The sequence below is a fragment of the Balaenoptera borealis genome (assembly GCF_965194805.1).
Source record: "Balaenoptera borealis genome assembly, chromosome: 7".
Taxonomy (NCBI): domain Eukaryota; kingdom Metazoa; phylum Chordata; class Mammalia; order Artiodactyla; family Balaenopteridae; genus Balaenoptera; species Balaenoptera borealis.
In genome coordinates, this window is record NC_138864.1 from 34657343 (window position 1) to 34729431 (window position 72089).

A 72089-nucleotide genomic window follows, 5' to 3' on the forward strand; every position below is an offset into this window, starting at 1 on the left:
ATGCTGAATAAAGTGTCAAAACCAGAAATGCAGGACAGGCCATGGAGAAACGGGAGCCTTGCTACGCTGATGGGTGGGATGTAAATTGCCAACAGCCACTCTGGAGAAGTGTACGGTGTGTCCTGAAACATCGAAAAAACTCAGCTTAGAGAGCATAGGGCACTTCCACTCATGGGCGTATAAATTGGGAAAACTAAAAATCAGCAAGACACAGGCACCCCAAAGTTTAGGGCTGCTCTGTTGACAAGAACCTCCACTTCGTTACACCTTAAATATCCCAGGAAAGAGAAAAATGGATAAAGAAGTTGTGTACCTTATGTACAATGGAATATCACTCAGCCATGAAATCAACGTCATAAGGCTAGTAGCAGCATGATGAGTGGATTTAGGTACGACGATTCTAAGTGAAATAAGTCACACAGAAAAAGACACTTATCATAAGATATCACTTATAGAGGGAATGTGAAAACCGCGACCCTTGAACTGAATTACAAAACAGAACAGAGGCACACGTTTAGAAAACACACCATGGCTGCTTAACGGGAAAGGTGAGGTGGGGTGATGCATAAAACAAGGGTTTCAAATTAGCTCAGATACCGTTCCATAAACCCAATATGTAATAGACACGACCTACTCCTTGCTCTGTGAACTGGACTCAACACCCCCTATTCACCGCCCAAGAATATATCTGACTAGTAAGAATCTTAAAAGCTATGTATTGATATCTCTCTGTAAGTGAGTCAAGTGGGTGTAAATCGGCATAAACACAGCAGTGAAAAGCAGCTAAACCCCTTTATAAAAATCAATCACTTTTAAAAACCCGTGAAACAAAGACAGAGAAAGAGAGAGAAATTCTTAATAAATTCGCTCAGGGGCTGTGACGCCACCTGGATTGACCATATCTAGACCCACAGCTGATTGAGACATAAGGGTGGACACTCTTGGGGCTGAGAGGTTTGGTGAGGTTGGGTGAGCAAACGCAGACCCTTTAAAGTAATACTGCGTGGGTCCCATCCCATGGGTCCCAAATCTCCAGGTTCAAGGGCATCTTCCCACTTCGAAAACATGCATGAGAAACCCAGAAGATGGTGCACCGTGTGATCGGGAAAGGTTTCTAAAACGCACCTCATTTCTCATCTCCTTGGGCTCGGGTTCGCCATTCCAGCCGCTTTACTAGCAATCTCCCTCCTTGGAGGATCAGCACCTTTAACCTCCTGTTCCGTACAGGTTGCAATTTGTCCTGAGGATGAACGGGAAGAGGGGGAACCAATGAGACACTAGCTCTAGGTGTTGGGACAGGCCCAGGTCACTCTATTTTCCCATCAGGAAGAAGAATTAACCACAGGCTCAGCCTGCCGCCCGTGACCAGTATAGGGCCTGAAGCAATCCTGCGCTTTTGCGGCCAGCTCCCAAGAAAGGGATTTGAAAAATGGAGCTCAGGGGCTCTGCAATTCACAAACCTGCAGAGTTATAAATGATAACTCTCGTCCACAAATATATTGAGGGAAGGCAACGAAGAGGATTTGAAAGCAAGGCAGAATTGCAGGAAACAGATTTCAGGAGGTAGATACGAATCGCCTTTAAAGCACAGGAAAAGGGGCAAAACCTCGACCATGATGCCCTTGGCCAAAAAGGGCGTATGCCTTTTTTCCTGAATATATTCAGGAAAAAAGGCATACGCCCTTTTTGGCCAACCAAGCAACCTGGAAAGGCAAATCAGCGCTACAAAGAAGTCTCGCTTCCCATCGGTCAAAAGGGCTATGCTGAATAAAGTGTCAAAACCAGAAATGCAGGACAGGCCATGGAGAAACGGGAGCCTTGCTACGCTGATGGGCGGGATGTAAATTGCCAACAGCCACTCTGGAGAAGTGTACGGTGTGTCCTGAAACATCGAAAAAACTCAGCTTAGAGAGCATAGGGCACTTCCACTCATGGGCGTATAAATTGGGAAAACTAAAAATCAGCAAGACACAGGCACCCCAAAGTTTAGGGCTGCTCTGTTGACAAGAACCTCCACTTCGTTACACCTTAAATATCCCAGGAAAGAGAAAAATGGATAAAGAAGTTGTGGTCCTTATGTACAATGGAATATCACTCAGCCATGAAATCAACGTCATAAGGCTAGAAGCAGCATGATGAGTGGATTTAGGTACGACGATTCTAAGTGAAATAAGTCACACAGAAAAAGACACTTATCATAAGATATCACTTATAGAGGGAATGTGAAAACCGCGACCCTTGAACTGAATTACAAAACAGAACAGAGGCACACGTTTAGAAAACACACTATGGCTGCTTAACGGGAAAGGTGAGGTGGGGTGATGCATAAAACAAGGGTTTCAAATTAGCTCAGATACCGTTCCATAAACCCAATATGTAATAGACACGACCTACTCCTTGCTCTGTGAACTGGACTCAACACCCCCTATTCACCGCCCAAGAATATATCTGACTAGTAAGAATCTTAAAAGCTATGTATTGATATCTCTCTGTAAGTGAGTCAAGTGGGTGTAAATCGGCATAAACACAGCAGTGAAAAGCAGCTAAACCCCTTTATAAAAATCAATCACTTTTAAAAACCCGTGAAACAAAGACAGAGAAAGAGAGAGAAATTCTTAATAAATTCGCTCAGGGGCTGTGACGCCACCTGGATTGACCATATCTAGACCCACAGCTGATTGAGACATAAGGGTGGACACTCGTGGGGCTGAGAGGTTTGGTGAGGTTGGGTGAGCAAACGCAGACCCTTTAAAGTAATACTGCGTGGGTCCCATCCCATGGGTCCCAAATCTCCAGGTTCAAGGGCATCTTCCCACTTCGAAAACATGCATGAGAAACCCAGAAGATGGTGCACCGTGTGATCGGGAAAGGTTTCTAAAACGCACCTCATTTCTCATCTCCTTGGGCTCGGGTTCGCCATTCCAGCCGCTTTACTAGCAATCTCCCTTCTTGGAGAATCAGCACCTTTAACCTCCTGTTCCGTACAGGTTGCAATTTGTCCTGAGGATGAACAGGAAGAGGGGGAACCAATGAGAGACTAGCTCTAGGTGTTGGGACAGGCACAGGTCACTCTATTTTCCCATCAGGAAGAAAAATTAACCACAGACTCAGCCTGCCGCTCGGGACCAGAATAGGGCCTGAAGAAATCCTGCGCTTTTGCGGCCAGCTCCCAAGAAAGCGAGTTGAAAAATGGAGCTCAGGGGCACTGCAATTCATAAACCTGCAGAGTTATAAATGATAACTCTCGTCCACAAATATATTGAGGGAAGGCAACGAAGAGGATTTGAAAGCAAGGCAGAATTGCAGGAAACAGATTTCAGGAGGTAGATTCGAATCGCCTTTAAAGCACGGGAAAAGCGGCAAAACCTCGACAATGATGCCCTTGGCCAAAAAGGGCGTATGCGTTTTTCCTGAATATATTCAGGAAAAAACGCATACGCCCTTTTTGGCCAACCAAGCAACCTGGAAAGGCAAATCAGCGCTACAAAGAAGTCTCGCTTCCCATCGGTCAAAAGGGCCATGCTGTATAAAGTGTCAAAACCAGAAATGCAGGACAGGCCATGGAGAAACGGGAGCCTTGCTACGCTGATGGGCGGGATGTAAAATGCCAACGGCCACTCTGGAGAAGTGTACGGTGTGTCCTGAAACATCGAAAAAACTCAGCTTAGACAACATAGGGCACTTCCCCTCATGGGCGTATAAATTGCGAAAACTAAAAATCAGCAAGACACAGGCACCCCAAAGTTTAGGGCTGATCTGTTGACAAGAACCTCCACTTCGTTACACCTTAAATATCCCAGGAAAGAGAAAAATGGATAAAGAAGTTGTGGTCCTTATGTACAACGGAATATCACTCAGCCATGAAATCAACTGCATAAGGCTAGTAGCAGCATGATGAGTGGATTTAGGTACGACGATTCTAAGTGAAATAAGTCACACAGAAAAAGACACTTATCATAAGATATCACTTATAGAGGGAATGTAAAAACCGCTACCCTTGAACTGAATTACAAAACAGAACAGAGTCACGTTTAGAAAACACACTATGGCTGCTTAACGGGAAAGGTGAGGTGGGGTGATGCATAAAACAAGGGTTTCAAATTAGCTCAGATACCGTTCCATAAACCCAATATGTAATAGACACGACCTACTCCTTGCTCAGTGAACTGGACTCAGCACCCCCTATTCACCGCCCAAGAATATATCTGACTAGTAAGAATCTTAAAACATATGTATTGATATCTCTCTGTAAGTAAGTCAAGTGGGTGTAAAGCGGCATAAACAGCAGTGAAAAGCAGCTAAACCCCTTTATAAAAATCAATCACTTTTAAAAACCTGTGAAACAAAGACAGTGAAAGAGAGAGAAATTCTTACTAAATTCGTTCAGGGGCTGTGATGCCTCCTGGATTGACATATCTAGACCCACAGCTGATTGAGACATAAGGGTGGACACTCTTGGGGCTGAGAGGTTTGGTGAGGTTGGGTGAGCAAACGCAGACCCTTTAAAGTAATACTGCGTGGTACCCATCCCATGGGTCCCAAATCTCCAGGTTCAAGGGCATCTTCCTTCAGCGAAATCATGCATTAGAAACCCAGAAGATGGTACACCGTGTGATCGGGAAAGGTTTCTAAAACGCACCTCATTTCTCATCTCCTTGTGCTCGGGTTCTCCATTCCAGCCGCTTTAATAGCAATCTCCCTCCTTGGAGGATCAGCACCTTTAACCTCCTGTTCCGTACAGGTTGCAATTTGTCCTGAGGATGAACGGGAAGAGGGGGAACCAATGAGAGACTAGCTCTAGGTGTTGGGACAGGCACAGGTCACTCTATTTTCCCATCAGGAAGAAGAATTAACCACAGGCTCAGCCTGCCGCCCGTGACCAGTATAGGGCCTGAAGCAATCCTGCACTTTTGCGGCCAGCTCCCAAGAAAGGGATTTGAAAAATGGAGCTCAGGGGCTCTGCAATTCACAAACCTGCAGAGTTATAAATGATAACTCTCGTCCACAAATATATTGACGGCAGGCAACGAAGAGGATTTGAAAGCAAGGCAGAATTGCAGGAAACAGATTTCAGGAGGTAGATACGAATCGCCTTTAAAGCACAGGAAAAGGGGCAAAACCTCGACCATGATGCCCTTGGCCAAAAAGGGCGTATGCCTTTTTTCCTGAATATATTCAGGAAAAAAGGCATACGCCCTTTTTGGCCAACCAAGCAACCTGGAAAGGCAAATCAGCGCTACAAAGAAGTCTCGCTTCCCATCGGTCAAAAGGGCTATGCTGAATAAAGTGTCAAAACCAGAAATGCAGGACAGGCCATGGAGAAACGGGAGCCTTGCTACGCTGATGGGTGGGATGTAAATTGCCAACAGCCACTCTGGAGAAGTGTACGGTGTGTCCTGAAACATCTAAAAAACTCAGCTTAGAGAGCATAGGGCACTTCCACTCATGGGCGTATAAATTGGGAAAACTAAAAATCAGCAAGACACAGGCACCCCAAAGTTTAGGGCTGCTCTGTTGACAAGAACCTCCACTTCGTTACACCTTAAATATCCCAGGAAAGAGAAAAATGGATAAAGAAGTTGTGGTCCTTATGTACAATGGAATATCACTCAGCCATGAAATCAACGTCATAAGGCTAGTAGCAGCATGATGAGTGGATTTAGGTACGACGATTCTAAGTGAAATAAGTCACACAGAAAAAGACACTTATCATAAGATATCACTTATAGAGGGAATGTAAAAACCGCTACCCTTAAACTGAATTACAAAACAGAACAGAGTCACGTTTAGAAAACACACTATGGCTGCTTAACGGGAAAGGTGAGGTGGGGTGATGCATAAAACAAGGGTTTCAAATTAGCTCAGATACCGTTCCATAAACCCAATATGTAATAGACACGACCTACTCCTTGCTCAGTGAACTGGACTCAACACCCCCTATTCACCGCCCAAGAATATATCTGACTAGTAAGAATCTTAAAACATATGTATTGATATCTCTCTGTAAGTAAGTCAAGTGGGTGTAAAGCGGCATAAACAGCAGTGAAAAGCAGCTAAACCCCTTTATAAAAATCAATCACTTTTAAAAACCTGTGAAACAAAGACAGTGAAAGAGAGAGAAATTCTTACTAAATTCGTTCAGGGGCTGTGATGCCTCCTGGATTGACATATCTAGACCCACAGCTGATTGAGACATAAGGGTGGACACTCTTGGGGCTGAGAGGTTTGGTGAGGTTGGGTGAGCAAACGCAGACCCTTTAAAGTAATACTGCGTGGTACCCATCCCATGGGTCCCAAATCTCCAGGTTCAAGGGCATCTTCCTTCATCGAAATCATGCATTAGAAACCCAGAAGATGGTACACCGTGTGATCGGGAAAGGTTTCTAAAACGCACCTCATTTCTCATCTCCTTGTGCTCGGGTTCTCCATTCCAGCCGCTTTAATAGCAATCTCCCTCCTTGGAGAATCAGCACCTTTAACCTCCTGTTCCGTACAGGTTGCAATTTGTCCTGAGGATGAACGGGAAGAGGGGGAACCAATGAGAGACTAGCTCTAGGTGTTGGGACAGGCACAGGTCACTCTATTTTCCCATCAGGAAGAAGAATTAACCACAGGCTCGGCCTGCCGCCCGTGACCAGTATAGGGCCTGAAGCAATCCTGCGCTTTTGCGGCCAGCTCCCAAGAAAGGGATTTGAAAAATGGAGCTCAGGGGCTCTGCAATTCACAAACCTGCAGAGTTATAAATGATAACTCTCGTCCACAAATATATTGACGGCAGGCAACGAAGAGGATTTGAAAGCAAGGCAGAATTGCAGGAAACAGATTTCAGGAGGTAGATTCGAATCGCCTTTAAAGCACAGGAAAAGGGGCAAAACCTCGACCATGATGCCCTTGGCCAAAAAGGGCGTATGCCTTTTTTCCTGAATATATTCAGGAAAAAAGGCATACGCCCTTTTTGGCCAACCAAGCAACCTGGAAAGGCAAATCAGCGCTACAAAGAAGTCTCGCTTCCCATCGGTCAAAAGGGCTATGCTGAATAAAGTGTCAAAACCAGAAATGCAGGACAGGCCATGGAGAAACGGGAGCCTTGCTACGCTGATGGGTGGGATGTAAATTGCCAACAGCCACTCTGGAGAAGTGTACGGTGTGTCCTGAAACATCGAAAAAACTCAGCTTAGAGAGCATAGGGCACTTCCACTCATGGGCGTATAAATTGGGAAAACTAAAAATCAGCAAGACACAGGCACCCCAAAGTTTAGGGCTGCTCTGTTGACAAGAACCTCCACTTCGTTACACCTTAAATATCCCAGGAAAGAGAAAAATGGATAAAGAAGTTGTGTACCTTATGTACAATGGAATATCACTCAGCCATGAAATCAACGTCATAAGGCTAGTAGCAGCATGATGAGTGGATTTAGGTACGACGATTCTAAGTGAAATAAGTCACACAGAAAAAGACACTTATCATAAGATATCACTTATAGAGGGAATGTGAAAACCGCGACCCTTGAACTGAATTACAAAACAGAACAGAGGCACACGTTTAGAAAACACACTATGGCTGCTTAACGGGAAAGGTGAGGTGGGGTGATGCATAAAACAAGGGTTTCAAATTAGCTCAGATACCGTTCCATAAACCCAATATGTAATAGACACGACCTACTCCTTGCTCTGTGAACTGGACTCAACACCCCCTATTCACCGCCCAAGAATATATCTGACTAGTAAGAATCTTAAAAGCTATGTATTGATATCTCTCTGTAAGTGAGTCAAGTGGGTGTAAATCGGCATAAACACAGCAGTGAAAAGCAGCTAAACCCCTTTATAAAAATCAATCACTTTTAAAAACCCGTGAAACAAAGACAGAGAAAGAGAGAGAAATTCTTAATAAATTCGCTCAGGGGCTGTGACGCCACCTGGATTGACCATATCTAGACCCACAGCTGATTGAGACATAAGGGTGGACACTCTTGGGGCTGAGAGGTTTGGTGAGGTTGGGTGAGCAAACGCAGACCCTTTAAAGTAATACTGCGTGGGTCCCATCCCATGGGTCCCAAATCTCCAGGTTCAAGGGCATCTTCCCACTTCGAAAACATGCATGAGAAACCCAGAAGATGGTGCACCGTGTGATCGGGAAAGGTTTCTAAAAAGCACCTCATTTCTCATCTCCTTGGGCTCGGGTTCGCCATTCCAGCCGCTTTACTAGCAATCTCCCTCCTTGGAGGATCAGCACCTTTAACCTCCTGTTCCGTACAGGTTGCAATTTGTCCTGAGGATGAACGGGAAGAGGGGGAACCAATGAGACACTAGCTCTAGGTGTTGGGACAGGCACAGGTCACTCTATTTTCCCATCAGGAAGAAGAATTAACCACAGGCTCAGCCAGCCGCCCGTGACCAGTATAGGGCCTGAAGCAATCCTGCGCTTTTGCGGCCAGCTCCCAAGAAAGGGATTTGAAAAATGGAGCTCAGGGGCTCTGCAATTCACAAACCTGCAGAGTTATAAATGATAACTCTCGTCCACAAATATATTGACGGCAGGCAACGAAGAGGATTTGAAAGCAAGGCAGAATTGCAGGAAACAGATTTCAGGAGGTAGATACGAATCGCCTTTAAAGCACAGGAAAAGGGGCAAAACCTCGACCATGATGCCCTTGGCCAAAAAGGGCGTATGCGTTTTTTCCTGAATATATTCAGGAAAAAAGGCATACGCCCTTTTTGGCCAACCAAGCAACCTGGAAAGGCAAATCAGCGCTACAAAGAAGTCTCGCTTCCCATCGGTCAAAAGGGCTATGCTGAATAAAGTGTCAAAACCAGAAATGCAGGACAGGCCATGGAGAAACGGGAGCCTTGCTACGCTGATGGGCGGGATGTAAATTGCCAACAGCCACTCTGGAGAAGTGTACGGTGTGTCCTGAAACATCGAAAAAACTCAGCTTAGAGAGCATAGGGCACTTCCACTCATGGGCGTATAAATTGGGAAAACTAAAAATCAGCAAGACACAGGCACCCCAAAGTTTAGGGCTGCTCTGTTGACAAGAACCTCCACTTCGTTACACCTTAAATATCCCAGGAAAGAGAAAAATGGATAAAGAAGTTGTGGTCCTTATGTACAATGGAATATCACTCAGCCATGAAATCAACGTCATAAGGCTAGAAGCAGCATGATGAGTGGATTTAGGTACGACGATTCTAAGTGAAATAAGTCACACAGAAAAAGACACTTATCATAAGATATCACTTATAGAGGGAATGTGAAAACCGCGACCCTTGAACTGAATTACAAAACAGAACAGAGGCACACGTTTAGAAAACACACTATGGCTGCTTAACGGGAAAGGTGAGGTGGGGTGATGCATAAAACAAGGGTTTCAAATTAGCTCAGATACCGTTCCATAAACCCAATATGTAATAGACACGACCTACTCCTTGCTCTGTGAACTGGACTCAACACCCCCTATTCACCGCCCAAGAATATATCTGACTAGTAAGAATCTTAAAAGCTATGTATTGATATCTCTCTGTAAGTGAGTCAAGTGGGTGTAAATCGGCATAAACACAGCAGTGAAAAGCAGCTAAACCCCTTTATAAAAATCAATCACTTTTAAAAACCCGTGAAACAAAGACAGAGAAAGAGAGAGAAATTCTTAATAAATTCGTTCAGGGGCTGTGATGCCTCCTGGATTGACATATCTAGACCCACAGCTGATTGAGACATAAGGGTGGACACTCTTGGGGCTGAGAGGTTTGGTGAGGTTGGGTGAGCAAACGCAGACCCTTTAAAGTAATACTGCGTGGTACCCATCCCATGGGTCCCAAATCTCCAGGTTCAAGGGCATCTTCCTTCATCGAAATCATGCATTAGAAACCCAGAAGATGGTACACCGTGTGATCGGGAAAGGTTTCTAAAACGCACCTCATTTCGCATCTCCTTGTGCTCGGGTTCTCCATTCCAGCCGCTTTAATAGCAATCTCCCTCCTTGGAGGATCAGCACCTTTAACCTCCTGTTCCGTACAGGTTGCAATTTGTCCTGAGGATGAACGGGAAGAGGGGGAACCAATGAGAGACTAGCTCTAGGTGTTGGGACAGGCACAGGTCACTCTATTTTCCCATCAGGAAGAAGAATTAACCACAGGCTCAGCCTGCCGCCCGTGACCAGTATAGGGCCTGAAGCAATCCTGCGCTTTTGCGGCCAGCTCCCAAGAAAGGGATTTGAAAAATGGAGCTCAGGGACTATGCAATTCACAAACCTGCAGAGTTATAAATGATAACTCTCGTCCACAAATATATTGACGGCAGGCAACGAAGAGGATTTGAAAGCAAGGCAGAATTGCAGGAAACAGATTTCAGGAGGTAGATACGAATCGCCTTTAAAGCACAGGAAAAGGGGCAAAACCTCGACCATGATGCCCTTGGCCAAAAAGGGCGTATGCCTTTTTTCCTGAATATATTCAGGAAAAAACGCATACGCCCTTTTTGGCCAACCAAGCAACCTGGAAAGGCAAATCAGCGCTACAAAGAAGTCTCGCTTCCCATCGGTCAAAAGGGCTATGCTGAATAAAGTGTCAAAACCAGAAATGCAGGACAGGCCATGGAGAAACGGGAGCCTTGCTACGCTGATGGGTGGGATGTAAATTGCCAACAGCCACTCTGGAGAAGTGTACGGTGTGTCCTGAAACATCGAAAAAACTCAGCTTAGAGAGCATAGGGCACTTCCACTCATGGGCGTATAAATTGGGAAAACAAAAAATCAGCAAGACACAGGCACCCTAAAGTTTAGGGCTGCTCTGTTGACAAGAACCTCCACTTCGTTACACCTTAAATATCCCAGGAAAGAGAAAAATGGATAAAGAAGTTGTGGTCCTTATGTACAATGGAATATCACTCAGCCATGAAATCAACGTCATAAGGCTAGTAGCAGCATGATGAGTGGATTTAGGTACGACGATTCTAAGTGAAATAAGTCACACAGAAAAAGACACTTATCCTAAGATATCACTTATAGAGGGAATGTGAAAACCGCGACCCTTGAACTGAATTACAAAACAGAACAGAGGCACACGTTTAGAAAACACACTATGGCTGCTTAACGGGAAAGGTGAGGTGGGGTGATGCATAAAACAAGGGTTTCAAATTAGCTCAGATACCGTTCCATAAACCCAATATGTAATAGACACGACCTACTCCTTGCTCTGTGAACTGGACTCAACACCCCCTATTCACCGCCCAAGAATATATCTGACTAGTAAGAATCTTACAACCTATGTATTGATATCTCTCTGTAAGTGAGTCAAGTGGGTGTAAATCGGCATAAACACAGCAGTGAAAAGCAGCTAAACCCCTTTATAAAAATCAATCACTTTTAAAAACCCGTGAAACAAAGACAGAGAAAGAGAGAGAAATTCTTAATAAATTCGCTCAGGGGCTGTTTCGCCACCTGGATTGACCATATCTAGACCCACAGCTGATTGAGACATAAGGGTGGACACTCGTGGGGCTGAGAGGTTTGGTGAGGTTGGGTGAGCAAACGCAGACCCTTTAAAGTAATACTGCGTGGGTCCCATCCCATGGGTCCCAAATCTCCAGGTTCAAGGGCATCTTCCCACTTCGAAAACATGCATGAGAAACCCAGAAGATGGTGCACCGTGTGATCGGGAAAGGTTTCTAAAACGCACCTCATTTCTCATCTCCTTGGGCTCGGGTTCGCCATTCCAGCCGCTTTACTAGCAATCTCCCTTCTTGGAGAATCAGCACCTTTAACCTCCTGTTCCGTACAGGTTGCAATTTGTCCTGAGGATGAACGGGAAGAGGGGGAACCAATGAGAGACTAGCTCTAGGTGTTGGGACAGGCACAGGTCACTCTATTTTCCCATCAGGAAGAAAAATTAACCACAGATTCAGCCTGCCGCTCGGGACCAGAATAGGGCCTGAAGAAATCCTGCGCTTTTGCGGCCAGCTCCCAAGAAAGCGAGTTGAAAAATGGAGCTCAGGGGCACTGCAATTCATAAACCTGCAGAGTTATAAATGATAACTCTCGTCCACAAATATATTGAGGGAAGGCAACGAAGAGGATTTGAAAGCAAGGCAGAATTGCAGGAAACAGATTTCAGGAGGTAGATTCGAATCGCCTTTAAAGCACGGGAAAAGCGGCAAAACCTCGACAATGATGCCCTTGGCCAAAAAGGGCGTATGCGTTTTTCCTGAATATATTCAGGAAAAAACGCATACGCCCTTTTTGGCCAACCAAGCAACCTGGAAAGGCAAATCAGCGCTACAAAGAAGTCTCGCTTCCCATCGGTCAAAAGGGCCATGCTGAATAATGTGTCAAAACCAGAAATGCAGGACAGGCCATGGAGAAACGGGAGCCTTGCTACGCTGATGGGCGGGATGTAAAATGCCAACGGCCACTCTGGAGAAGTGTACGGTGTGTCCTGAAACATCGAAAAAACTCAGCTTAGACAACATAGGGCACTTCCCCTCATGGGCGTATAAATTGGGAAAACTAAAAATCAGCAAGACACAGGCACCCCAAAGTTTAGGGCTGATCTGTTGACAAGAACCTCCACTTCGTTACACCTTAAATATCCCAGGAAAGAGAAAAATGGATGAAGAAGTTGTGGTCCTTATGTACAACGGAATATCACTCAGCCATGAAATCAACGTCATAAGGCTAGTAGCAGCATGATGAGTGGATTTAGGTACGACGATTCTAAGTGAAATAAGTCACACAGAAAAAGACACTTATCATAAGATATCACTTATAGAGGGAATGTGAAAACCGCGACCCTTGAACTGAATTACAAAACAGAACAGAGTCACGTTTAGAAAACACACTATGGCTGCTTAACGGGAAAGGTGAGGTGGGGTGATGCATAAAACAAGGGTTTCAAATTAGCTCAGAGACCGTTCCATAAACCCAATATGTAATAGACACGACCTACTCCTTGCTCAGTGAACTGGACTCAACACCCCCTATTCACCGCCCAAGAATATATCTGACTAGTAAGAATCTTAAAAGCTATGTATTGATATCTCTCTGTAAGTGAGTCAAGTGGGTGTAAATCGGCATAAACACAGCAGTGAAAAGCAGCTAAACCCCTTTATAAAAATCAATCACTTTTAAAAACCCGTGAAACAAAGACAGAGAAAGAGAGAGAAATTCTTAATAAATTCGCTCAGGGGCTGTGACGCCACCTGGATTGACCATATCTAGACCCACAGCTGATTGAGACATAAGGGTGGACACTCTTGGGGCTGAGTGGTTTGGTGAGGTTGGGTGAGCAAACGCAGACACTTTAAAGTAATACTGCGTGGGTCCCATCCCATGGGTCCCAAATCTCCAAGTTCAAGGGCATCTTCCCACTTCGAAAACATGCATGAGAAACCAAGAAGATGGTGCACCGTGTGATCGGGAAAGGTTTGTAAAACGCACCTCATTTCTCATCTCCTTGGGCTCGGGTTCGCCATTCCAGCCGCTTTACTAGCAATCTCCCTTCTTGGAGAATCAGCACCTTTAACCTCCTGTTCCGTACAGGTTGCAATTTGTCCTGAGGATGAACGGGAAGAGGGGGAACCAATGAGAGACTAGCTCTAGGTGTTGGGACAGGCACAGGTCACTCTATTTTCCCATCAGGAAGAAAAATTAACCACAGACTCAGCCTGCCGCTCGGGACCAGAATAGGGCCTGAAGAAATCCTGCGCTTTTGCGGCCAGCTCCCAAGAAAGCGAGTTGAAAAATGGAGCTCAGGGGCACTGCAATTCATAAACCTGCAGAGTTATAAATGATAACTCTCGTCCACAAATATATTGAGGGAAGGCAACGAAGAGGATTTGAAAGCAAGGCAGAATTGCAGGAAACAGATTTCAGGAGGTAGATTCGAATCGCCTTTAAAGCACGGGAAAAGCGGCAAAACCTCGACAATGATGCCCTTGGCCAAAAAGGGCGTATGCGTTTTTCCTGAATATATTCAGGAAAAAACGCATACGCCCTTTTTGGCCAACCAAGCAACCTGGAAAGGCAAATCAGCGCTACAAAGAAGTCTCGCTTCCCATCGGTCAAAAGGGCCATGCTGAATAAAGTGTCAAAACCAGAAATGCAGGACAGGCCATGGAGAAACGGGAGCCTTGCTACGCTGATGGGCGGGATGTAAAATGCCAACGGCCACTCTGGAGAAATGTACGGTGTGTCCTGAAACATCGAAAAAATTCAGCTTAGACAACATAGGGCACTTCCCCTCATGGGCGTATAAATTGGGAAAACTAAAAATCAGCAAGACACAGGCACCCCAAAGTTTAGGGCTGATCTGTTGACAAGAACCTCCACTTCGTTACACCTTAAATATCCCAGGAAAGAGAAAAATGGATAAAGAAGTTGTGGTCCTTATGTACAACGGAATATCACTCAGCCACGAAATCAACTGCATAAGGCTAGTAGCAGCATGATGAGTGGATTTAGGTACGACGATTCTAAGTGAAATAAGTCACACAGAAAAAGACACTTATCATAAGATATCACTTATAGAGGGAATGTAAAAACCGCTACCCTTAAACTGAATTACAAAACAGAACAGAGTCACGTTTAGAAAACACACTATGGCTGCTTAACGGGAAAGGTGAGGTGGGGTGATGCATAAAACAAGGGTTTCAAATTAGCTCAGATACCGTTCCATAAACCCAATATGTAATAGACACGACCTACTCCTTGCTCAGTGAACTGGACTCAACACCCCCTATTCACCGCCCAAGAATATATCTGACTAGTAAGAATCTTAAAACATATGTATTGATATCTCTCTGTAAGTAAGTCAAGTGGGTGTAAAGCGGCATAAACAGCAGTGAAAAGCAGCTAAACCCCTTTATAAAAATCAATCACTTTTAAAAACCTGTGAAACAAAGACAGTGAAAGAGAGAGAAATTCTTACTAAATTCGTTCAGGGGCTGTGATGCCTCCTGGATTGACATATCTAGACCCACAGCTGATTGAGACATAAGGGTGGACACTCTTGGGGCTGAGAGGTTTGGTGAGGTTGGGTGAGCAAACGCAGACCCTTTAAAGTAATACTGCGTGGTACCCATCCCATGGGTCCCAAATCTCCAGGTTCAAGGGCATCTTCCTTCATCGAAATCATGCATTAGAAACCCAGAAGATGGTACACCGTGTGATCGGGAAAGGTTTCTAAAACGCACCTCATTTCTCATCTCCTTGTGCTCGGGTTCTCCATTCCAGCCGCTTTAATAGCAATCTCCCTCCTTGGAGAATCAGCACCTTTAACCTCCTGTTCCGTACAGGTTGCAATTTGTCCTGAGGATGAACGGGAAGAGGGGGAACCAATGAGAGACTAGCTCTAGGTGTTGGGACAGGCACAGGTCACTCTATTTTCCCATCAGGAAGAAGAATTAACCACAGGCTCGGCCTGCCGCCCGTGACCAGTATAGGGCCTGAAGCAATCCTGCGCTTTTGCGGCCAGCTCCCAAGAAAGGGATTTGAAAAATGGAGCTCAGGGGCTCTGCAATTCACAAACCTGCAGAGTTATAAATGATAACTCTCGTCCACAAATATATTGACGGCAGGCAACGAAGAGGATTTGAAAGCAAGGCAGAATTGCAGGAAACAGATTTCAGGAGGTAGATACGAATCGCCTTTAAAGCACAGGAAAAGGGGCAAAACCTCGACCATGATGCCCTTGGCCAAAAAGGGCGTATGCCTTTTTTCCTGAATATATTCAGGAAAAAAGGCATACGCCCTTTTTGGCCAACCAAGCAACCTGGAAAGGCAAATCAGCGCTACAAAGAAGTCTCGCTTCCCATCGGTCAAAAGGGCTATGCTGAATAAAGTGTCAAAACCAGAAATGCAGGACAGGCCATGGAGAAACGGGAGCCTTGCTACGCTGATGGGTGGGATGTAAATTGCCAACAGCCACTCTGGAGAAGTGTACGGTGTGTCCTGAAACATCGAAAAAACTCAGCTTAGAGAGCATAGGGCACTTCCACTCATGGGCGTATAAATTGGGAAAACTAAAAATCAGCAAGACACAGGCACCCCAAAGTTTAGGGCTGCTCTGTTGACAAGAACCTCCACTTCGTTACACCTTAAATATCCCAGGAAAGAGAAAAATGGATAAAGAAGTTGTGTACCTTATGTACAATGGAATATCACTCAGCCATGAAATCAACGTCATAAGGCTAGTAGCAGCATGATGAGTGGATTTAGGTACGACGATTCTAAGTGAAATAAGTCACACAGAAAAAGACACTTATCATAAGATATCACTTATAGAGGGAATGTGAAAACCGCGACCCTTGAACTGAATTACAAAACAGAACAGAGGCACACGTTTAGAAAACACACCATGGCTGCTTAACGGGAAAGGTGAGGTGGGGTGATGCATAAAACAAGGGTTTCAAATTAGCTCAGATACCGTTCCATAAACCCAATATGTAATAGACACGACCTACTCCTTGCTCTGTGAACTGGACTCAACACCCCCTATTCACCGCCCAAGAATATATCTGACTAGTAAGAATCTTAAAAGCTATGTATTGATATCTCTCTGTAAGTGAGTCAAGTGGGTGTAAATCGGCATAAACACAGCAGTGAAAAGCAGCTAAACCCCTTTATAAAAATCAATCACTTTTAAAAACCCGTGAAACAAAGACAGAGAAAGAGAGAGAAATTCTTAATAAATTCGCTCAGGGGCTGTGACGCCACCTGGATTGACCATATCTAGACCCACAGCTGATTGAGACATAAGGGTGGACACTCTTGGGGCTGAGAGGTTTGGTGAGGTTGGGTGAGCAAACGCAGACCCTTTAAAGTAATACTGCGTGGGTCCCATCCCATGGGTCCCAAATCTCCAGGTTCAAGGGCATCTTCCCACTTCGAAAACATGCATGAGAAACCCAGAAGATGGTGCACCGTGTGATCGGGAAAGGTTTCTAAAACGCACCTCATTTCTCATCTCCTTGGGCTCGGGTTCGCCATTCCAGCCGCTTTACTAGCAATCTCCCTCCTTGGAGGATCAGCACCTTTAACCTCCTGTTCCGTACAGGTTGCAATTTGTCCTGAGGATGAACGGGAAGAGGGGGAACCAATGAGACACTAGCTCTAGGTGTTGGGACAGGCCCAGGTCACTCTATTTTCCCATCAGGAAGAAGAATTAACCACAGGCTCAGCCTGCCGCCCGTGACCAGTATAGGGCCTGAAGCAATCCTGCGCTTTTGCGGCCAGCTCCCAAGAAAGGGATTTGAAAAATGGAGCTCAGGGGCTCTGCAATTCACAAACCTGCAGAGTTATAAATGATAACTCTCGTCCACAAATATATTGAGGGAAGGCAACGAAGAGGATTTGAAAGCAAGGCAGAATTGCAGGAAACAGATTTCAGGAGGTAGATACGAATCGCCTTTAAAGCACAGGAAAAGGGGCAAAACCTCGACCATGATGCCCTTGGCCAAAAAGGGCGTATGCCTTTTTTCCTGAATATATTCAGGAAAAAAGGCATACGCCCTTTTTGGCCAACCAAGCAACCTGGAAAGGCAAATCAGCGCTACAAAGAAGTCTCGCTTCCCATCGGTCAAAAGGGCTATGCTGAATAAAGTGTCAAAACCAGAAATGCAGGACAGGCCATGGAGAAACGGGAGCCTTGCTACGCTGATGGGCGGGATGTAAATTGCCAACAGCCACTCTGGAGAAGTGTACGGTGTGTCCTGAAACATCGAAAAAACTCAGCTTAGAGAGCATAGGGCACTTCCACTCATGGGCGTATAAATTGGGAAAACTAAAAATCAGCAAGACACAGGCACCCCAAAGTTTAGGGCTGCTCTGTTGACAAGAACCTCCACTTCGTTACACCTTAAATATCCCAGGAAAGAGAAAAATGGATAAAGAAGTTGTGGTCCTTATGTACAATGGAATATCACTCAGCCATGAAATCAACGTCATAAGGCTAGAAGCAGCATGATGAGTGGATTTAGGTACGACGATTCTAAGTGAAATAAGTCACACAGAAAAAGACACTTATCATAAGATATCACTTATAGAGGGAATGTGAAAACCGCGACCCTTGAACTGAATTACAAAACAGAACAGAGTCACGTTTAGAAAACACACTATGGCTGCTTAACGGGAAAGGTGAGGTGGGGTGATGCATAAAACAAGGGTTTCAAATTAGCTCAGAGACCGTTCCATAAACCCAATATGTAATAGACACGACCTACTCCTTGCTCAGTGAACTGGACTCAACACCCCCTATTCACCGCCCAAGAATATATCTGACTAGTAAGAATCTTAAAAGCTATGTATTGATATCTCTCTGTAAGTGAGTCAAGTGGGTGTAAATCGGCATAAACACAGCAGTGAAAAGCAGCTAAACCCCTTTATAAAAATCAATCACTTTTAAAAACCCGTGAAACAAAGACAGAGAAAGAGAGAGAAATTCTTAATAAATTCGCTCAGGGGCTGTGACGCCACCTGGATTGACCATATCTAGACCCACAGCTGATTGAGACATAAGGGTGGACACTCTTGGGGCTGAGAGGTTTGGTGAGGTTGGGTGAGCAAACGCAGACACTTTAAAGTAATACTGCGTGGGTCCCATCCCATGGGTCCCAAATCTCCAAGTTCAAGGGCATCTTCCCACTTCGAAAACATGCATGAGAAACCAAGAAGATGGTGCACCGTGTGATCGGGAAAGGTTTCTAAAACGCACCTCATTTCTCATCTCCTTGGGCTCGGGTTCGCCATTCCAGCCGCTTTACTAGCAATCTCCCTTCTTGGAGAATCAGCACCTTTAACCTCCTGTTCCGTACAGGTTGCAATTTGTCCTGAGGATGAACGGGAAGAGGGGGAACCAATGAGAGACTAGCTCTAGGTGTTGGGACAGGCACAGGTCACTCTATTTTCCCATCAGGAAGAAAAATTAACCACAGACTCAGCCTGCCGCTCGGGACCAGAATAGGGCCTGAAGAAATCCTGCGCTTTTGCGGCCAGCTCCCAAGAAAGCGAGTTGAAAAATGGAGCTCAGGGGCACTGCAATTCATAAACCTGCAGAGTTATAAATGATAACTCTCGTCCACAAATATATTGAGGGAAGGCAACGAAGAGGATTTGAAAGCAAGGCAGAATTGCAGGAAACAGATTTCAGGAGGTAGATTCGAATCGCCTTTAAAGCACGGGAAAAGCGGCAAAACCTCGACAATGATGCCCTTGGCCAAAAAGGGCGTATGCGTTTTTCCTGAATATATTCAGGAAAAAACGCATACGCCCTTTTTGGCCAACCAAGCAACCTGGAAAGGCAAATCAGCGCTACAAAGAAGTCTCGCTTCCCATCGGTCAAAAGGGCCATGCTGAATAAAGTGTCAAAACCAGAAATGCAGGACAGGCCATGGAGAAACGGGAGCCTTGCTACGCTGATGGGCGGGATGTAAAATGCCAACGGCCACTCTGGAGAAATGTACGGTGTGTCCTGAAACATCGAAAAAATTCAGGTTAGACAACATAGGGCACTTCCCCTCATGGGCGTATAAATTGGGAAAACTAAAAATCAGCAAGACACAGGCACCCCAAAGTTTAGGGCTGATCTGTTGACAAGAACCTCCACTTCGTTACACCTTAAATATCCCAGGAAAGAGAAAAATGGATAAAGAAGTTGTGGTCCTTATGTACAACGGAATATCACTCAGCCACGAAATCAACTGCATAAGGCTAGTAGCAGCATGATGAGTGGATTTAGGTACGACGATTCTAAGTGAAATAAGTCACACAGAAAAAGACACTTATCATAAGATATCACTTATAGAGGGAATGTAAAAACCGCTACCCTTAAACTGAATTACAAAACAGAACAGAGTCACGTTTAGAAAACACACTATGGCTGCTTAACGGGAAAGGTGAGGTGGGGTGATGCATAAAACAAGGGTTTCAAATTAGCTCAGATACCGTTCCATAAACCCAATATGTAATAGACACGACCTACTCCTTGCTCAGTGAACTGGACTCAGCACCCCGTATTCACCGCCCAAGAATATATCTGACTAGTAAGAATCTTAAAACATATGTATTGATATCTCTCTGTAAGTAAGTCAAGTGGGTGTAAAGCGGCATAAACAGCAGTGAAAAGCAGCTAAACCCCTTTATAAAAATCAATCACTTTTAAAAACCTGTGAAACAAAGACAGTGAAAGAGAGAGAAATTCTTACTAAATTCGTTCAGGGGCTGTGATGCCTCCTGGATTGACATATCTAGACCCACAGCTGATTGAGACATAAGGGTGGACACTCTTGGGGCTGAGAGGTTTGGTGAGGTTGGGTGAGCAAACGCAGACCCTTTAAAGTAATACTGCGTGGTACCCATCCCATGGGTCCCAAATCTCCAGGTTCAAGGGCATCTTCCTTCATCGAAATCATGCATTAGAAACCCAGAAGATGGTACACCGTGTGATCGGGAAAGGTTTCTAAAACGCACCTCATTTCTCATCTCCTTGTGCTCGGGTTCTCCATTCCAGCCGCTTTAATAGCAATCTCCCTCCTTGGAGAATCAGCACCTTTAACCTCCTGTTCCGTACAGGTTGCAATTTGTCCTGAGGATGAACGGGAAGAGGGGGAACCAATGAGAGACTAGCTCTAGGTGTTGGGACAGGCACAGGTCACTCTATTTTCCCATCAGGAAGAAGAATTAACCACAGGCTCGGCCTGCCGCCCGTGACCAGTATAGGGCCTGAAGCAATCCTGCGCTTTTGCGGCCAGCTCCCAAGAAAGGGATTTGAAAAATGGAGCTCAGGGGCTCTGCAATTCACAAACCTGCAGAGTTATAAATGATAACTCTCGTCCACAAATATATTGACGGCAGGCAACGAAGAGGATTTGAAAGCAAGGCAGAATTGCAGGAAACAGATTTCAGGAGGTAGATTCGAATCGCCTTTAAAGCACAGGAAAAGGGGCAAAACCTCGACCATGATGCCCTTGGCCAAAAAGGGCGTATGCCTTTTTTCCTGAATATATTCAGGAAAAAAGGCATACGCCCTTTTTGGCCAACCAAGCAACCTGGAAAGGCAAATCAGCGCTACAAAGAAGTCTCGCTTCCCATCGGTCAAAAGGGCTATGCTGAATAAAGTGTCAAAACCAGAAATGCAGGACAGGCCATGGAGAAACGGGAGCCTTGCTACGCTGATGGGTGGGATGTAAATTGCCAACAGCCACTCTGGAGAAGTGTACGGTGTGTCCTGAAACATCGAAAAAACTCAGCTTAGAGAGCATAGGGCACTTCCACTCATGGGCGTATAAATTGGGAAAACTAAAAATCAGCAAGACACAGGCACCCCAAAGTTTAGGGCTGCTCTGTTGACAAGAACCTCCACTTCGTTACACCTTAAATATCCCAGGAAAGAGAAAAATGGATAAAGAAGTTGTGTACCTTATGTACAATGGAATATCACTCAGCCATGAAATCAACGTCATAAGGCTAGTAGCAGCATGATGAGTGGATTTAGGTACGACGATTCTAAGTGAAATAAGTCACACAGAAAAAGACACTTATCATAAGATATCACTTATAGAGGGAATGTGAAAACCGCGACCCTTGAACTGAATTACAAAACAGAACAGAGGCACACGTTTAGAAAACACACTATGGCTGCTTAACGGGAAAGGTGAGGTGGGGTGATGCATAAAACACGGGTTTCAAATTAGCTCAGATACCGTTCCATAAACCCAATATGTAATAGACACGACCTACTCCTTGCTCTGTGAACTGGACTCAACACCCCCTATTCACCGCCCAAGAATATATCTGACTAGTAAGAATCTTAAAAGCTATGTATTGATATCTCTCTGTAAGTGAGTCAAGTGGGTGTAAATCGGCATAAACACAGCAGTGAAAAGCAGCTAAACCCCTTTATAAAAATCAAACACTTTTAAAAACCCGTGAAACAAAGACAGAGAAAGAGAGAGAAATTCTTAATAAATTCGCTCAGGGGCTGTGACGCCACCTGGATTGACCATATCTAGACCCACAGCTGATTGAGACATAAGGGTGGACACTCTTGGGGCTGAGAGGTTTGGTGAGGTTGGGTGAGCAAACGCAGACCCTTTAAAGTAATACTGCGTGGGTCCCATCCCATGGGTCCCAAATCTCCAGGTTCAAGGGCATCTTCCCACTTCGAAAACATGCATGAGAAACCCAGAAGATGGTGCACCGTGTGATCGGGAAAGGTTTCTAAAACGCACCTCATTTCTCATCTCCTTGTGCTCGGGTTCTCCATTCCAGCCGCTTTAATAGCAATCTCCCTCCTTGGAGGATCAGCACCTTTAACCTCCTGTTCCGTACAGGTTGCAATTTGTCCTGAGGATGAACGGGAAGAGGGGGAACCAATGAGAGACTAGCTCTAGGTGTTGGGACAGGCACAGGTCACTCTATTTTCCCATCAGGAAGAAGAATTAACCACAGGCTCAGCCTGCCGCCCGTGACCAGTATAGGGCCTGAAGCAATCCTGCGCTTTTGCGGCCAGCTCCCAAGAAAGGGATTTGAAAAATGGAGCTCAGGGGCTCTGCAATTCACAAACCTGCAGAGTTATAAATGATAACTCTCGTCCACAAATATATTGACGGCAGGCAACGAAGAGGATTTGAAAGCAAGGCAGAATTGCAGGAAACAGATTTCAGGAGGTAGATACGAATCGCCTTTAAAGCACAGGAAAAGGGGCAAAACCTCGACCATGATGCCCTTGGCCAAAAAGGGCGTATGCCTTTTTTCCTGAATATATTCAGGAAAAAAGGCATACGCCCTTTTTGGCCAACCAAGCAACCTGGAAAGGCAAATCAGCGCTACAAAGAAGTCTCGCTTCCCATCGGTCAAAAGGGCTATGCTGAATAAAGTGTCAAAACCAGAAATGCAGGACAGGCCATGGAGAAACGGGAGCCTTGCTACGCTGATGGGTGGGATGTAAATTGCCAACAGCCACTCTGGAGAAGTGTACGGTGTGTCCTGAAACATCGAAAAAACTCAGCTTAGAGAGCATAGGGCACTTCCACTCATGGGCGTATAAATTGGGAAAACTAAAAATCAGCAAGACACAGGCACCCCAAAGTTTAGGGCTGCTCTGTTGACAAGAACCTCCACTTCGTTACACCTTAAATATCCCAGGAAAGAGAAAAATGGATAAAGAAGTTGTGGTCCTTATGTACAATGGAATATCACTCAGCCATGAAATCAACGTCATAAGGCTAGTAGCAGCATGATGAGTGGATTTAGGTACGACGATTCTAAGTGAAATAAGTCACACAGAAAAAGACACTTATCATAAGATATCACTTATAGAGGGAATGTGAAAACCGCGACCCTTGAGCTGAATTACAAAACAGAACAGAGGCACACGTTTAGAAAACACACTATGGCTGCTTAACGGGAAAGGTGAGGTGGGGTGATGCATAAAACAAGGGTTTCAAATTAGCTCAGATACCGTTCCATAAACCCAATATGTAATAGACACGACCTACTCCTTGCTCTGTGAACTGGACTCAACACCCCCTATTCACCGCCCAAGAATATATCTGACTAGTAAGAATCTTAAAAGCTATGTATTGATATCTCTCTGTAAGTGAGTCAAGTGGGTGTAAATCGGCATAAACACAGCAGTGAAAAGCAGCTAAACCCCTTTATAAAAATCAATCACTTTTAAAAACCCGTGAAACAAAGACAGAGAAAGAGAGAGAAATTCTTAATAAATTCGCTCAGGGGCTGTGACGCCACCTGGATTGACCATATCTAGACCCACAGCTGATTGAGACATAAGGGTGGACACTCTTGGGGCTGAGAGGTTTGGTGAGGTTGGGTGAGCAAACGCAGACCCTTTAAAGTAATACTGCGTGGGTCCCATCCCATGGGTCCCAAATCTCCAGGTTCAAGGGCATCTTCCCACTACGAAAACATGCATGAGAAACCCAGAAGATGGTGCACCGTGTGATCGGGAAAGGTTTCTAAAACGCACCTCATTTCTCATCTCCTTGGGCTCGGGTTCGCCATTCCAGCCGCTTTACTGGCAATCTCCCTTCTTGGAGAATCAGCACCTTTAACCTCCTGTTCCGTACAGGTTGCAATTTGTCCTGAGGATGAACGGGAAGAGGGGGAACCAATGAGAGACTAGCTCTAGGTGTTGGGACAGGCACAGGTCACTCTATTTTCCCATCAGGAAGAAAAATTAACCACAGACTCAGCCTGCCGCTCGGGACCAGAATAGGGCCTGAAGAAATCCTGCGCTTTTGCGGCCAGCTCCCAAGAAAGCGAGTTGAAAAATGGAGCTCAGGGGCACTGCAATTCATAAACCTGCAGAGTTATAAATGATAACTCTCGTCCACAAATATATTGAGGGAAGGCAACGAAGAGGATTTGAAAGCAAGGCAGAATTGCAGGAAACAGATTTCAGGAGGTAGATTCGAATCGCCTTTAAAGCACGGGAAAAGCGGCAAAACCTCGACAATGATGCCCTTGGCCAAAAAGGGCGTATGCGTTTTTCCTGAATATATTCAGGAAAAAACGCATACGCCCTTTTTGGCCAACCAAGCAACCTGGAAAGGCAAATCAGCGCTACAAAGAAGTCTCGCTTCCCATCGGTCAAAAGGGCCATGCTGAATAAAGTGTCAAAACCAGAAATGCAGGACAGGCCATGGAGAAACGGGAGCCTTGCTACGCTGATGGGCGGGATGTAAAATGCCAACGGCCACTCTGGAGAAGTGTACGGTGTGTCCTGAAACATCGAAAAAACTCAGCTTAGACAACATAGGGCACTTCCCCTCATGGGCGTATAAATTGGGAAAACTAAAAATCAGCAAGACACAGGCACCCCAAAGTTTAGGGCTGATCTGTTGACAAGAACCTCCACTTCGTTACACCTTAAATATCCCAGGAAAGAGAAAAATGGATAAAGAAGTTGTGGTCCTTATGTACAACGGAATATCACTCAGCCATGAAATCAACTGCATAAGGCTAGTAGCAGCATGATGAGTGGATTTAGGTACGACGATTCTAAGTGAAATAAGTCACACAGAAAAAGACACTTATCATAAGATATCACTTATAGAGGGAATGTGAAAACCGCGACCCTTGAACTGAATTACAAAACAGAACAGAGTCACGTTTAGAAAACACACTATGGCTGCTTAACGGGAAAGGTGAGGTGGGGTGATGCATAAAACAAGGGTTTCAAATTAGCTCAGATACCGTTCCATAAACCCAATATGTAATAGACACGACCTACTCCTTGCTCAGTGAACTGGACTCAACACCCCCTATTCACCGCCCAAGAATATATCTGACTAGTAAGAATCTTAAAAGCTATGTATTGATATCTCTCTGTAAGTGAGTCAAGTGGGTGTAAATCGGCATAAACACAGCAGTGAAAAGCAGCTAAACCCCTTTATAAAAATCAATCACTTTTAAAAACCCGTGAAACAAAGACAGAGAAAGAGAGAGAAATTCTTAATAAATTCGCTCAGGGGCTGTGACGCCACCTGGATTGACCATATCTAGACCCACAGCTGATTGAGACATAAGGGTGGACACTCTTGGGGCTGAGAGGTTTGGTGAGGTTGGGTGAGCAAACGCAGACCCTTTAAAGTAATACTGCGTGGTTCCCATCCCATGGGTCCCAAATCTCCAGGTTCAAGGGCATCTTCCTACTTCGAAAACATGCATGAGAAACCCAGAAGATGGTACACCGTGTGATCGGGAAAGGTTTCTAAAACGCACCTCATTTCTCATCTCCCTGTGCTCGGGTTCGCCATTCCAGCCGCTTTACTAGCAATCTCCCTCCTTGGAGGATCAGCACCTTTAACCTCCTGTTCCGTACAGGTTGCAATTTGTCCTGAGGATGAACGGGAAGAGGGGGAACCAATGAGAGACTAGCTCTAGGTGTTGGGACAGGCACAGGTCACTCTATTTTCCCATCAGGAAGAAAAATTAACCACAGACTCAGCCTGCCGCTCGGGACCAGAATAGGGCCTGAAGAAATCCTGCGCTTTTGCGGCCAGCTCCCAAGAAAGCGAGTTGAAAAATGGAGCTCAGGGGCACTGCAATTCATAAACCTGCAGAGTTATAAATGATAACTCTCGTCCACAAACATATTGAGGGAAGGCAACGAAGAGGATTTGAAAGCAAGGCAGAATTGCAGGAAACAGATTTCAGGAGGTAGATTCGAATCGCCTTTAAAGCACGGGAAAAGCGGCAAAACCTCGACAATGATGCCCTTGGCCAAAAAGGGCGTATGCGTTTTTCCTGAATATATTCAGGAAAATACGCATACGCCCTTTTTGGCCAACCAAGCAACCTGGAAAGGCAAATCAGCGCTACAAAGAAGTCTCGCTTCCCATCGGTCAAAAGGGCCATGCTGAATAAAGTGTCAAAACCAGAAATGCAGGACAGGCCATGGAGAAACGGGAGCCTTGCTACGCTGATGGGCGGGATGTAAAATGCCAACGGCCACTCTGGAGAAATGTACGGTGTGTCCTGAAACATCGAAAAAATTCAGCTTAGACAACATAGGGCACTTCCCCTCATGGGCGTATAAATTGGGAAAACTAAAAATCAGCAAGACACAGGCACCCCAAAGTTTAGGGCTGCTCTGTTGACAAGAACCTCCACTTCGTTACACCTTAAATATCCCAGGAAAGAGAAAAATGGATAAAGAAGTTGTGGTCCTTATGTACAACGGAATATCACTCAGCCACGAAATCAACTGCATAAGGCTAGTAGCAGCATGATGAGTGGATTTAGGTACGACGATTCTAAGTGAAATAAGTCACACAGAAAAAGACACTTATCATAAGATATCACTTATAGAGGGAATGTAAAAACCGCTACCCTTAAACTGAATTACAAAACAGAACAGAGTCACGTTTAGAAAACACACTATGGCTGCTTAACGGGAAAGGTGAGGTGGGGTGATGCATAAAACAAGGGTTTCAAATTAGCTCAGATACCGTTCCATAAACCCAATATGTAATAGACACGACCTACTCCTTGCTCAGTGAACTGGACTCAGCACCCCCTATTCACCGCCCAAGAATATATCTGACTAGTAAGAATCTTAAAACATATGTATTGATATCTCTCTGTAAGTAAGTCAAGTGGGTGTAAAGCGGCATAAACAGCAGTGAAAAGCAGCTAAACCCCTTTATAAAAATCAATCACTTTTAAAAACCTGTGAAACAAAGACAGTGAAAGAGAGAGAAATTCTTACTAAATTCGTTCAGGGGCTGTGATGCCTCCTGGATTGACATATCTAGACCCACAGCTGATTGAGACATAAGGGTGGACACTCTTGGGGCTGAGAGGTTTGGTGAGGTTGGGTGAGCAAACGCAGACCCTTTAAAGTAATACTGCGTGGTACCCATCCCATGGGTCCCAAATCTCCAGGTTCAAGGGCATCTTCCTTCATCGAAATCATGCATTAGAAACCCAGAAGATGGTACACCGTGTGATCGGGAAAGGTTTCTAAAACGCACCTCATTTCTCATCTCCTTGTGCTCGGGTTCTCCATTCCAGCCGCTTTAATAGCAATCTCCCTCCTTGGAGAATCAGCACCTTTAACCTCCTGTTCCGTACAGGTTGCAATTTGTCCTGAGGATGAACGGGAAGAGGGGGAACCAATGAGAGACTAGCTCTAGGTGTTGGGACAGGCACAGGTCACTCTATTTTCCCATCAGGAAGAAGAATTAACCACAGGCTCGGCCTGCCGCCCGTGACCAGTATAGGGCCTGAAGCAATCCTGCGCTTTTGCGGCCAGCTCCCAAGAAAGGGATTTGAAAAATGGAGCTCAGGGGCTCTGCAATTCACAAACCTGCAGAGTTATAAATGATAACTCTCGTCCACAAATATATTGACGGCAGGCAACGAAGAGGATTTGAAAGCAAGGCAGAATTGCAGGAAACAGATTTCAGGAGGTAGATTCGAATCGCCTTTAAAGCACAGGAAAAGGGGCAAAACCTCGACCATGATGCCCTTGGCCAAAAAGGGCGTATGCCTTTTTTCCTGAATATATTCAGGAAAAAAGGCATACGCCCTTTTTGGCCAACCAAGCAACCTGGAAAGGCAAATCAGCGCTACAAAGAAGTCTCGCTTCCCATCGGTCAAAAGGGCTATGCTGAATAAAGTGTCAAAACCAGAAATGCAGGACAGGCCATGGAGAAACGGGAGCCTTGCTACGCTGATGGGTGGGATGTAAATTGCCAACAGCCACTCTGGAGAAGTGTACGGTGTGTCCTGAAACATGTAAAAAACTCAGCTTAGAGAGCATAGGGCACTTCCACTCATGGGCGTATAAATTGGGAAAACTAAAAATCAGCAAGACACAGGCACCCCAAAGTTTAGGGCTGCTCTGTTGACAAGAACCTCCACTTCGTTACACCTTAAATATCCCAGGAAAGAGAAAAATGGATAAAGAAGTTGTGTACCTTATGTACAATGGAATATCACTCAGCCATGAAATCAACGTCATAAGGCTAGTAGCAGCATGATGAGTGGATTTAGGTACGACGATTCTAAGTGAAATAAGTCACACAGAAAAAGACACTTATCATAAGATATCACTTATAGAGGGAATGTGAAAACCGCGACCCTTGAACTGAATTACAAAACAGAACAGAGGCACACGTTTAGAAAACACACTATGGCTGCTTAACGGGAAAGGTGAGGTGGGGTGATGCATAAAACAAGGGTTTCAAATTAGCTCAGATACCGTTCCATAAACCCAATATGTAATAGACACGACCTACTCCTTGCTCTGTGAACTGGACTCAACACCCCCTATTCACCGCCCAAGAATATATCTGACTAGTAAGAATCTTAAAAGCTATGTATTGATATCTCTCTGTAAGTGAGTCAAGTGGGTGTAAATCGGCATAAACACAGCAGTGAAAAGCAGCTAAACCCCTTTATAAAAATCAAACACTTTTAAAAACCCGTGAAACAAAGACAGAGAAAGAGAGAGAAATTCTTAATAAATTCGCTCAGGGGCTGTGACGCCACCTGGATTGACCATATCTAGACCCACAGCTGATTGAGACATAAGGGTGGACACTCTTGGGGCTGAGAGGTTTGGTGAGGTTGGGTGAGCAAACGCAGACCCTTTAAAGTAATACTGCGTGGGTCCCATCCCATGGGTCCCAAATCTCCAGGTTCAAGGGCATCTTCCCACTTCGAAAACATGCATGAGAAACCCAGAAGATGGTGCACCGTGTGATCGGGAAAGGTTTCTAAAACGCACCTCATTTCTCATCTCCTTGGGCTCGGGTTCGCCATTCCAGCCGCTTTACTAGCAATCTCCCTCCTTGGAGGATCAGCACCTTTAACCTCCTGTTCCGTACAGGTTGCAATTTGTCCTGAGGATGAACGGGAAGAGGGGGAACCAATGAGACACTAGCTCTAGGTGTTGGGACAGGCACAGGTCACTCTATTTTCCCATCAGGAAGAAGAATTAACCACAGGCTCAGCCTGCCGCCCGTGACCAGTATAGGGCCTGAAGCAATCCTGCGCTTTTGCGGCCAGCTCCCAAGAAAGGGATTTGAAAAATGGAGCTCAGGGGCTCTGCAATTCACAAACCTGCAGAGTTATAAATGATAACTCTCGTCCACAAATATATTGACGGCAGGCAACGAAGAGGATTTGAAAGCAAGGCAGAATTGCAGGAAACAGATTTCAGGAGGTAGATACGAATCGCCTTTAAAGCACAGGAAAAGCGGCAAAACCTCGACCATGATGCCCTTGGCCAAAAAGGGCGTATGCCTTTTTTCCTGAATATATTCAGGAAAAAAGGCATACGCCCTTTTTGGCCAACCAAGCAACCTGGAAAGGCAAATCAGCGCTACAAAGAAGTCTCGCTTCCCATCGGTCAAAAGGGCTATGCTGAATAAAGTGTCAAAACCAGAAATGCAGGACAGGCCATGGAGAAACGGGAGCCTTGCTACGCTGATGGGTGGGATGTAAATTGCCAACAGCCACTCTGGAGAAGTGTACGGTGTGTCCTGAAACATCGAAAAAACTCAGCTTAGAGAGCATAGGGCACTTCCACTCATGGGCGTATAAATTGGGAAAACTAAAAATCAGCAAGACACAGGCACCCCAAAGTTTAGGGATGCTCTGTTGACAAGAACCTCCACTTCGTTACACCTTAAATATCCCAGGAAAGAGAAAAATGGATAAAGAAGTTGTGGTCCTTATGTACAATGGAATATCACTCAGCCATGAAATCAACGTCATAAGGCTAGTAGCAGCATGATGAGTGGATTTAGGTACGACGATTCTAAGTGAAATAAGTCACACAGAAAAAGACACTTATCATAAGATATCACTTATAGAGGGAATGTGAAAACCGCGACCCTTGAACTGAATTACAAAACAGAACAGAGGCACACGTTTAGAAAACACACTATGGCTGCTTAATGGGAAAGGTGAGGTGGGGTGATGCATAAAACAAGGGTTTCAAATTAGCTCAGATACCGTTCCATAAACCCAATATGTAATAGACACGACCTACTCCTTGCTCTGTGAACTGGACTCAACACCCCCTATTCACCGCCCAAGAATATATCTGACTAGTAAGAATCTTAAAAGCTATGTATTGATATCTCTCTGTAAGTGAGTCAAGTGGGTGTAAATCGGCATAAACACAGCAGTGAAAAGCAGCTAAACCCCTTTATAAAAACCAATCACTTTTAAAAACCCGTGAAACAAAGACAGAGAAAGAGAGAGAAATTCTTAATAAATTCGCTCAGGGGCTGTGACGCCACCTGGATTGACCATATCTAGACCCACAGCTGATTGAGACATAAGGGTGGACACTCTTGGGGCTGAGAGGTTTGTTGAGGTTGGGTGAGCAAACGCAGACCCTTTAAAGTAATACTGCGTGGGTCCCATCCCATGGGTCCCAAATCTCCAGGTTCAAGGGCATCTTCCCACTTCGAAAACATGCATGAGAAACCCAGAAGATGGTGCACCGTGTGATCGGGAAAGGTTTCTAAAACGCACCTCATTTCTCATCTCCTTGGGCTCGGGTTCGCCATTCCAGCCGCTTTACTAGCAATCTCCCTTCTTGGAGAATCAGCACCTTTAACCTCCTGTTCCGTACAGGTTGCAATTTGTCCTGAGGATGAACGGGAAGAGGGGGAACCAATGAGAGACTAGCTCTAGGTGTTGGGACAGGCACAGGTCACTCTATTTTCCCATCAGGAAGAAAAATTAACCACAGACTCAGCCTGCCGCTCGGGACCAGAATAGGGCCTGAAGAAATCCTGCGCTTTTGCGGCCAGCTCCCAAGAAAGCGAGTTGAAAAATGGAGCTCAGGGGCACTGCAATTCATAAACCTGCAGAGTTATAAATGATAACTCTCGTCCACAAATATATTGAGGGAAGGCAACGAAGAGGATTTGAAAGCAAGGCAGAATTGCAGGAAACAGATTTCAGGAGGTAGATTCGAATCGCCTTTAAAGCACGGGAAAAGCGGCAAAACCTCGACAATGATGCCCTTGGCCAAAAAGGGCGTATGCGTTTTTCCTGAATATATTCAGGAAAAAACGCATACGCCCTTTTTGGCCAACCAAGCAACCTGGAAAGGCAAATCAGCGCTACAAAGAAGTCTCGCTTCCCATCGGTCAAAAGGGCCATGCTGAATAAAGTGTCAAAACCAGAAATGCAGGACAGGCCATGGAGAAACGGGAGCCTTGCTACGCTGATGGGCGGGATGTAAAATGCCAACGGCCACTCTGGAGAAGTGTACGGTGTGTCCTGAAACATCGAAAAAACTCAGCTTAGACAACATAGGGCACTTCCCCTCATGGGCGTATAAATTGGGAAAACTAAAAATCAGCAAGACACAGGCACCCCAAAGTTTAGGGCTGATCTGTTGACAAGAACCTCCACTTCGTTACACCTTAAATATCCCAGGAAAGAGAAAAATGGATAAAGAAGTTGTGGTCCTTATGTACAACGGAATATCACTCAGCCATGAAATCAACTGCATAAGGCTAGTAGCAGCATGATGAGTGGATTTAGGTACGACGATTCTAAGTGAAATAAGTCACACAGAAAAAGACACTTATCATAAGATATCACTTATAGAGGGAATGTGAAAACCGCGACCCTTGAACTGAATTACAAAACAGAACAGAGTCACGTTTAGAAAACACACTATGGCTGCTTAACGGGAAAGGTGAGGTGGGGTGATGCATAAAACAAGGGTTTCAAATTAGCTCAGATACCGTTCCATAAACCCAATATGTAATAGACACGACCTACTCCTTGCTCAGTGAACTGGACTCAACACCCCCTATTCACCGCCCAAGAATATATCTGACTAGTAAGAATCTTAAAAGCTATGTATTGATATCTCTCTGTAAGTGAGTAAAGTGGGTGTAAATCGGCATAAACACAGCAGTGAAAAGCAGCTAAACCCCTTTATAAAAATCAATCACTTTTAAAAACCCGTGAAACAAAGACAGAGAAAGAGAGAGAAATTCTTAATAAATTCGCTCAGGGGCTGTGACGCCACCTGGATTGACCATATCTAGACCCACAGCTGATTGAGACATAAGGGTGGACACTCTTGGGGCTGAGAGGTTTGGTGAGGTTGGGTGAGCAAACGCAGACACTTTAAAGTAATACTGCGTGGGTCACATCCCATGGGTCCCAAATCTCCAGGTTCAAGGGCATCTTCCCACTTCGAAAACATGCATGAGAAACCCAGAAGATGGTGCACCGTGTGATCGGGAAAGGTTTCTAAAACGCACCTCATTTCTCATCTCCTTGGGCTCGGGTTCGCCATTCCAGCCGCTTTACTAGCAATCTCCCTTCTTGGAGAATCAGCACCTTTAACCTCCTGTTCCGTACAGGTTGCAATTTGTCCTGAGGATGAACGGGAAGAGGGGGAACCAATGAGAGACTAGCTCTAGGTGTTGGGACAGGCACAGGTCACGCTATTTTCCCATCAGGAAGAAAAATTAACCACAGACTCAGCCTGCCGCTCGGGACCAGAATAGGGCCTGAAGAAATCCTGCGCTTTTGCGGCCAGCTCCCAAGAAAGCGAGTTGAAAAATGGAGCTCAGGGGCACTGCAATTCATAAACCTGCAGAGTTATAAATGATAACTCTCGTCCACAAATATATTGACGGCAGGCAACGAAGAGGATTTGAAAGCAAGGCAGAATTGCAGGAAACAGATTTCAGGAGGTAGATTCGAATCGCCTTTAAAGCACGGGAAAAGCGGCAAAACCTCGACAATGATGCCCTTGGCCAAAAAGGGCGTATGCGTTTTTCCTGAATATATTCAGGAAAAAACGCATACGCCCTTTTTGGCCAACCAAGCAACCTGGAAAGGCAAATCAGCGCTACAAAGAAGTCTCGCTTCCCATCGGTCAAAAGGGCCATGCTGAATAAAGTGTCAAAACCAGAAATGCAGGACAGGCCATGGAGAAACGGGAGCCTTGCTACGCTGATGGGCGGGATGTAAAATGCCAACGGCCACTCTGGAGAAATGTACGGTGTGTCCTGAAACATCGAAAAAATTCAGCTTAGACAACATAGGGCACTTCCCCTCATGGGCGTATAAATTGGGAAAACTAAAAATCAGCAAGACACAGGCACCCCAAAGTTTAGGGCTGATCTGTTGACAAGAACCTCCACTTCGTTACACCTTAAATATCCCAGGAAAGAGAAAAATGGATAAAGAAGTTGTGGTCCTTATGTACAACGGAATATCACTCAGCCACGAAATCAACTGCATAAGGCTAGTAGCAGCATGATGAGTGGATTTAGGTACGACGATTCTAAGTGAAATAAGTCACACAGAAAAAGACACTTATCATAAGATATCACTTATAGAGGGAATGTAAAAACCGCTACCCTTAAACTGAATTACAAAACAGAACAGAGTCACGTTTAGAAAACACACTATGGCTGCTTAACGGGAAAGGTGAGGTGGGGTGATGCATAAAACAAGGGTTTCAAATTAGCTCAGATACCGTTCCATAAACCCAATATGTAATAGACACGACCTACTCCTTGCTCAGTGAACTGGACTCAACACCCCCTATTCACCGCCCAAGAATATATCTGACTAGTAAGAATCTTAAAACATATGTATTGATATCTCTCTGTAAGTAAGTCAAGTGGGTGTAAAGCGGCATAAACAGCAGTGAAAAGCAGCTAAACCCCTTTATAAAAATCAATCACTTTTAAAAACCTGTGAAACAAAGACAGTGAAAGAGAGAGAAATTCTTACTAAATTCGTTCAGGGGCTGTGATGCCTCCTGGATTGACATATCTAGACCCACAGCTGATTGAGACATAAGGGTGGACACTCTTGGGGCTGAGAGGTTTGGTGAGGTTGGGTGAGCAAACGCAGACCCTTTAAAGTAATACTGCGTGGTACCCATCCCATGGGTCCCAAATCTCCAGGTTCAAGGGCATCTTCCTTCATCGAAATCATGCATTAGAAACCCAGAAGATGGTACACCGTGTGATCGGGAAAGGTTTCTAAAACGCACCTCATTTCTCATCTCCTTGTGCTCGGGTTCTCCATTCCAGCCGCTTTAATAGCAATCTCCCTCCTTGGAGAATCAGCACCTTTAACCTCCTGTTCCGTACAGGTTGCAATTTGTCCTGAGGATGAACGGGAAGAGGGGGAACCAATGAGAGACTAGCTCTAGGTGTTGGGACAGGCACAGGTCACTCTATTTTCCCATCAGGAAGAAGAATTAACCACAGGCTCGGCCTGCCGCCCGTGACCAGTATAGGGCCTGAAGCAATCCTGCGCTTTTGCGGCCAGCTCCCAAGAAAGGGATTTGAAAAATGGAGCTCAGGGGCTCTGCAATTCACAAACCTGCAGAGTTATAAATGATAACTCTCGTCCACAAATATATTGACGGCAGGCAACGAAGAGGATTTGAAAGCAAGGCAGAATTGCAGGAAACAGATTTCAGGAGGTAGATTCGAATCGCCTTTAAAGCACAGGAAAAGGGGCAAAACCTCGACCATGATGCCCTTGGCCAAAAAGGGCGTATGCCTTTTTTCCTGAATATATTCAGGAAAAAAGGCATACGCCCTTTTTGGCCAACCAAGCAACCTGGAAAGGCAAATCAGCGCTACAAAGAAGTCTCGCTTCCCATCGGTCAAAAGGGCTATGCTGAATAAAGTGTCAAAACCAGAAATGCAGGACAGGCCATGGAGAAACGGGAGCCTTGCTACGCTGATGGGTGGGATGTAAATTGCCAACAGCCACTCTGGAGAAGTGTACGGTGTGTCCTGAAACATCGAAAAAACTCAGCTTAGAGAGCATAGGGCACTTCCACTCATGGGCGTATAAATTGGGAAAACTAAAAATCAGCAAGACACAGGCACCCCAAAGTTTAGGGCTGCTCTGTTGACAAGAACCTCCACTTCGTTACACCTTAAATATCCCAGGAAAGAGAAAAATGGATAAAGAAGTTGTGTACCTTATGTACAATGGAATATCACTCAGCCATGAAATCAACGTCATAAGGCTAGTAGCAGCATGATGAGTGGATTTAGGTACGACGATTCTAAGTGAAATAAGTCACACAGAAAAAGACACTTATCATAAGATATCACTTATAGAGGGAATGTGAAAACCGCGACCCTTGAACTGAATTACAAAACAGAACAGAGGCACACGTTTAGAAAACACACTATGGCTGCTTAACGGGAAAGGTGAGGTGGGGTGATGCATAAAACAAGGGTTTCAAATTAGCTCAGATACCGTTCCATAAACCCAATATGTAATAGACACGACCTACTCCTTGCTCTGTGAACTGGACTCAACACCCCCTATTCACCGCCCAAGAATATATCTGACTAGTAAGAATCTTAAAAGCTATGTATTGATATCTCTCTGTAAGTGAGTCAAGTGGGTGTAAATCGGCATAAACACAGCAGTGAAAAGCAGCTAAACCCCTTTATAAAAATCAATCACTTTTAAAAACCCGTGAAACAAAGACAGAGAAAGAGAGAGAAATTCTTAATAAATTCGCTCAGGGGCTGTGACGCCACCTGGATTGACCATATCTAGACCCACAGCTGATTGAGACATAAGGGTGGACACTCTTGGGGCTGAGAGGTTTGGTGAGGTTGGGTGAGCAAACGCAGACCCTTTAAAGTAATACTGCGTGGGTCCCATCCCATGGGTCCCAAATCTCCAGGTTCAAGGGCATCTTCCCACTTCGAAAACATGCATGAGAAACCCAGAAGATGGTGCACCGTGTGATCGGGAAAGGTTTCTAAAACGCACCTCATTTCTCATCTCCTTGGGCTCGGGTTCGCCATTCCAGCCGCTTTACTAGCAATCTCCCTCCTTGGAGGATCAGCACCTTTAACCTCCTGTTCCGTACAGGTTGCAATTTGTCCTGAGGATGAACGGGAAGAGGGGGAACCAATGAGACACTAGCTCTAGGTGTTGGGACAGGCACAGGTCACTCTATTTTCCCATCAGGAAGAAGAATTAACCACAGGCTCAGCCTGCCGCCCGTGACCAGTATAGGGCCTGAAGCAATCCTGCGCTTTTGCGGCCAGCTCCCAAGAAAGGGATTTGAAAAATGGAGCTCAGGGGCTCTGCAATTCACAAACCTGCAGAGTTATAAATGATAACTCTCGTCCACAAATATATTGAGGGAAGGCAACGAAGAGGATTTGAAAGCAAGGCAGAATTGCAGGAAACAGATTTCAGGAGGTAGATACGAATCGCCTTTAAAGCACAGGAAAAGGGGCAAAACCTCGACCATGATGCCCTTGGCCAAAAAGGGCGTATGCCTTTTTTCCTGAATATATTCAGGAAAAAAGGCATACGCCCTTTTTGGCCAACCAAGCAACCTGGAAAGGCAAATCAGCGCTACAAAGAAGTCTCGCTTCCCATCGGTCAAAAGGGCTATGCTGAATAAAGTGTCAAAACCAGAAATGCAGGACAGGCCATGGAGAAACGGGAGCCTTGCTACGCTGATGGGCGGGATGTAAATTGCCAACAGCCACTCTGGAGAAGTGTACGGTGTGTCCTGAAACATCGAAAAAACTCAGCTTAGAGAGCATAGGGCACTTCCACTCATGGGCGTATAAATTGGGAAAACTAAAAATCAGCAAGACACAGGCACCCCAAAGTTTAGGGCTGCTCTGTTGACAAGAACCTCCACTTCGTTACACCTTAAATATCCCAGGAAAGAGAAAAATGGATAAAGAAGTTGTGGTCCTTATGTACAATGGAATATCACTCAGCCATGAAATCAACGTCATAAGGCTAGAAGCAGCATGATGAGTGGATTTAGGTACGACGATTCTAAGTGAAATAAGTCACACAGAAAAAGACACTTATCATAAGATATCACTTATAGAGGGAATGTGAAAACCGCGACCCTTGAACTGAATTACAAAACAGAACAGAGTCACGTTTAGAAAACACACTATGGCTGCTTAACGGGAAAGGTGAGGTGGGGTGATGCATAAAACAAGGGTTTCAAATTAGCTCAGAGACCGTTCCATAAACCCAATATGTAATAGACACGACCTACTCCTTGCTCAGTGAACTGGACTCAACACCCCCTATTCACCGCCCAAGAATATATCTGACTAGTAAGAATCTTAAAAGCTATGTATTGATATCTCTCTGTAAGTGAGTCAAGTGGGTGTAAATCGGCATAAACACAGCAGTGAAAAGCAGCTAAACCCCTTTATAAAAATCAATCACTTTTAAAAACCCGTGAAACAAAGACAGAGAAAGAGAGAGAAATTCTTAATAAATTCGCTCAGGGGCTGTGACGCCACCTGGATTGACCATATCTAGACCCACAGCTGATTGAGACATAAGGGTGGACACTCTTGGGGCTGAGAGGTTTGGTGAGGTTGGGTGAGCAAACGCAGACACTTTAAAGTAATACTGCGTGGGTCCAATCCCATGGGTCCCAAATCTCCAAGTTCAAGGGCATCTTCCCACTTCGAAAACATGCATGAGAAACCAAGAAGATGGTGCACCGTGTGATCGGGAAAGGTTTCTAAAACGCACCTCATTTCTCATCTCCTTGGGCTCGGGTTCGCCATTCCAGCCGCTTTACTAGCAATCTCCCTTCTTGGAGAATCAGCACCTTTAACCTCCTGTTCCGTACAGGTTGCAATTTGTCCTGAGGATGAACGGGAAGAGGGGGAACCAATGAGAGACTAGCTCTAGGTGTTGGGACAGGCACAGGTCACTCTATTTTCCCATCAGGAAGAAAAATTAACCACAGACTCAGCCTGCCGCTCGGGACCAGAATAGGGCCTGAAGAAATCCTGCGCTTTTGAGGCCAGCTCCCAAGAAAGCGAGTTGAAAAATGGAGCTCAGGGGCACTGCAATTCATAAACCTGCAGAGTTATAAATGATAACTCTCGTCCACAAATATATTGAGGGAAGGCAACGAAGAGGATTTGAAAGCAAGGCAGAATTGCAGGAAACAGATTTCAGGAGGTAGATTCGAATCGCCTTTAAAGCACGGGAAAAGCGGCAAAACCTCGACAATGATGCCCTTGGCCAAAAAGGGCGTATGCGTTTTTCCTGAATATATTCAGGAAAAAACGCATACGCCCTTTTTGGCCAACCAAGCAACCTGGAAAGGCAAATCAGCGCTACAAAGAAGTCTCGCTTCCCATCGGTCAAAAGGGCCATGCTGAATAAAGTGTCAAAACCAGAAATGCAGGACAGGCCATGGAGAAACGGGAGCCTTGCTACGCTGATGGGCGGGATGTAAAATGCCAACGGCCACTCTGGAGAAATGTACGGTGTGTCCTGAAACATCGAAAAAATTCAGCTTAGACAACATAGGGCACTTCCCCTCATGGGCGTATAAATTGGGAAAACTAAAAATCAGCAAGACACAGGCACCCCAAAGTTTAGGGCTGATCTGTTGACAAGAACCTCCACTTCGTTACACCTTAAATATCCCAGGAAAGAGAAAAATGGATAAAGAAGTTGTGGTCCTTATGTACAACGGAATATCACTCAGCCACGAAATCAACTGCATAAGGCTAGTAGCAGCATGATGAGTGGATTTAGGTACGACGATTCTAAGTGAAATAAGTCACACAGAAAAAGACACTTATCATAAGATATCACTTATAGAGGGAATGTAAAAACCGCTACCCTTAAACTGAATTACAAAACAGAACAGAGTCACGTTTAGAAAACACACTATGGCTGCTTAACGGGAAAGGTGAGGTGGGGTGATGCATAAAACAAGGGTTTCAAATTAGCTCAGATACCGTTCCATAAACCCAATATGTAATAGACACGACCTACTCCTTGCTCAGTGAACTGGACTCAGCACCCCCTATTCACCGCCCAAGAATATATCTGACTAGTAAGAATCTTAAAACATATGTATTGATATCTCTCTGTAAGTAAGTCAAGTGGGTGTAAAGCGGCATAAACAGCAGTGAAAAGCAGCTAAACCCCTTTATAAAAATCAATCACTTTTAAAAACCTGTGAAACAAAGACAGTGAAAGAGAGAGAAATTCTTACTAAATTCGTTCAGGGGCTGTGATGCCTCCTGGATTGACATATCTAGACCCACAGCTGATTGAGACATAAGGGTGGACACTCTTGGGGCTGAGAGGTTTGGTGAGGTTGGGTGAGCAAACGCAGACCCTTTAAAGTAATACTGCGTGGTACCCATCCCATGGGTCCCAAATCTCCAGGTTCAAGGGCATCTTCCTTCATCGAAATCATGCATTAGAAACCCAGAAGATGGTACACCGTGTGATCGGGAAAGGTTTCTAAAACGCACCTCATTTCTCATCTCCTTGTGCTCGGGTTCTCCATTCCAGCCGCTTTAATAGCAATCTCCCTCCTTGGAGAATCAGCACCTTTAACCTCCTGTTCCGTACAGGTTGCAATTTGTCCTGAGGATGAACGGGAAGAGGGGGAACCAATGAGAGACTAGCTCTAGGTGTTGGGACAGGCACAGGTCACTCTATTTTCCCATCAGGAAGAAGAATTAACCACAGGCTCGGCCTGCCGCCCGTGACCAGTATAGGGCCTGAAGCAATCCTGCGCTTTTGCGGCCAGCTCCCAAGAAAGGGATTTGAAAAATGGAGCTCAGGGGCTCTGCAATTCACAAACCTGCAGAGTTATAAATGATAACTCTCGTCCACAAATATATTGACGGCAGGCAACGAAGAGGATTTGAAAGCAAGGCAGAATTGCAGGAAACAGATTTCAGGAGGTAGATTCGAATCGCCTTTAAAGCACAGGAAAAGGGGCAAAACCTCGACCATGATGCCCTTGGCCAAAAAGGGCGTATGCCTTTTTTCCTGAATATATTCAGGAAAAAAGGCATACGCCCTTTTTGGCCAACCAAGCAACCTGGAAAGGCAAATCAGCGCTACAAAGAAGTCTCGCTTCCCATCGGTCAAAAGGGCTATGCTGAATAAAGTGTCAAAACCAGAAATGCAGGACAGGCCATGGAGAAACGGGAGCCTTGCTACGCTGATGGGTGGGATGTAAATTGCCAACAGCCACTCTGGAGAAGTGTACGGTGTGTCCTGAAACATCGAAAAAACTCAGCTTAGAGAGCATAGGGCACTTCCACTCATGGGCGTATAAATTGGGAAAACTAAAAATCAGCAAGACACAGGCACCCCAAAGTTTAGGGCTGCTCTGTTGACAAGAACCTCCACTTCGTTACACCTTAAATATCCCAGGAAAGAGAAAAATGGATAAAGAAGTTGTGTACCTTATGTACAATGGAATATCACTCAGCCATGAAATCAACGTCATAAGGCTAGTAGCAGCATGATGAGTGGATTTAGGTACGACGATTCTAAGTGAAATAAGTCACACAGAAAAAGACACTTATCATAAGATATCACTTATAGAGGGAATGTGAAAACCGCGACCCTTGAACTGAATTACAAAACAGAACAGAGGCACACGTTTAGAAAACACACTATGGCTGCTTAACGGGAAAGGTGAGGTGGGGTGATGCATAAAACAAGGGTTTCAAATTAGCTCAGATACCGTTCCATAAACCCAATATGTAATAGACACGACCTACTCCTTGCTCTGTGAACTGGACTCAACACCCCCTATTCACCGCCCAAGAATATATCTGACTAGTAAGAATCTTAAAAGCTATGTATTGATATCTCTCTGTAAGTGAGTCAAGTGGGTGTAAATCGGCATAAACACAGCAGTGAAAAGCAGCTAAACCCCTTTATAAAAATCAAACACTTTTAAAAACCCGTGAAACAAAGACAGAGAAAGAGAGAGAAATTCTTAATAAATTCGCTCAGGGGCTGTGACGCCACCTGGATTGACCATATCTAGACCCACAGCTGATTGAGACATAAGGGTGGACACTCTTGGGGCTGAGAGGTTTGGTGAGGTTGGGTGAGCAAACGCAGACCCTTTAAAGTAATACTGCGTGGGTCCCATCCCATGGGTCCCAAATCTCCAGGTTCAAGGGCATCTTCCCACTTCGAAAACATGCATGAGAAACCCAGAAGATGGTGCACCGTGTGATCGGGAAAGGTTTCTAAAACGCACCTCATTTCTCATCTCCTTGGGCTCGGGTTCGCCATTCCAGCCGCTTTACTAGCAATCTCCCTCCTTGGAGGATCAGCACCTTTAACCTCCTGTTCCGTACAGGTTGCAATTTGTCCTGAGGATGAACGGGAAGAGGGGGAACCAATGAGACACTAGCTCTAGGTGTTGGGACAGGCACAGGTCACTCTATTTTCCCATCAGGAAGAAGAATTAACCACAGGCTCAGCCTGCCGCCCGTGACCAGTATAGGGCCTGAAGCAATCCTGCGCTTTTGCGGCCAGCTCCCAAGAAAGGGATTTGAAAAATGGAGCTCAGGGGCTCTGCAATTCACAAACCTGCAGAGTTATAAATGATAACTCTCGTCCACAAATATATTGACGGCAGGCAACGAAGAGGATTTGAAAGCAAGGCAGAATTGCAGGAAACAGATTTCAGGAGGTAGATACGAATCGCCTTTAAAGCACAGGAAAAGCGGCAAAACCTCGACCATGATGCCCTTGGCCAAAAAGGGCGTATGCCTTTTTTCCTGAATATATTCAGGAAAAAAGGCATACGCCCTTTTTGGCCAACCAAGCAACCTGGAAAGGCAAATCAGCGCTACAAAGAAGTCTCGCTTCCCATCGGTCAAAAGGGCTATGCTGAATAAAGTGTCAAAACCAGAAATGCAGGACAGGCCATGGAGAAACGGGAGCCTTGCTACGCTGATGGGTGGGATGTAAATTGCCAACAGCCACTCTGGAGAAGTGTACGGTGTGTCCTGAAACATCGAAAAAACTCAGCTTAGAGAGCATAGGGCACTTCCACTCATGGGCGTATAAATTGGGAAAACTAAAAATCAGCAAGACACAGGCACCCCAAAGTTTAGGGATGCTCTGTTGACAAGAACCTCCACTTCGTTACACCTTAAATATCCCAGGAAAGAGAAAAATGGATAAAGAAGTTGTGGTCCTTATGTACAATGGAATATCACTCAGCCATGAAATCAACGTCATAAGGCTAGTAGCAGCATGATGAGTGGATTTAGGTACGACGATTCTAAGTGAAATAAGTCACACAGAAAAAGACACTTATCATAAGATATCACTTATAGAGGGAATGTGAAAACCGCGACCCTTGAACTGAATTACAAAACAGAACACAGGCACACGTTTAGAAAACACACTATGGCTGCTTAACGGGAAAGGTGAGGTGGGGTGATGCATAAAACAAGGGTTTCAAATTAGCTCAGAGACCGTTCCATAAACCCAATATGTAATAGACACGACCTACTCCTTGCTCTGTGAACTGGACTCAACACCCCCTATTCACCTCCCAAGAATATATCTGACTAGTAAGAATCTTAAAAGCTATGTATTGATATCTCTCTGTAAGTGAGTCAAGTGGGTGTAAATCGGCATAAACACAGCAGTGAAAAGCAGCTAAACCCCTTTATAAAAACCAATCACTTTTAAAAACCCGTGAAACAAAGACAGAGAAAGAGAGAGAAATTCTTAATAAATTCGCTCAGGGGCTGTGACGCCACCTGGATTGACCATATCTAGACCCACAGCTGATTGAGACATAAGGGTGGACACTCTTGGGGCTGAGAGGTTTGGTGAGGTTGGGTGAGCAAACGCAGACCCTTTAAAGTAATACTGCGTGGGTCCCATCCCATGGGTCCCAAATCTCCAGGTTCAAGGGCATCTTCCCACTTCGAAAACATGCATGAGAAACCCAGAAGATGGTGCACCGTGTGATCGGGAAAGGTTTCTAAAACGCACCTCATTTCTCATCTCCTTGGGCTCGGGTTCGCCATTCCAGCCGCTTTACTAGCAATCTCCCTTCTTGGAGAATCAGCACCTTTAACCTCCTGTTCCGTACAGGTTGCAATTTGTCCTGAGGATGAACGGGAAGAGGGGGAACCAATGAGAGACTAGCTCTAGGTGTTGGGACAGGCACAGGTCACTCTATTTTCCCATCAGGAAGAAAAATTAACCACAGACTCAGCCTGCCGCTCGGGACCAGAATAGGGCCTGAAGAAATCCTGCGCTTTTGCGGCCAGCTCCCAAGAAAGCGAGTTGAAAAATGGAGCTCAGGGGCACTGCAATTCATAAACCTGCAGAGTTATAAATGATAACTCTCGTCCACAAATATATTGAGGGAAGGCAACGAAGAGGATTTGAAAGCAAGGCAGAATTGCAGGAAACAGATTTCAGGAGGTAGATTCGAATCGCCTTTAAAGCACGGGAAAAGCGGCAAAACCTCGACAATGATGCCCTTGGCCAAAAAGGGCGTATGCGTTTTTCCTGAATATATTCAGGAAAAAACGCATACGCCCTTTTTGGCCAACCAAGCAACCTGGAAAGGCAAATCAGCGCTACAAAGAAGTCTCGCTTCCCATCGGTCAAAAGGGCCATGCTGAATAAAGTGTCAAAACCAGAAATGCAGGACAGGCCATGGAGAAACGGGAGCCTTGCTACGCTGATGGGCGGGATGTAAAATGCCAACGGCCACTCTGGAGAAGTGTACGGTGTGTCCTGAAACATCGAAAAAACTCAGCTTAGACAACATAGGGCACTTCCCCTCATGGGCGTATAAATTGGGAAAACTAAAAATCAGCAAGACACAGGCACCCCAAAGTTTAGGGCTGATCTGTTGACAAGAAGCTCCACTTCGTTACACCTTAAATATCCCAGGAAAGAGAAAAATGGATAAAGAAGTTGTGGTCCTTATGTACAACGGAATATCACTCAGCCATGAAATCAACTGCATAAGGCTAGTAGCAGCATGATGAGTGGATTTAGGTACGACGATTCTAAGTGAAATAAGTCACACAGAAAAAGACACTTATCATAAGATATCACTTATAGAGGGAATGTGAAAACCGCGACCCTTGAACTGAATTACAAAACAGAACAGAGTCACGTTTAGAAAACACACTATGGCTGCTTAACGGGAAAGGTGAGGTGGGGTGATGCATAAAACAAGGGTTTCAAATTAGCTCAGATACCGTTCCATAAACCCAATATGTAATAGACACGACCTACTCCTTGCTCAGTGAACTGGACTCAACACCCCCTATTCACCGCCCAAGAATATATCTGACTAGTAAGAATCTTAAAAGCTATGTATTGATATCTCTCTGTAAGTGAGTAAAGTGGGTGTAAATCGGCATAAACACAGCAGTGAAAAGCAGCTAAACCCCTTTATAAAAATCAATCACTTTTAAAAACCCGTGAAACAAAGACAGAGAAAGAGAGAGAAATTCTTAATAAATTCGCTCAGGGGCTGTGACGCCACCTGGATTGACCATATCTAGACCCACAGCTGATTGAGACATAAGGGTGGACACTCTTGGGGCTGAGAGGTTTGGTGAGGTTGGGTGAGCAAACGCAGACACTTTAAAGTAATACTGCGTGGGTCCCATCCCATGGGTCCCAAATCTCCAGGTTCAAGGGCATCTTCCCACTTCGAAAACATGCATGAGAAACCCAGAAGATGGTGCACCGTGTGATCGGGAAAGGTTTCTAAAACGCACCTCATTTCTCATCTCCTTGGGCTCGGGTTCGCCATTCCAGCCGCTTTACTAGCAATCTCCCTTCTTGGAGAATCAGCACCTTTAACCTCCTGTTCCGTACAGGTTGCAATTTGTCCTGAGGATGAACGGGAAGAGGGGGAACCAATGAGAGACTAGCTCTAGGTGTTGGGACAGGCACAGGTCACGCTATTTTCCCATCAGGAAGAAAAATTAACCACAGACTCAGCCTGCCGCTCGGGACCAGAATAGGGCCTGAAGAAATCCTGCGCTTTTGCGGCCAGCTCCCAAGAAAGCGAGTTGAAAAATGGAGCTCAGGGGCACTGCAATTCATAAACCTGCAGAGTTATAAATGATAACTCTCGTCCACAAACATATTGAGGGAAGGCAACGAAGAGGATTTGAAAGCAAGGCAGAATTGCAGGAAACAGATTTCAGGAGGTAGATTCGAATCGCCTTTAAAGCACGGGAAAAGCGGCAAAACCTCGACAATGATGCCCTTGGCCAAAAAGGGCGTATGCGTTTTTCCTGAATATATTCAGGAAAAAACGCATACGCCCTTTTTGGCCAACCAAGCAACCTGGAAAGGCAAATCAGCGCTACAAAGAAGTCTCGCTTCCCATCGGTCAAAAGGGCCATGCTGAATAAAGTGTCAAAACCAGAAATGCAGGACAGGCCATGGAGAAACGGGAGCCTTGCTACGCTGATGGGCGGGATGTAAAATGCCAACGGCCACTCTGGAGAAGTGTACGGTGTGTCCTGAAACATCGAAAAAACTCAGCTTAGACAACATAGGGCACTTCCCCTCATGGGCGTATAAATTGGGAAAACTAAAAATCAGCAAGACACAGGCACCCCAAAGTTTAGGGCTGATCTGTTGACAAGAAGCTCCACTTCGTTACACCTTAAATATCCCAGGAAAGAGAAAAATGGATAAAGAAGTTGTGGTCCTTATGTACAACGGAATATCACTCAGCCATGAAATCAACTGCATAAGGCTAGTAGCAGCATGATGAGTGGATTTAGGTACGACGATTCTAAGTGAAATAAGTCACACAGAAAAAGACACTTATCATAAGATATCACTTATAGAGGGAATGTGAAAACCGCGACCCTTGAACTGAATTACAAAACAGAACAGAGTCACGTTTAGAAAACACACTATGGCTGCTTAACGGGAAAGGTGAGGTGGGGTGATGCATAAAACAAGGGTTTCAAATTAGCTCAGATACCGTTCCATAAACCCAATATGTAATAGACACGACCTACTCCTTGCTCTGTGAACTGGACTCAACACCCCCTATTCACCGCCCAAGAATATATCTGACTAGTAAGAATCTTAAAAGCTATGTATTGATATCTCTCTGTAAGTGAGTCAAGTGGGTGTAAATCGGCATAAACACAGCAGTGAAAAGCAGCTAAACCCCTTTATAAAAATCAATCACTTTTAAAAACCCGTGAAACAAAGACAGAGAAAGAGAGAGAAATTCTTAATAAATTCGCTCAGGGGCTGTGACGCCACCTGGATTGACCATATCTAGACCCACAGCTGATTGAGACATAAGGGTGGACACTCTTGGGGCTGAGAGGTTTGGTGAGGTTGGGTGAGCAAACGCAGACACTTTAAAGTAATACTGCGTGGGTCCCATCCCATGGGTCCCAAATCTCCAGGTTCAAGGGCATCTTCCCACTTCGAAAACATGCATGAGAAACCCAGAAGATGGTGCACCGTGTGATCGGGAAAGGTTTCTAAAACGCACCTCATTTCTCATCTCCTTGGGCTCGGGTTCGCCATTCCAGCCGCTTTACTGGCAATCTCCCTTCTTGGAGAATCAGCACCTTTAACCTCCTGTTCCGTACAGGTTGCAATTTGTCCTGAGGATGAACGGGAAGAGGGGGAACCAATGAGAGACTAGCTCTAGGTGTTGGGACAGGCACAGGTCACTCTATTTTCCCATCAGGAAGAAAAATTAACCACAGACTCAGCCTGCCGCTCGGGACCAGAATAGGGCCTGAAGAAATCCTGCGCTTTTGCGGCCAGCTCCCAAGAAAGCGAGTTGAAAAATGGAGCTCAGGGGCACTGCAATTCATAAACCTGCAGAGTTATAAATGATAACTCTCGTCCACAAACATATTGAGGGAAGGCAACGAAGAGGATTTGAAAGCAAGGCAGAATTGCAGGAAACAGATTTCAGGAGGTAGATTCGAATCGCCTTTAAAGCACGGGAAAAGCGGCAAAACCTCGACAATGATGCCCTTGGCCAAAAAGGGCGTATGCGTTTTTCCTGAATATATTCAGGAAAAAACGCATACGCCCTTTTTGGCCAACCAAGCAACCTGGAAAGGCAAATCAGCGCTACAAAGAAGTCTCGCTTCCCATCGGTCAAAAGGGCCATGCTGAATAAAGTGTCAAAACCAGAAATGCAGGACAGGCCATGGAGAAACGGGAGCCTTGCTACGCTGAAGGGCGGGATGTAAAATGCCAACGGCCACTCTGGAGAAGTGTACGGTGTGTCCTGAAACATCGAAAAAACTCAGCTTAGACAACATAGGGCACTTCCCCTCATGGGCGTATAAATTGGGAAAACTAAAAATCAGCAAGACACAGGCACCCCAAAGTTTAGGGCTGATCTGTTGACAAGAAGCTCCACTTCGTTACACCTTAAATATCCCAGGAAAGAGAAAAATGGATAAAGAAGTTGTGGTCCTTATGTACAACGGAATATCACTCAGCCATGAAATCAACTGCATAAGGCTAGTAGCAGCATGATGAGTGGATTTAGGTACGACGATTCTAAGTGAAATAAGTCACACAGAAAAAGACACTTATCATAAGATATCACTTATAGAGGGAATGTGAAAACCGCGACCCTTGAACTGAATTACAAAACAGAACAGAGTCACGTTTAGAAAACACACTATGGCTGCTTAACGGGAAAGGTGAGGTGGGGTGATGCATAAAACAAGGGTTTCAAATTAGCTCAGATACCGTTCCATAAACCCAATATGTAATAGACACGACCTACTCCTTGCTCAGTGAACTGGACTCAACACCCCCTATTCACCGCCCAAGAATATATCTGACTAGTAAGAATCTTAAAAGCTATGTATTGATATCTCTCTGTAAGTGAGTCAAGTGGGTGTAAATCGGCATAAACACAGCAGTGAAAAGCAGCTAAACCCCTTTATAAAAATCAATCACTTTTAAAAACCCGTGAAACAAAGACAGAGAAAGAGAGAGAAATTCTTAATAAATTCGCTCAGGGGCTGTGACGCCACCTGGATTGACCATATCTAGACCCACAGCTGATTGAGACATAAGGGTGGACACTCTTGGGGCTGAGAGGTTTGGTGAGGTTGGGTGAGCAAACGCAGACCCTTTAAAGTAATACTGCGTGGTTCCCATCCCATGGGTCCCAAATCTCCAGGTTCAAGGGCATCTTCCTACTTCGAAAACATGCATGAGAAACCCAGAAGATGGTACACCGTGTGATCGGGAAAGGTTTCTAAAACGCACCTCATTTCTCATCTCCCTGTGCTCGGGTTCGCCATTCCAGCCGCTTTACTAGCAATCTCCCTCCTTGGAGGATCAGCACCTTTAACCTCCTGTTCCGTACAGGTTGCAATTTGTCCTGAGGATGAACGGGAAGAGGGGGAACCAATGAGAGACTAGCTCTAGGTGTTGGGACAGGCACAGGTCACTCTATTTTCCCATCAGGAAGAAAAATTAACCACAGACTCAGCCTGCCGCTCGGGACCAGAATAGGGCCTGAAGAAATCCTGCGCTTTTGCGGCCAGCTCCCAAGAAAGCGAGTTGAAAAATGGAGCTCAGGGGCACTGCAATTCATAAACCTGCAGAGTTATAAATGATAACTCTCGTCCACAAACATATTGAGGGAAGGCAACGAAGAGGATTTGAAAGCAAGGCAGAATTGCAGGAAACAGATTTCAGGAGGTAGATTCGAATCGCCTTTAAAGCACGGGAAAAGCGGCAAAACCTCGACAATGATGCCCTTGGTCAAAAAGGGCGTATGCGTTTTTCCTGAATATATTCAGGAAAAAACGCATACGCCCTTTTTGGCCAACCAAGCAACCTGGAAAGGCAAATCAGCGCTACAAAGAAGTCTCGCTTCCCATCGGTCAAAAGGGCCATGCTGAATAAAGTGTCAAAACCAGAAATGCAGGACAGGCCATGGAGAAACGGGAGCCTTGCTACGCTGATGGGCAGGATGTAAAATGCCAACGGCCACTCTGTAGAAATGTACGGTGTGTCCTGAAACATCGAAAAAATTCAGCTTAGACAACATAGGGCACTTCCCCTCATGGGCGTATAAATTGGGAAAACTAAAAATCAGCAAGACACAGGCACCCCAAAGTTTAGGGCTGATCTGTTGACAAGAACCTCCACTTCGTTACACCTTAAATATCCCAGGAAAGAGAAAAATGGATAAAGAAGTTGTGGTCCTTATGTACAACGGAATATCACTCAGCCACGAAATCAACTGCATAAGGCTAGTAGCAGCATGATGAGTGGATTTAGGTACGACGATTCTAAGTGAAATAAGTCACACAGAAAAAGACACTTATCATAAGATATCACTTATAGAGGGAATGTAAAAACCGCTACCCTTAAACTGAATTACAAAACAGAACAGAGTCACGTTTAGAAAACACACTATGGCTGCTTAACGGGAAAGGTGAGGTGGGGTGATGCATAAAACAAGGGTTTCAAATTAGCTCAGATACCGTTCCATAAACCCAATATGTAATAGACACGACCTACTCCTTGCTCAGTGAACTGGACTCAGCACCCCCTATTCACCGCCCAAGAATATATCTGACTAGTAAGAATCTTAAAACATATGTATTGATATCTCTCTGTAAGTAAGTCAAGTGGGTGTAAAGCGGCATAAACAGCAGTGAAAAGCAGCTAAACCCCTTTATAAAAATCAATCACTTTTAAAAACCTGTGAAACAAAGACAGTGAAAGAGAGAGAAATTCTTACTAAATTCGTTCAGGGGCTGTGATGCCTCCTGGATTGACATATCTAGACCCACAGCTGATTGAGACATAAGGGTGGACACTCTTGGGGCTGAGAGGTTTGGTGAGGTTGGGTGAGCAAACGCAGACCCTTTAAAGTAATACTGCGTGGTACCCATCCCATGGGTCCCAAATCTCCAGGTTCAAGGGCATCTTCCTTCATCGAAATCATGCATTAGAAACCCAGAAGATGGTACACCGTGTGATCGGGAAAGGTTTCTAAAACGCACCTCATTTCTCATCTCCTTGTGCTCGGGTTCTCCATTCCAGCCGCTTTAATAGCAATCTCCCTCCTTGGAGAATCAGCACCTTTAACCTCCTGTTCCGTACAGGTTGCAATTTGTCCTGAGGATGAACGGGAAGAGGGGGAACCAATGAGAGACTAGCTCTAGGTGTTGGGACAGGCACAGGTCACTCTATTTTCCCATCAGGAAGAAGAATTAACCACAGGCTCGGCCTGCCGCCCGTGACCAGTATAGGGCCTGAAGCAATCCTGCGCTTTTGCGGCCAGCTCCCAAGAAAGGGATTTGAAAAATGGAGCTCAGGGGCTCTGCAATTCACAAACCTGCAGAGTTATAAATGATAACTCTCGTCCACAAATATATTGACGGCAGGCAACGAAGAGGATTTGAAAGCAAGGCAGAATTGCAGGAAACAGATTTCAGGAGGTAGATTCGAATCGCCTTTAAAGCACAGGAAAAGGGGCAAAACCTCGACCATGATGCCCTTGGCCAAAAAGGGCGTATGCCTTTTTTCCTGAATATATTCAGGAAAAAAGGCATACGCCCTTTTTGGCCAACCAAGCAACCTGGAAAGGCAAATCAGCGCTACAAAGAAGTCTCGCTTCCCATCGGTCAAAAGGGCTATGCTGAATAAAGTGTCAAAACCAGAAATGCAGGACAGGCCATGGAGAAACGGGAGCCTTGCTACGCTGATGGGTGGGATGTAAATTGCCAACAGCCACTCTGGAGAAGTGTACGGTGTGTCCTGAAACATCTAAAAAACTCAGCTTAGAGAGCATAGGGCACTTCCACTCATGGGCGTATAAATTGGGAAAACTAAAAATCAGCAAGACACAGGCACCCCAAAGTTTAGGGCTGCTCTGTTGACAAGAACCTCCACTTCGTTACACCTTAAATATCCCAGGAAAGAGAAAAATGGATAAAGAAGTTGTGTACCTTATGTACAATGGAATATCACTCAGCCATGAAATCAACGTCATAAGGCTAGTAGCAGCATGATGAGTGGATTTAGGTACGACGATTCTAAGTGAAATAAGTCACACAGAAAAAGACACTTATCATAAGATATCACTTATAGAGGGAATGTGAAAACCGCGACCCTTGAACTGAATTACAAAACAGAACAGAGGCACACGTTTAGAAAACACACTATGGCTGCTTAACGGGAAAGGTGAGGTGGGGTGATGCATAAAACAAGGGTTTCAAATTAGCTCAGAGACCGTTCCATAAACCCAATATGTAATAGACACGACCTACTCCTTGCTCTGTGAACTGGACTCAACACCCCCTATTCACCGCCCAAGAATATATCTGACTAGTAAGAATCTTAAAAGCTATGTATTGATATCTCTCTGTAAGTGAGTCAAGTGGGTGTAAATCGGCATAAACACAGCAGTGAAAAGCAGCTAAACCCCTTTATAAAAATCAATCACTTTTAAAAACCCGTGAAACAAAGACAGAGAAAGAGAGAGAAATTCTTAATAAATTCGCTCAGGGGCTGTGACGCCACCTGGATTGACCATATCTAGACCCACAGCTGATTGAGACATAAGGGTGGACACTCTTGGGGCTGAGAGGTTTGGTGAGGTTGGGTGAGCAAACGCAGACCCTTTAAAGTAATACTGCGTGGGTCCCATCCCATGGGTCCCAAATCTCCAGGTTCAAGGGCATCTTCCCACTTCGAAAACATGCATGAGAAACCCAGAAGATGGTGCACCGTGTGATCGGGAAAGGTTTCTAAAACGCACCTCATTTCTCATCTCCTTGGGCTCGGGTTCGCCATTCCAGCCGCTTTACTAGCAATCTCCCTCCTTGGAGGATCAGCACCTTTAACCTCCTGTTCCGTACAGGTTGCAATTTGTCCTGAGGATGAACGGGAAGAGGGGGAACCAATGAGACACTAGCTCTAGGTGTTGGGACAGGCACAGGTCACTCTATTTTCCCATCAGGAAGAAGAATTAACCACAGGCTCAGCCTGCCGCCCGTGACCAGTATAGGGCCTGAAGCAATCCTGCGCTTTTGCGGCCAGCTCCCAAGAAAGGGATTTGAAAAATGGAGCTCAGGGGCTCTGCAATTCACAAACCTGCAGAGTTATAAATGATAACTCTCGTCCACAAATATATTGACGGCAGGCAACGAAGAGGATTTGAAAGCAAGGCAGAATTGCAGGAAACAGATTTCAGGAGGTAGATACGAATCGCCTTTAAAGCACAGGAAAAGCGGCAAAACCTCGACCATGATGCCCTTGGCCAAAAAGGGCGTATGCCTTTTTTCCTGAATATATTCAGGAAAAAAGGCATACGCCCTTTTTGGCCAACCAAGCAACCTGGAAAGGCAAATCAGCGCTACAAAGAAGTCTCGCTTCCCATCGGTCAAAAGGGCTATGCTGAATAAAGTGTCAAAACCAGAAATGCAGGACAGGCCATGGAGAAACGGGAGCCTTGCTACGCTGATGGGTGGGATGTAAATTGCCAACAGCCACTCTGGAGAAGTGTACGGTGTGTCCTGAAACATCGAAAAAACTCAGCTTAGAGAGCATAGGGCACTTCCACTCATGGGCGTATAAATTGGGAAAACTAAAAATCAGCAAGACACAGGCACCCCAAAGTTTAGGGATGCTCTGTTGACAAGAACCTCCACTTCGTTACACCTTAAATATCCCAGGAAAGAGAAAAATGGATAAAGAAGTTGTGGTCCTTATGTACAATGGAATATCACTCAGCCATGAAATCAACGTCATAAGGCTAGTAGCAGCATGATGAGTGGATTTAGGTACGACGATTCTAAGTGAAATAAGTCACACAGAAAAAGACACTTATCATAAGATATCACTTATAGAGGGAATGTGAAAACCGCGACCCTTGAACTGAATTACAAAACAGAACAGAGGCACACGTTTAGAAAACACACTATGGCTGCTTAATGGGAAAGGTGAGGTGGGGTGATGCATAAAACAAGGGTTTCAAATTAGCTCAGATACCGTTCCATAAACCCAATATGTAATAGACACGACCTACTCCTTGCTCTGTGAACTGGACTCAACACCCCCTATTCACCGCCCAAGAATATATCTGACTAGTAAGAATCTTAAAAGCTATGTATTGATATCTCTCTGTAAGTGAGTCAAGTGGGTGTAAATCGGCATAAACACAGCAGTGAAAAGCAGCTAAACCCCTTTATAAAAACCAATCACTTTTAAAAACCCGTGAAACAAAGACAGAGAAAGAGAGAGAAATTCTTAATAAATTCGCTCAGGGGCTGTGACGCCACCTGGATTGACCATATCTAGACCCACAGCTGATTGAGACATAAGGGTGGACACTCTTGGGGCTGAGAGGTTTGGTGAGGTTGGGTGAGCAAACGCAGACCCTTTAAAGTAATACTGCGTGGGTCCCATCCCATGGGTCCCAAATCTCCAGGTTCAAGGGCATCTTCCCACTTCGAAAACATGCATGAGAAACCCAGAAGATGGTGCACCGTGTGATCGGGAAAGGTTTCTAAAACGCACCTCATTTCTCATCTCCTTGGGCTCGGGTTCGCCATTCCAGCCGCTTTACTAGCAATCTCCCTTCTTGGAGAATCAGCACCTTTAACCTCCTGTTCCGTACAGGTTGCAATTTGTCCTGAGGATGAACGGGAAGAGGGGGAACCAATGAGAGACTAGCTCTAGGTGTTGGGACAGGCACAGGTCACTCTATTTTCCCATCAGGAAGAAAAATTAACCACAGACTCAGCCTGCCGCTCGGGACCAGAATAGGGCCTGAAGAAATCCTGCGCTTTTGCGGCCAGCTCCCAAGAAAGCGAGTTGAAAAATGGAGCTCAGGGGCACTGCAATTCATAAACCTGCAGAGTTATAAATGATAACTCTCGTCCACAAATATATTGAGGGAAGGCAACGAAGAGGATTTGAAAGCAAGGCAGAATTGCAGGAAACAGATTTCAGGAGGTAGATTCGAATCGCCTTTAAAGCACGGGAAAAGCGGCAAAACCTCGACAATGATGCCCTTGGCCAAAAAGGGCGTATGCGTTTTTCCTGAATATATTCAGGAAAAAACGCATACGCCCTTTTTGGCCAACCAAGCAACCTGGAAAGGCAAATCAGCGCTACAAAGAAGTCTCGCTTCCCATCGGTCAAAAGGGCCATGCTGAATAAAGTGTCAAAACCAGAAATGCAGGACAGGCCATGGAGAAACGGGAGCCTTGCTACGCTGATGGGCGGGATGTAAAATGCCAACGGCCACTCTGGAGAAGTGTACGGTGTGTCCTGAAACATCGAAAAAACTCAGCTTAGACAACATAGGGCACTTCCCCTCATGGGCGTATAAATTGGGAAAACTAAAAATCAGCAAGACACAGGCACCCCAAAGTTTAGGGCTGATCTGTTGACAAGAAGCTCCACTTCGTTACACCTTAAATATCCCAGGAAAGAGAAAAATGGATAAAGAAGTTGTGGTCCTTATGTACAACGGAATATCACTCAGCCATGAAATCAACTGCATAAGGCTAGTAGCAGCATGATGAGTGGATTTAGGTACGACGATTCTAAGTGAAATAAGTCACACAGAAAAAGACACTTATCATAAGATATCACTTATAGAGGGAATGTGAAAACCGCGACCCTTGAACTGAATTACAAAACAGAACAGAGTCACGTTTAGAAAACACACTATGGCTGCTTAACGGGAAAGGTGAGGTGGGGTGATGCATAAAACAAGGGTTTCAAATTAGCTCAGATACCGTTCCATAAACCCAATATGTAATAGACACGACCTACTCCTTGCTCAGTGAACTGGACTCAACACCCCCTATTCACCGCCCAAGAATATATCTGACTAGTAAGAATCTTAAAAGCTATGTATTGATATCTCTCTGAAAGTGAGTCAAGTGGGTGTAAATCGGCATAAACACAGCAGTGAAAAGCAGCTAAACCCCTTTATAAAAATCAATCACTTTTAAAAACCCGTGAAACAAAGACAGAGAAAGAGAGAGAAATTCTTAATAAATTCGCTCAGGGGCTGTGACGCCACCTGGATTGACCATATCTAGACCCACAGCTGATTGAGACATAAGGGTGGACACTCTTGGGGCTGAGAGGTTTGGTGAGGTTGGGTGAGGAAACGCAGACACTTTAAAGTAATACTGCGTGGGTCACATCCCATGGGTCCCAAATCTCCAGGTTCAAGGGCATCTTCCCACTTCGAAAACATGCATGAGAAACCCAGAAGATGGTGCACCGTGTGATCGGGAAAGGTTTCTAAAACGCACCTCATTTCTCATCTCCTTGGGCTCGGGTTCGCCATTCCAGCCGCTTTACTAGCAATCTCCCTTCTTGGAGAATCAGCACCTTTAACCTCCTGTTCCGTACAGGTTGCAATTTGTCCTGAGGATGAACGGGAAGAGGGGGAACCAATGAGAGACTAGCTCTAGGTGTTGGGACAGGCACAGGTCACTCTATTTTCCCATCAGGAAGAAAAATTAACCACAGACTCAGCCTGCCGCTCGGGACCAGAATAGGGCCTGAAGAAATCCTGCGCTTTTGCGGCCAGCTCCCAAGAAAGCGAGTTGAAAAATGGAGCTCAGGGGCACTGCAATTCATAAACCTGCAGAGTTATAAATGATAACTCTCGTCCACAAACATATTGAGGGAAGGCAACGAAGAGGATTTGAAAGCAAGGCAGAATTGCAGGAAACAGATTTCAGGAGGTAGATTCGAATCGCCTTTAAAGCACGGGAAAAGCGGCAAAACCTCGACAATGATGCCCTTGGCCAAAAAGGGCGTATGCGTTTTTCCTGAATATATTCAGGAAAAAACGCATACGCCCTTTTTGGCCAACCAAGCAACCTGGAAAGGCAAATCAGCGCTACAAAGAAGTCTCGCTTCCCATCGGTCAAAAGGGCCATGCTGAATAAAGTGTCAAAACCAGAAATGCAGGACAGGCCATGGAGAAACGGGAGCCTTGCTACGCTGATGGGCGGGATGTAAAATGCCAACGGCCACTCTGGAGAAATGTACGGTGTGTCCTGAAACATCGAAAAAATTCAGCTTAGACAACATAGGGCACTTCCCCTCATGGGCGTATAAATTGGGAAAACTAAAAATCAGCAAGACACAGGCACCCCAAAGTTTAGGGCTGATCTGTTGACAAGAACCTCCACTTCGTTACACCTTAAATATCCCAGGAAAGAGAAAAATGGATAAAGAAGTTGTGGTCCTTATGTACAACGGAATATCACTCAGCCACGAAATCAACTGCATAAGGCTAGTAGCAGCATGATGAGTGGATTTAGGTACGACGATTCTAAGTGAAATAAGTCACACAGAAAAAGACACTTATCATAAGATATCACTTATAGAGGGAATGTAAAAACCGCTACCCTTAAACTGAATTACAAAACAGAACAGAGTCACGTTTAGAAAACACACTATGGCTCCTTAACGGGAAAGGTGAGGTGGGGTGATGCATAAAACAAGGGTTTCAAATTAGCTCAGATACCGTTCCATAAACCCAATATGTAATAGACACGACCTACTCCTTGCTCAGTGAACTGGACTCAACACCCCCTATTCACCGCCCAAGAATATATCTGACTAGTAAGAATCTTAAAACATATGTATTGATATCTCTCTGTAAGTAAGTCAAGTGGGTGTAAAGCGGCATAAACAGCAGTGAAAAGCAGCTAAACCCCTTTATAAAAATCAATCACTTTTAAAAACCTGTGAAACAAAGACAGTGAAAGAGAGAGAAATTCTTACTAAATTCGTTCAGGGGCTGTGATGCCTCCTGGATTGACATATCTAGACCCACAGCTGATTGAGACATAAGGGTGGACACTCTTGGGGCTGAGAGGTTTGGTGAGGTTGGGTGAGCAAACGCAGACCCTTTAAAGTAATACTGCGTGGTACCCATCCCATGGGTCCCAAATCTCCAGGTTCAAGGGCATCTTCCTTCATCGAAATCATGCATTAGAAACCCAGAAGATGGTACACCGTGTGATCGGGAAAGGTTTCTAAAACGCACCTCATTTCTCATCTCCTTGGGCTCGGGTTCGCCATTCCAGCCGCTTTACTAGCAATCTCCCTTCTTGGAGAATCAGCACCTTTAACCTCCTGTTCCGTACAGGTTGCAATTTGTCCTGAGGATGAACGGGAAGAGGGGGAACCAATGAGAGACTAGCTCTAGGTGTTGGGACAGGCACAGGTCACTCTATTTTCCCATCAGGAAGAAAAATTAACCACAGACTCAGCCTGCCGCTCGGGACCAGAATAGGGCCTGAAGAAATCCTGCGCTTTTGCGGCCAGCTCCCAAGAAAGCGAGTTGAAAAATGGAGCTCAGGGGCACTGCAATTCATAAACCTGCAGAGTTATAAATGATAACTCTCGTCCACAAATATATTGAGGGAAGGCAACGAAGAGGATTTGAAAGCAAGGCAGAATTGCAGGAAACAGATTTCAGGAGGTAGATTCGAATCGCCTTTAAAGCACGGGAAAAGCGGCAAAACCTCGACAATGATGCCCTTGGCCAAAAAGGGCGTATGCGTTTTTCCTGAATATATTCAGGAAAAAACGCATACGCCCTTTTTGGCCAACCAAGCAACCTGGAAAGGCAAATCAGCGCTACAAAGAAGTCTCGCTTCCCATCGGTCAAAAGGGCCATGCTGAATAAAGTGTCAAAACCAGAAATGCAGGACAGGCCATGGAGAAACGGGAGCCTTGCTACGCTGATGGGCGGGATGTGAAATGCCAACGGCCACTCTGGAGAAGTGTACGGTGTGTCCTGAAACATCGAAAAAACTCAGCTTAGACAACATAGGGCACTTCCCCTCATGGGCGTATAAATTGGGAAAACTAAAAATCAGCAAGACACAGGCACCCCAAAGTTTAGGGCTGATCTGTTGACAAGAAGCTCCACTTCGTTACACCTTAAATATCCCAGGAAAGAGAAAAATGGATAAAGAAGTTGTGGTCCTTATGTACAATGGAATATCACTCAGCCATGAAATCAACTGCATAAGGCTAGTAGCAGCATGATGAGTGGATTTAGGTACGACGATTCTAAGTGAAATAAGTCACACAGAAAAAGACACTTATCATAAGATATCACTTATAGAGGGAATGTGAAAACCGCGACCCTTGAACTGAATTACAAAACAGAACAGAGTCACGTTTAGAAAACACACTATGGCTGCTTAACGGGAAAGGTGAGGTGGGGTGATGCATAAAACAAGGGTTTCAAATTAGCTCAGATACCGTTCCATAAACCCAATATGTAATAGACACGACCTACTCCTTGCTCAGTGAACTGGACTCAACACCCCCTATTCACCGCCCAAGAATATATCTGACTAGTAAGAATCTTAAAAGCTATGTATTGATATCTCTCTGTAAGTGAGTAAAGTGGGTGTAAATCGGCATAAACACAGCAGTGAAAAGCAGCTAAACCCCTTTATAAAAATCAATCACTTTTAAAAACCCGTGAAACAAAGACAGAGAAAGAGAGAGAAATTCTTAATAAATTCGCTCAGGGGCTGTGACGCCACCTGGATTGACCATATCTAGACCCACAGCTGATTGAGACATAAGGGTGGACACTCTTGGGGCTGAGAGGTTTGGTGAGGTTGGGTGAGGAAACGCAGACACTTTAAAGTAATACTGCGTGGGTCACATCCCATGGGTCCCAAATCTCCAGGTTCAAGGGCATCTTCCCACTTCGAAAACATGCATGAGAAACCCAGAAGATGGTGCACCGTGTGATCGGGAAAGGTTTCTAAAACGCACCTCATTTCTCATCTCCTTGGGCTCGGGTTCGCCATTCCAGCTGCTTTACTAGCAATCTCCCTTCTTGGAGAATCAGCACCTTTAACCTCCTGTTCCGTACAGGTTGCAATTTGTCCTGAGGATGAACGGGAAGAGGGGGAACCAATGAGAGACTAGCTCTAGGTGTTGGGACAGGCACAGGTCACTCTATTTTCCCATCAGGAAGAAAAATTAACCACAGACTCAGCCTGCCGCTCGGGACCAGAATAGGGCCTGAAGAAATCCTGCGCTTTTGCGGCCAGCTCCCAAGAAAGCGAGTTGAAAAATGGAGCTCAGGGGCACTGCAATTCATAAACCTGCAGAGTTATAAATGATAACTCTCGTCCACAAACATATTGAGGGAAAGCAACGAAGAGGATTTGAAAGCAAGGCAGAATTGCAGGAAACAGATTTCAGGAGGTAGATTCGAATCGCCTTTAAAGCACGGGAAAAGCGGCAAAACCTCGACAATGATGCCCTTGGCCAAAAAGGGCGTATGCGTTTTTCCTGAATATATTCAGGAAAAAACGCATACGCCCTTTTTGGCCAACCAAGCAACCTGGAAAGGCAAATCAGCGCTACAAAGAAGTCTCGCTTCCCATCGGTCAAAAGGGCCATGCTGAATAAAGTGTCAAAACCAGAAATGCAGGACAGGCCATGGAGAAACGGGAGCCTTGCTACGCTGATGGGCGGGATGTAAAATGCCAACGGCCACTCTGGAGAAATGTACGGTGTGTCCTGAAACATCGAAAAAATTCAGCTTAGACAACATAGGGCACTTCCCCTCATGGGCGTATAAATTGGGAAAACTAAAAATCAGCAAGACACAGGCACCCCAAAGTTTAGGGCTGATCTGTTGACAAGAACCTCCACTTCGTTACACCTTAAATATCCCAGGAAAGAGAAAAATGGATAAAGAAGTTGTGGTCCTTATGTACAACGGAATATCACTCAGCCACGAAATCAACTGCATAAGGCTAGTAGCAGCATGATGAGTGGATTTAGGTACGACGATTCTAAGTGAAATAAGTCACACAGAAAAAGACACTTATCATAAGATATCACTTATAGAGGGAATGTAAAAACCGCTACCCTTAAACTGAATTACAAAACAGAACAGAGTCACGTTTAGAAAACACACTATGGCTCCTTAACGGGAAAGGTGAGGTGGGGTGATGCATAAAACAAGGGTTTCAAATTAGCTCAGATACCGTTCCATAAACCCAATATGTAATAGACACGACCTACTCCTTGCTCAGTGAACTGGACTCAACACCCCCTATTCACCGCCCAAGAATATATCTGACTAGTAAGAATCTTAAAACATATGTATTGATATCTCTCTGTAAGTAAGTCAAGTGGGTGTAAAGCGGCATAAACAGCAGTGAAAAGCAGCTAAACCCCTTTATAAAAATCAATCACTTTTAAAAACCTGTGAAACAAAGACAGTGAAAGAGAGAGAAATTCTTACTAAATTCGTTCAGGGGCTGTGATGCCTCCTGGATTGACATATCTAGACCCACAGCTGATTGAGACATAAGGGTGGACACTCTTGGGGCTGAGAGGTTTGGTGAGGTTGGGTGAGCAAACGCAGACCCTTTAAAGTAATACTGCGTGGTACCCATCCCATGGGTCCCAAATCTCCAGGTTCAAGGGCATCTTCCTTCATCGAAATCATGCATTAGAAACCCAGAAGATGGTACACCGTGTGATCGGGAAAGGTTTCTAAAACGCACCTCATTTCTCATCTCCTTGTGCTCGGGTTCTCCATTCCAGCCGCTTTAATAGCAATCTCCCTCCTTGGAGAATCAGCACCTTTAACCTCCTGTTCCGTACAGGTTGCAATTTGTCCTGAGGATGAACGGGAAGAGGGGGAACCAATGAGAGACTAGCTCTAGGTGTTGGGACAGGCACAGGTCACTCTATTTTCCCATCAGGAAGAAGAATTAACCACAGGCTCGGCCTGCCGCCCGTGACCAGTATAGGGCCTGAAGCAATCCTGCGCTTTTGCGGCCAGCTCCCAAGAAAGGGATTTGAAAAATGGAGCTCAGGGGCTCTGCAATTCACAAACCTGCAGAGTTATAAATGATAACTCTCGTCCACAAATATATTGACGGCAGGCAACGAAGAGGATTTGAAAGCAAGGCAGAATTGCAGGAAACAGATTTCAGGAGGTAGATTCGAATCGCCTTTAAAGCACAGGAAAAGGGGCAAAACCTCGACCATGATGCCCTTGGCCAAAAAGGGCGTATGCCTTTTTTCCTGAATATATTCAGGAAAAAAGGCATACGCCCTTTTTGGCCAACCAAGCAACCTGGAAAGGCAAATCAGCGCTACAAAGAAGTCTCGCTTCCCATCGGTCAAAAGGGCTATGCTGAATAAAGTGTCAAAACCAGAAATGCAGGACAGGCCATGGAGAAACGGGAGCCTTGCTACGCTGATGGGTGGGATGTAAATTGCCAACAGCCACTCTGGAGAAGTGTACGGTGTGTCCTGAAACATCGAAAAAACTCAGCTTAGAGAGCATAGGGCACTTCCACTCATGGGCGTATAAATTGGGAAAACTACAAATCAGCAAGACACAGGCACCCCAAAGTTTAGGGCTGCTCTGTTGACAAGAACCTCCACTTCGTTACACCTTAAATATCCCAGGAAAGAGAAAAATGGATAAAGAAGTTGTGTACCTTATGTACAATGGAATATCACTCAGCCATGAAATCAACGTCATAAGGCTAGTAGCAGCATGATGAGTGGATTTAGGTACGACGATTCTAAGTGAAATAAGTCACACAGAAAAAGACACTTATCATAAGATATCACTTATAGAGGGAATGTGAAAACCGCGACCCTTGAACTGAATTACAAAACAGAACAGAGGCACACGTTTAGAAAACACACTATGGCTGCTTAACGGGAAAGGTGAGGTGGGGTGATGCATAAAACAAGGGTTTCAAATTAGCTCAGATACCGTTCCATAAACCCAATATGTAATAGACACGACCTACTCCTTGCTCTGTGAACTGGACTCAACACCCCCTATTCACCGCCCAAGAATATATCTGACTAGTAAGAATCTTAAAAGCTATGTATTGATATCTCTCTGTAAGTGAGTCAAGTGGGTGTAAATCGGCATAAACACAGCAGTGAAAAGCAGCTAAACCCCTTTATAAAAATCAATCACTTTTAAAAACCCGTGAAACAAAGACAGAGAAAGAGAGAGAAATTCTTAATAAATTCGCTCAGGGGCTGTGACGCCACCTGGATTGACCATATCTAGACCCACAGCTGATTGAGACATAAGGGTGGACACTCTTGGGGCTGAGAGGTTTGGTGAGGTTGGGTGAGCAAACGCAGACCCTTTAAAGTAATACTGCGTGGGTCCCATCCCATGGGTCCCAAATCTCCAGGTTCAAGGGCATCTTCCCACTTCGAAAACATGCATGAGAAACCCAGAAGATGGTGCACCGTGTGATCGGGAAAGGTTTCTAAAACGCACCTCATTTCTCATCTCCTTGGGCTCGGGTTCGCCATTCCAGCCGCTTTACTAGCAATCTCCCTCCTTGGAGGATCAGCACCTTTAACCTCCTGTTCCGTACAGGTTGCAATTTGTCCTGAGGATGAACGGGAAGAGGGGGAACCAATGAGACACTAGCTCTAGGTGTTGGGACAGGCACAGGTCACTCTATTTTCCCATCAGGAAGAAGAATTAACCACAGGCTCAGCCTGCCGCCCGTGACCAGTATAGGGCCTGAAGCAATCCTGCGCTTTTGCGGCCAGCTCCCAAGAAAGGGATTTGAAAAATGGAGCTCAGGGGCTCTGCAATTCACAAACCTGCAGAGTTATAAATGATAACTCTCGTCCACAAATATATTGAGGGAAGGCAACGAAGAGGATTTGAAAGCAAGGCAGAATTGCAGGAAACAGATTTCAGGAGGTAGATTCGAATCGCCTTTAAAGCACGGGAAAAGCGGCAAAACCTCGACAATGATGCCCTTGGCCAAAAAGGGCGTATGCGTTTTTTCCTGAATATATTCAGGAAAAAACGCATACGCCCTTTTTGGCCAACCAAGCAACCTGGAAAGGCAAATCAGCGCTACAAAGAAGTCTCGCTTCCCATCGGTCAAAAGGGCCATGCTGAATAAAGTGTCAAACCCAGAAATGCAGGACAGCCCATGGAGAAACGGGAGCCTTGCTACGCTGATGGGCGGGATGTAAATTGCCAACAGCCCCTCTGGAGAAGTGTACGGTGTGTCCTGAAACATCGAAAAAATTCAGCTTAGAGAGCATAGGGCACTTCCACTCATGGGCGTATAAATTGGGAAAACTACAAATCAGCAAGACCCAGGCACCCCAAAGTTTAGGGCTGCTCTGTTGACAAGAACCTCCACTTCGTTACACCTTAAATATCCCAGGAAAGAGAAAAATGGATAAAGAAGTTGTGGTCCTTATGTACAATGGAATATCACTCAGCCATGAAATCAACGTCATAAGGCTAGTAGCAGCATGATGAGTGGATTTAGGTACGACGATTCTAAGTGAAATAAGTCACACAGAAAAAGACACTTATCCTAAGATATCACTTATAGAGGGAATGTAAAAACCGCTACCCTTGAACTGAATTACAAAACAGAACAGAGTCACACGTTTAGAAAACACACTATGGCTGCTTAACGGGAAAGGTGAGGTGGGGTGATGCATAAAAGAAGGGTTTCAAATTAGCTCAGAGACCGTTCCATAAACCCAATATGTAATAGACACGACCTACTCCTTGCTCAGTGAACTGGACTCAACACCCCCTATTCACCGCCCAAGAATATATCTGACTAGTAAGAATCTTACAACCTATGTATTGATATCTCTCTGTAAGTGAGTCAAGTGGGTGTAAAGCGGCATACACACAGCAGTGAAAAGCAGCTAAACCCCTTTATAAAAATCAATCACTTTTAAAAACCCGTGAAACAAAGACAGTGAAAGATAGAGAAATTCTTACTAAATTCGTTCAGGGGCTGTGATGCCACCTGGATTGACCATATCTAGACCCACAGCTGATTGAGACATAAGGGTGGACACTCTTGGGGCTGAGAGGTTTGGTGAGGTTGGGTGAGCAAACGCAGACCCTTTAAAGTAATACTGCGTGGTTCCCATCCCATGGGTCCCAAATCTCCAGGTTCAAGGGCATCTTCCTACTTCGAAAACATGCATGAGAAACCCAGAAGATGGTACACCGTGTGATCGGGAAAGGTTTCTAAAACGCACCTCATTTCTCATCTCCCTGTGCTCGGGTTCGCCATTCCAGCCGCTTTACTAGCAATCTCCCTCCTTGGAGAATCAGCACCTTTAACCTCCTGTTCCGTACAGGTTGCAATTTGTCCTGAGGATGAACGGGAAGAGGGGGAACCAATGAGACACTAGCTCTAGGTGTTGGGACAGGCACAGGTCACTCTATTTTCCCATCAGGAAGAAGAATTAACCACAGGCTCAGCCTGCCGCCCGGGACCAGAAGAGGGCCTGAAGCAATCCTGCGCTTTTGCGGCCAGCTCCCAAGAAAGCGAGTGGAAAAATGGAGCTCAGGGGCACTGCAATTCACAAACCTGCAGAGTTATAAATGATAACTCTCGTCCACAAATATATTGACGGCAGACAACGAAGAGGATTTGAAAGCAAGGCAGAATTGCAGGAAACAGATTTCAGGAGGTAGATTCGAATCGCCTTTAAAGCACGGGAAAAGCGGCAAAACCTCGACAATGATGCCCTTGGCCAAAAAGGGCGTATGCGTTTTTTCCTGAATATATTCAGGAAAAAACGCATACGCCCTTTTTGGCCAACCAAGCAACCTGGAAAGGCAAATCAGCGCTACAAAGAAGTCTCGCTTCCCATCGGTCAAAAGGGCCATGCTGAATAAAGTGTCAAACACAGAAATGCAGGACAGCCCATGGAGAAACGGGAGCCTTGCTACGCTGATGGGCGGGATGTAAATTGCCAACAGCCCCTCTGGAGAAGTGTACGGTGTGTCCTGAAACATCGAAAAAACTCAGCTTAGAGAGCATAGGGCACTTCCACTCATGGGCGTATAAATTGGGAAAACTAAAAATCAGCAAGACACAGGCACCCCAAAGTTTAGGGCTGCTCTGTTGACAAGAACCTCCACTTCGTTACACCTTAAATATCCCAGGAAAGAGAAAAATGGATAAAGAAGTTGTGGTCCTTATGTACAATGGAATATCACTCAGCCATGAAATCAACGTCATAAGGCTAGTAGCAGCATGATGAGTGGATTTAGGTACGACGATTCTAAGTGAAATAAGTCACACAGAAAAAGACACTTATCATAAGATATCACTTATAGAGGGAATGTGAAAACCGCGACCCTTGAACTGAATTACAAAACAGAACAGAGGCACACGTTTAGAAAACACACTATGGCTGCTTAACGGGAAAGGTGAGGTGGGGTGATGCATAAAAGAAGGGTTTCAAATTAGCTCAGAGACCGTTCCATAAACCCAATATGTAATAGACACGACCTACTCCTTGCTCAGTGAACTGGACTCAACACCCCCTATTCACCGCCCAAGAATATATCTGACTAGTAAGAATCTTACAACCTATGTATTGATATCTCTCTGTAAGTGAGTCAAGTGGGTGTAAAGCGGCATACACACAGCAGTGAAAAGCAGCTAAACCCCTTTATAAAAATCAATCACTTTTAAAAACCCGTGAAACAAAGACAGTGAAAGATAGAGAAATTCTTACTAAATTCGTTCAGGGGCTGTGATGCCACCTGGATTGACCATATCTAGACCCACAGCTGATTGAGACATAAGGGTGGACACTCTTGGGGCTGAGAGGTTTGGTGAGGTTGGGTGAGCAAACGCAGACCCTTTAAAGTAATACTGCGTGGTTCCCATCCCATGGGTCCCAAATCTCCAGGTTCAAGGGCATCTTCCTACTTCGAAAACATGCATGAGAAACCCAGAAGATGGTACACCGTGTGATCGGGAAAGGTTTCTAAAACGCACCTCATTTCTCATCTCCCTGTGCTCGGGTTCGCCATTCCAGCCGCTTTACTAGCAATCTCCCTCCTTGGAGAATCAGCACCTTTAACCTCCTGTTCCGTACAGGTTGCAATTTGTCCTGAGGATGAACGGGAAGAGGGGGAACCAATGAGACACTAGCTCTAGGTGTTGGGACAGGCACAGGTCACTCTATTTTCCCATCAGGAAGAAGAATTAACCACAGGCTCAGCCTGCCGCCCGGGACCAGAATAGGGCCTGAAGCAATCCTGCGCTTTTGCGGCCAGCTCCCAAGAAAGCGAGTGGAAAAATGGAGCTCAGGGGCACTGCAATTCACAAACCTGCAGAGTTATAAATGATAACTCTCGTCCACAAATATATTGACGGCAGACAACGAAGAGGATTTGAAAGCAAGGCAGAATTGCAGGAAACAGATTTCAGGAGGTAGATTCGAATCGCCTTTAAAGCACGGGAAAAGCGGCAAAACCTCGACAATGATGCCCTTGGCCAAAAAGGGCGTATGCGTTTTTTCCTGAATATATTCAGGAAAAAACGCATACGCCCTTTTTGGCCAACCAAGCAACCTGGAAAGGCAAATCAGCGCTACAAAGAAGTCTCGCTTCCCATCGGTCAAAAGGGCCATGCTGAATAAAGTGTCAAACACAGAAATGCAGGACAGCCCATGGAGAAACGGGAGCCTTGCTACGCTGATGGGCGGGATGTAAATTGCCAACAGCCCCTCTGGAGAAGTGTACGGTGTGTCCTGAAACATCGAAAAAACTCAGCTTAGAGAGCATAGGGCACTTCCACTCATGGGCGTATAAATTGGGAAAACTAAAAATCAGCAAGACACAGGCACCCCAAAGTTTAGGGCTGCTCTGTTGACAAGAACCTCCACTTCGTTACACCTTAAATATCCCAGGAAAGAGAAAAATGGATAAAGAAGTTGTGGTCCTTATGTACAATGGAATATCACTCAGCCATGAAATCAACGTCATAAGGCTAGTAGCAGCATGATGAGTGGATTTAGGTACGACGATTCTAAGTGAAATAAGTCACACAGAAAAAGACACTTATCATAAGATATCACTTATAGAGGGAATGTGAAAACCGCGACCCTTGAACTGAATTACAAAACAGAACAGAGGCACACGTTTAGAAAACACACTATGGCTGCTTAACGGGAAAGGTGAGGTGGGGTGATGCATAAAACAAGGGTTTCAAATTAGCTCAGATACCGTTCCATAAACCCAATATGTAATAGACACGACCTACTCCTTGCTCTGTGAACTGGACTCAACACCCCCTATTCACCGCCCAAGAATATATCTGACTAGTAAGAATCTTAAAAGCTATGTATTGATATCTCTCTGTAAGTGAGTCAAGTGGGTGTAAATCGGCATAAACACAGCAGTGAAAAGCAGCTAAACCCCTTTATAAAAATCAATCACTTTTAAAAACCCGTGAAACAAAGACAGAGAAAGAGAGAGAAATTCTTAATAAATTCGCTCAGGGGCTGTGACGCCACCTGGATTGACCATATCTAGACCCACAGCTGATTGAGACATAAGGGTGGACACTCTTGGGGCTGAGAGGTTTGGTGAGGTTGGGTGAGCAAACGCAGACCCTTTAAAGTAATACTGCGTGGGTCCCATCCCATGGGTCCCAAATCTCCAGGTTCAAGGGCATCTTCCCACTTCGAAAACATGCATGAGAAACCCAGAAGATGGTGCACCGTGTGATCGGGAAAGGTTTCTAAAACGCACCTCATTTCTCATCTCCTTGGGCTCGGGTTCGCCATTCCAGCCGCTTTACTAGCAATCTCCCTTCTTGGAGAATCAGCACCTTTAACCTCCTGTTCCGTACAGGTTGCAATTTGTCCTGAGGATGAACGGGAAGAGGGGGAACCAATGAGACACTAGCTCTAGGTGTTGGGACAGGCACAGGTCACTCTATTTTCCCATCAGGAAGAAGAATTAACCACAGGCTCAGCCTGCCGCCCCGGACCAGTATAGGGCCTGAAGCAATCCTGCGCTTTTGCGGCCAGCTCCCAAGAAAGGGATTTGAAAAATGGAGCTCAGGGGCTCTGCAATTCACAAACCTGCAGAGTTATAAATGATAACTCTCGTCCACAAATATATTGAGGGAAGGCAACAAAGAGGATTTGAAAGCAAGGCAGAATTGCAGGAAACAGATTTCAGGAGGTAGATACGAATCGCCTTTAAAGCACAGGAAAAGGGGCAAAACCTCGCCCATGATGCCCTTGGCCAAAAAGGGCGTATGCCTTTTTTCCTGAATATATTCAGGAAAAAAGGCATACGCCCTTTTTGGCCAACCAAGCAACCTGGAAAGGCAAATCAGCGCTACAAAGAAGTCTCGCTTCCCATCGGTCAAAAGGGCTATGCTGAATAAAGTGCCAAAACCAGAAATGCAGGACAGGCCATGGAGAAACGGGAGCCTTGCTACGCTGATGGGCGGGATGTTAATTGCCAACAGCCACTCTGGAGAAGTGTACGGTGTGTCCTGAAACATCTAAAAAACTCAGCTTAGAGAGCATAGGGCACTTCCACTCATGGGCGTATAAATTGGGAAAACTAAAAATCAGCAAGACACAGGCACCCCAAAGTTTAGGGCTGCTCTGTAGACAAGAACCTCCACTTCATTACACCTTAAATATCCCAGGAAAGAGAAAAATGGATAAAGAAGTTGTGGTCCTTATGTACAATGGAATATCACTCAGCCATGAAATCAACGTTATAAGGCTAGTAGCACCATGATGAGTGGATTTAGGTACGACGATTCTAAGTGAAATAAGTCACACAGAAAAATACACTTATCATAAGTTATCACTTATAGAGGGAATGTAAAAACCGCTACCCTTGAACTGAATTACAAAACAGAACAGAGTCACACGTTTAGAAAACATACTATGGCTGCTTAACGGGAAAGGTGAGGTGGGGTGATGCATAAAACAAGGGTTTCAAATTAGCTCAGAGACCGTTCCATAAACCCAATATGTAATAGACACGACCTACTCCTTGCTCTGTGAACTGGACTCAACACCCCCTATTCACCGCCCAAGAGTATATCTGACTAGTAAGAATCTTACAACCTATGTATTGATATCTCTCTGTAAGTGAGTCAAGTGGGGGTAAAGCGGCATAAACACAGCAGTGAAAAGCAGCTAAACCCCTTTATAAAAATCAATCACTTTTAAAAACCCGTGAAACAAAGACAGTGAAAGATAGAGAAATTCTTACTAAATTCGTTCAGGGGCTGTGATGCCACCTGGATTGACCATATCTAGACCCACAGCTGATTGAGACATAAGGGTGGACACTCTTGGGGCTGAGAGGTTTGGTGAGGTTGGGTGAGCAAACGCAGACCCTTTAAAGTAATACTGCGTGGTTCCCATCCCATGGGTCCCAAATCTCCAGGTTCAAGGGCATCTTCCTACTTCGAAAACATGCATGAGAAACCCAGAAGATGGTACACCGTGTGATCGGGAAAGGTTTCTAAAACGCACCTCATTTCTCATCTCCTTGTGCTTGGGTTCGCCATTCCAGCCGCTTTACTAGCAATCTCCCTCCTTGGAGAATCAGCACCTTTAACCTCCTGTTCCGTACAGGTTGCAATTTGTCCTGAGGATGAACGGGAAGAGGGGGAACCAATGAGACACTAGCTCTAGGTGTTGGGACAGGCACAGGCCACTCTATTGTCCCATCAGGAAGAAGATTTAACCACAGGCTCAGCCTGCCGCCCGGGACCAGAATAGGGCCTGAAGCAATCCTGCGCTTTTGCGGCCAGCTCCCAAGAAAGCGAGTGGAAAAATGGAGCTCAGGGGCACTGCAATTCACAAACCTGCAGAGTTATAAAAGATAACTCTCGTCCACAAATATATTGACGGCAGACAACGAAGAGGATTTGAAAGCAAGGCAGAATTGCAGGAAACAGATTTCAGGAGGTAGATTCGAATCGCCTTTAAAGCACGGGAAAAGCGGCAAAACCTCGACAATGATGCCCTTGGCCAAAAAGGGCGTATGCGTTTTTTCCTGAATATATTCAGGAAAAAACGCATACGCCCTTTTTGGCCAACCAAGCAACCTGGAAAGGCAAATCAGCGCTACAAAGAAGTCTCGCTTCCCATCGGTCAAAAGGGCCATGCTGAATAAAGTGTCAAACCCAGAAATGCAGGACAGGCCATGGAGAAACGGGAGCCTTGCTACGCTGATGGGCGGGATGTAAATTGCCAACAGCCCCTCTGGAGAAGTGTACGGTGTGTCCTGAAACATCGAAAAAACTCAGCTTAGAGAGCATAGGGCACTTCCACTCATGGGCGTATAAATTGGGAAAACTAAAAATCAGCAAGACCCAGGCACCCCAAAGTTTAGGGCTGCTCTGTTGACAAGAACCTCCACTTCGTTACACCTTAAATATCCCAGGAAAGAGAAAAATGGATAAAGAAGTTGTGGTCCTTATGTACAATGGAATATCACTCAGCCATGAAATCAACGTCATAAGGCTAGTAGCAGCATGATGAGTGGATTTAGGTACGACGATTCTAAGTGAAATAAGTCACACAGAAAAAGACACTTATCCTAAGATATCACTTATAGAGGGAATGTAAAAACCGCTACCCTTGAACTGAATTACAAAACAGAACAGAGTCACACGTTTAGAAAACACACTATGGCTGCTTAACGGGAAAGGTGAGGTGGGGTGATGCATAAAAGAAGGGTTTCAAATTAGCTCAGAGACCGTTCCATAAACCCAATATGTAATAGACACGACCTACTCCTTGCTCAGTGAACTGGACTCAACACCCCCTATTCACCGCCCAAGAATATATCTGACTAGTAAGAATCTTACAACCTATGTATTGATATCTCTCTGTAAGTGAGTCAAGTGGGTGTAAAGCGGCATACACACAGCAGTGAAAAGCAGCTAAACCCCTTTATAAAAATCAATCACTTTTAAAAACCCGTGAAACAAAGACAGTGAAAGATAGAGAAATTCTTACTAAATTCGTTCAGGGGCTGTGATGCCACCTGGATTGACCATATCTAGACCCACAGCTGATTGAGACATAAGGGTGGACACTCTTGGGGCTGAGAGGTTTGGTGAGGTTGGGTGAGCAAACGCAGACCCTTTAAAGTAATACTGCGTGGTTCCCATCCCATGGGTCCCAAATCTCCAGGTTCAAGGGCATCTTCCTACTTCGAAAACATGCATGAGAAACCCAGAAGATGGTACACCGTGTGATCGGGAAAGGTTTCTAAAACGCACCTCATTTCTCATCTCCCTGTGCTCGGGTTCGCCATTCCAGCCGCTTTACTAGCAATCTCCCTCCTTGGAGAATCAGCACCTTTAACCTCCTGTTCCGTACAGGTTGCAATTTGTCCTGAGGATGAACGGGAAGAGGGGGAACCAATGAGACACTAGCTCTAGGTGTTGGGACAGGCACAGGTCACTCTATTTTCCCATCAGGAAGAAGAATTAACCACAGGCTCAGCCTGCCGCCCGGGACCAGAAGAGGGCCTGAAGCAATCCTGCGCTTTTGCGGCCAGCTCCCAAGAAAGCGAGTGGAAAAATGGAGCTCAGGGGCACTGCAATTCACAAACCTGCAGAGTTATAAATGATAACTCTCGTCCACAAATATATTGACGGCAGGCAACGAAGAGGATTTGAAAGCAAGGCAGAATTGCAGGAAACAGATTTCAGGAGGTAGATTCGAATCGCCTTTAAAGCACGGGAAAAGCGGCAAAACCTCGACAATGATGCCCTTGGCTAAAAAGGGCGTATGCGTTTTTTCCTGAATATATTCAGGAAAAAACGCATACGCCCTTTTTGGCCAACCAAGCAACCTGGAAAGGCAAATCAGCGCTACAAAGAAGTCTCGCTTCCCATCGGTCAAAAGGGCCATGCTGAATAAAGTGTC